The 72,089-nt window shown below is 37.7% G+C and overlaps 1 protein-coding gene and 2 pseudogenes across 2 annotated transcripts; 2 read left to right on the top strand and 1 right to left on the bottom strand.

Moving 5' to 3' along the window:
- The first annotated feature begins 7,861 nt into the window (after positions 1-7,861).
- Positions 7,862-8,709, top strand: LOC123640067 (annotated as a pseudogene).
- A 19,378-nt stretch (positions 8,710-28,087) lies between these two features.
- Positions 28,088-49,585, bottom strand: CLEC6A (C-type lectin domain containing 6A). The gene is made up of 5 exons (XM_045554402.1): positions 49,561-49,585; positions 46,502-46,603; positions 42,262-42,407; positions 29,846-29,961; positions 28,088-28,232 (listed from the first exon to the last, which is right to left on the bottom strand). The coding sequence occupies exons 1-5, from the start codon at positions 49,583-49,585 to the stop codon at positions 28,088-28,090; spliced, it is 534 nt and encodes a 177-aa protein (XP_045410358.1).
- A 2,594-nt stretch (positions 49,586-52,179) lies between these two features.
- LOC123640065 lies at positions 52,180-53,582 on the top strand (annotated as a pseudogene). The gene has a single exon (XR_006735864.1). The product of XR_006735864.1 is annotated as an elongation factor 1-alpha 1-like (transcript).
- The last annotated feature ends 18,507 nt before the right edge of the window (positions 53,583-72,089 follow it).

Genomic DNA, 72,089 nt, shown 5'->3' with positions numbered 1-72,089 from the left:
AGATCACTTTGGGTAGTATAGACATTTTAACAATGTTGATTCTTCAGATCCATGAGCATGGAATGGTTTTCCACCTGTTTACGTGCTCTGCAATTTCCTTTCTCAGTGTTTCATAGTTCTCCCTGTAGAGGTCTTTTACCTCCTTAGTTAAATGTGTTCCTAGATACTTTATTTTCTTTGTTGCTATTGTGAAGGGTATTGAGTCTTTGATTTGGTTCTCAGTTTGACTGCTATTAGCATATATGAATGCCTCTGATTTGTGTGTATTGATTTTGTATCCTGAGACTCTACTGAATTCATTTATCAGTTCCAGGAGTCTCTTGGTTGAATCCTAGGGGTTTTCTAGATATAATATCATAGCATCAGCAAAGAGTGAGAGTTTGATCTCTTCTGTCCCGATTTAGACACCCTTGATTCTGCTCTCTTGCCTGATTGCTCTCGCAAGGACTTCTGGCACTATGTTGAATAGCAGTGGAGACAGTGGGCAACCTTGTCTGGTTCCAGTTCTAAAATGGAATGCTTTCAGTTTTTCCCCATTCAGTATGATGTTGGCTGTGGGTTTGTCATATATGGCTTGTATCATTTTGAGGTAGGCCCCATCTATGCCTATTTTGTTAAGCATTCTTATCATAAACGGGTATTGAATTTTGTCAAATGTTTTTTCTGCATCTATGGAGAGGATCATATGGTCTTTGTTTTTGCTTCTATTTATGTGGTGTATTACATTTATAGATTTGTGTATGTTGAACCACCCCTGCATCTCTGGGATGAAGCCCACTTGGTTGTGATGGATTATATTCTTGATAAGCACCTGGATTCGATTTGCTAGGATTTTATTGAGAATTTTTGCATCTATATTCATCAGGGATATTGGTCTGTAGTTTTCTATTTTTGTTGCGTCCTTTCCTGGTTTTGGTATTAGAGTTATGTTGGCTTCATAAAATGTGCTGGGGAGGATTCCATATTTCTCAATGTTGTGGAATAACTTTTTTTTGTAAGACAGGCACCAGATCTTCTTTGTAGGTATGGTAAAATTAGAGTGTGAAACCATCTGGTTCTGGGCTTTTCTTTTTGGGGAGGTTTTTTATTGCTGTTTTGATTTCAGTTCTTGATATTGCTCTGTTCAGGAATTATATTTCTTCCTGGTTGAGCCCAGGTAGGTTGTGTGTTTCTAAAAATTTATCCATTTCTTCCACATTTTCCAATTTGTGTGCATAAAGGTTTTTGTAGAATTCATAGATGATATTTTGTATCTCTGTGGCATCAGTTGTAATTTCTCCTTTCATGTTCCTGATGGAGGTTATTAGAGATTTTTCTTTTCTGGTCTTAGTCTAGCCAAAGGTATGTCAATTTTGTTTATCTTTTCAAAGAACCAACTTTTTGTTTTATTAATCTCCCGTATAGTTTTCCTGTTGTCCATTTCATTTAGTTCTGATTTGATCTTATTAATTTCACTCTTTCTTCTGGGTTTGGAGTCAGTCTGTTCTTCTTTCTCCAGCTCTTTGAGTCTATTCATTATGTTGTCTATTTGTAAATTTTCTGTCTTTTGGATATAGGCATTTATGGAAATAAACTTTCCTCTCAGGACTGCTTTAGCTATGTCCCACAGATTTTGATAACTTGTGTCTCCTTTGTCATTTAGTTCAAAGAATCTTTTGATTTTCATCTTGATTTCCTCATTTATTAAATGATCATTCAGGAGGAGGTTGTTTAGCTTCCATGACTTTGAATAGAAATGAGAATTTCTGTTAGGGTTGATTTCTACTTTTATTCCACTGTAATCTGAGAAGATGCATGGTATAATTTCTATTTTTTTTTCATTTTTTAAGACATGCTTTGTGTCCTAGGTGATGGTCAAGCTTAGAGAATGTCCCATGAGCTGATGAGAAGAACATATATTCAGTAGAGTTTGGATAGAATGTCCTGTAAATGTCAATCAGGTCCATTTGTTCTACCATTCTGTTTAAGTCCATTGTTTCTTTGTTTATTTTCTGTTTAGAAGATCTTTCCTGTGCTGTCAGCAGGGTGTTGAAGTCTCTGGCTATTATGGTGTTGCTGTTTATCATTTGGTTTAGTTCAAGTAGGGTTTGCTTTATGAATCTGGGTGTGCCTAAGTTGGGTGCATACATATTAAGTATAGTTATGCCTTCTTGTTGAACTGTACCCTTCACCATTATATAATGACCATCTTAGTCTCTTATTACTTTTGTTGATTTAAAAACTAAGTTATCTGAAATTACAACTGCCACGCTGGCCTTCTTTTGGCTTCCGTTTGCTTGAAATATTGATTTCCATCCCTTTATTTTCAGTGGAAATGCATCTTTGCAGGTTAGATGAGTTTCCTGGAGACAGCAGACACTTGGCTTGCATTTTTTTTATTCATTGGGCCAGCCTATGTCTCTTGAGTGGGGAGTTCAAGCCATTCACATTTATTGAGAGAACAGATAGGTGGGGCAGATTTGTGTTTATCCTGTTGGGTAGAACTTCATTGCTATGTTTTCTCTCTTGAGCCATTGTGGTATCTGGCCTTTGATCTTTAGCTTTTGAGTAGTTTTACATTCGTGAGTGTTTCTTGTGGTGGTCCATGTGCAACTCTGTTTTAAGTATTTCTTGGAGGGCTGGTCTTGTCTTGGTGAATTCCCTCAGTCTTTGTTTATCTGAGAATGTCTTAATTTCTCCTTCGTATACAAAACTTAGCTTTGATGGATACAAGATTCTAGGCTGGGCATTATTGTGTTTCAGAAGAGGGAGGAGGGGTCCCCAGTCTCTTCTTGCTTGTAAGGTTTCATTTGAGAAATCTGGTGTTATTCAGATGGGCACTCCTTTTTATGTTACTTGTTTCTTTCTCCTTACAGCTTGAAGAAGGGCCTCTTTAGTGGAAATTTTGGTCAGTCTGATGACTGCATGACATGGTATCTTCCTATGTGGAATGAATCTCCCAGGGGGCCTTTGGGCTTCTTGTACCTGTATTTCTAGATTTTTAGCAAAGCCTGGGACATTTTCCTCAATTATATCTTCAAATAGCTTATCCAACCCTTGCATATTATCTTCTTCACCCTCAGGAATGCCCATAACTCTCACATTAGGCTTCTTCACATAATCCCACATTTCTTGCAGACTCTGGTCTTTTCTCTTATTTCTTTGCTCTATCTCTGTGACTGACTTATTTAATTGGAAGGTGTTATCTTCAATCTCTGAGATTCTTTCTTCTTTTTGATCTACCCTGCTCTTGAGGCTTTCCATTGTGTTTTGTAGTTCCCTGAATAAATTCTTCATTTCCAGGAGTTCGGTATGATTTTTCTTTAATATTTTGATTTCTTTAGTGAATTTTTCTTCCAAGTCCTGGATTTGTGTGTGTGTGTGTGTGTGTTTGTGTGTGTGTGTGTGTGTGTGTGTGTGTGTGTGTGTGTGTGTGGTTTCTTTGTGTTGGTTATCCATTTTTTCATGCATATCATTGAGTTTTCTGATGATCCATGTTTGAAATTCTTCTGTCATTTTGGTGTTCTGAGTTTGGTTAATGTCCATTGCTAGAGAGCTGGTGTTTCTCTTTGGGGGTGTGCTTTCCGTTTGATTCTTCATACTTCCAGAGTTCTTTTGCTGATTTCTTCTCATCTGGATCAGCTGCTGCTTCTTGCCTTTAGATTTTCGTTTGGATCATGACACACCCTGTTTAGTCTCTGAGCCACTAGGTGGTGTTTGTGAGTGAGATTTGACCACACCCTATACAATGAGTCAGTAGATGGCGCTTGCTGGGAGGGGCAGGCTGCAGTGTTGTTTTTGGGTCCTGTAACCAGCTCTGCTTCCTCTGGAGAGACACTCTAGTGCCTCATGTGGTGGGTTGGGCCCTGGAATTTCCAGGTGTGTTCTTATTCTGTACTTCAGTGGGGACAGGTCAGGGAGTGAGTCTGGGCAGAGCTGGGTTGGGTGAGCCTGCCTTCAAGTGCCACAAATGCTGTTAGCAGAGGTCAAAGGTCTGTTTTATGCCTCTGGGCAAAGCTGCTAGGGAGGGCCTGGAATGGCCCCACTCAGCAGAAAAGTCTGTGTGTCGGGGGTGGGGCTGTCTGAGACCTACAGTTTAGAGCAGGCCTTGCTCCTTTCCACCCTCCCCTATTCCGCAGTTTCTCCGGGGCCTCTGTCAGAAGGCAGGATCTCAAGTCAGTGGATCTACTCTGGCTGTCATGAAGGCCAGGAGGTTCCTTGCCCAGGATCGCAGACTAGGCTGGGCGCATGGCCTTCCGGTGAGAGGAGGGTTGCCCCTCAGGCACACTGATCTGCCCCTGAAGGCACACACACTCAGTAGGATTGTTCACAAATAACCCTTCTGTGCCCCAGAGCAATGCAATTGAGGCCTGGGTGTATGGGATTTGGTCTGCAGGCCTGTCCTCTGGGCCCTGGAGATCAATCCCTGACCGTGTCAGGGAGATGAGTGCTGGTCTCAAGTCACCACGGGGTGCCCAGGCTGGATTGGTGTCTCTCCACCTCAGGATTTGCCCCACTCTCCTGGAGTCACCAGACAAGCAGCACTTGGGAGGGTGAGTGAGTAGGGAGCTCACAATCTTAGTACCCCTCAGTCTGCTGTAGGTCCCCAAAGGGAGAGGTCCTGTTCCCTGCAAATGCCTCCAGGTGGTGGCTAAATTGCTGATGCCTCCAGGTGGTAGCTATATTGTCTCTCTTGGCAGTGGCCAGTAGGCAAAGGGGGAGGGGAGAATGAGGCAATACGGCGCCTGCCACTCTGCTCGGGTCTGCGGACCAGGAGGTGCCCCGAGGGAGATGGGACCTTGGTGCCCTGTCCACAAGAGGCTCACAGCTCACTGGCGGTGGCTGTCTCTGGGCTGGAGTGGACAAGTCTCTCTGCTCAGGTGCCCACTCACAGTCCAAAACGCAAGGGAGGGGAAATGTAGCTGCTCCATCTACCCTTGTTGCTGATCTCCAAGCCTCTTGGGGGCCTTTCTCCTTCCAGTTTTCCTCTGCAGCTTCTTCACATGGAGTCTCCTGTAGTTGCAGGCACTCTCCCTTCTGATCCTCATCTGATCTATGTTTGTCTGCCTGATTATTATTATTTTTTCACTTTCTTCTAAAATCTGTCTATCTTGCAGAGACACTCTGGCTGGTGGTTTTTCTCATCCGCCATCTTGATTCTCCCACAAGGCTAATTTTTACAGTTTAAAGCAATTTTGTGAGAAAAAAAGACTACTGGTAAATGAAAATAAAACATTTCTAAATTCTCTAGAAAAATTGATGTGGTACTACACCTGTGGATACCCTCTTTGCACAGAGTCATTAAACTCCTGCCTGTACAAGAGAATATGCTGAAAAGAGTAAGTAATAATCAATAGTTTCCTGAAAGCCAATTAAGCGCTATCATTTGAATGTTTAACAGAAGTAATATTAGAAAAAAGGAAGAGAGACATAGATCACTGGAATAGAGAATCCAGAAACAAAACCATATAGCTACAACCAACTGATCTTCAACAAAGTATACAACAACATACACCAGGGAAAAGAAGGCCTATTCAATAAATGGTTCTGGGAAAATTGGATAGCCACATACAGAAGAATGAAACAGGATTCCTATCTCTCACCAAAACCAAAAATTAATTCAAAATGGATAAAATACTTAAATTTAAGGCATGAAACCATATCAATTCTGGAAGAAAACAAAGGAAACACATTTTAGACTTTAGCCTAGGCAAAGAATTTATGACTAAGACCCCAAAGGAAAATACAACAATAATAAATATAAAAAGTTTTGGGGGGAAGGGGAATGGCAGTTTAGCGGTGACCTCTTGGCTCTCTGCTCTCAGAGAAGGAGGCAAAGAACTTGGATGGCTACACATGAGTGGATTGCTCCCCTACCCAAGAACAGCATTGTGAATCTGCAGAGAAACAGCTTGGGATACCCAATGCAGGAAAAAAAAAAGGGGGGGGGGAATGGGAGATAGAATTGCAAAGACTAGAGAGAGTCCAAGATATACAATAAGGCATAGAGCATGGGACAGCCACACCGCCTGGCCAGCCAGGGCAGTATGATCTGACCCACAGGAAGATACCCAGCTCTCCACTGACCTCCCCATCCACTCAGACAGGGATGCACCTAAAGTCAGTGCAAAGTTGTGGCATGGGATGACAGGTTCTGTGGAAAGGAGACAATAGCAGGAAACATTTTGAACTCCCCAGTACTCTGTGCTGGGACCACACTGGGCAGGGGACGGTACACTATAAAGCAAGAATGCCCACTCTCACTATTTCTATTCAATATAGTACTGGAAGTCCTAAACAGAGAAAATAGACAAGAAAAAGAAATGAAAATGTATCCCAAGTGGAAAGGAAGAAGTAAAATTATCTCTGTTTGCATATGACATGATTATATTCCCTGAAAACCCTAAAGACACAACCAAAAAAGAGTTAAAACTAATAGATAAATATAGAAAAGTTACAGTATACAAAATCAATGTACAACTATCAGTGGTGCTTCTATACCCTAATAACAAACTATCCAAAAAAGAAATTAAGAAAACAATCCCATTTACAGTACCATCAAAAAGAATAAAATACTTAAAAATAAATTTGAGTTAGGAGGTAAAAAATACGTACACTTAATAACATAAACAATTGATGATGGAAATTCAATAAGAAATGAATAAATGGAAAGATATCCCATTTTCATGAGTTGGAAGAATTAATACTGTTAAAATGTCTATACTACCAAAAGTGATCTACAGATTCAGTATAATCCCTATTAAAATTCCAATAAAAGATTTTACAGAAATAGAAAAAACAAGCCTGAAATTTGTATGGTATCACAAAAGACCCTAAATAGCCAAAGCAATCTTTAGAAAGAACAGACTTGAAGGCACCACACCGCCTGATTTCAAACCATGTTATAAAGCTATAATAATCAAAACTGCATATGGTATGGCATAAAAACAGATGATGGAACAGGATCCAGAGCCCAGAAATAAACCCATGCCTATATGGCAACTGATGTTCAACAAAGTGCCAAGAATACTGAATGGAGAAAGGATAGTGTCTTCAATTGATGGTGTTGAGAAAACTGTAAATCCACATGCAAGAGAGTGAAATTGGAGTCTTATTCCATACACAAAAAGTCAACTCAAGATGGACTAAACACTTAAACACAAATCCTGAAACTGTAAAACTCCTAGAAGAAAACATGGAGGGAAAACTCCTGGATATTAGTCTCAGCAATGATTTTAGGAATGTGGCCCCAAAAGCACAAGCAACAAAAGCAAACATAAACAACTGGACTAGATCAAATTAAAAAGTTCCTGTACAGCAAAGAAAACAATCAACAGAGTGAAAAGGAAACCTATAGAATATGAGAAAATATTTGCAAACCATATATCTAATAGAAAGCTAATATCTAAAATGTATAGGGAACTTATACAACTCAATAACAAACAAACAAATAACCTGATTTTTTAAATGGGCAACTGACTGAAATAGACATTTTTCCAAAGCAAACATACAAATGGCCAACACTCATATGAACATATGTGTGCTCAATATCACTTATCATCTGGGAAATTCAAACAAAAAACACAATGAGATATAACCTCACACCTGTTAGGAAGGCCATTATCAAAAAATCGAAAGATATCAGGGGTTTGCAAGGATGCGGAGGAAAATGAACACTTAGGCATGGTAAGTAGAAATGTAAACTGGTACAGCCATTATGAAACACAGTATAGAGTTTCCTCAAAAAATTAAAGATAGGCCATCCCAATCTGGAAGGCATCAAGTCAACACCTACAGGAGGTCGGACGTGTCCATGGCCAACTGAGAGGCCTCCCAGACACTTCATTTCTTTCGCTTGGGTTTGCGGCAGGGAATGAAGAGGATGGCGGGTGAAAAAGTTGAGAAGCCAGATACTAGAGAGAAGAAACCTGAAGCCAAGAAGGCTGATGCCGGGGGCAAAGTGAAAAAGGCTGACTTCAAGACTAAAAAGGTTAAGAAGGGGAAGCCCCACTGCAGCCGAAATCCTGTTCTCGTCAGAGAACTGCCATGTACTCCAGGAAGGCCATGCACAAGAGGAAATACTCAGTGGCTAAATCCAAGGTTGAAAAGAAAAAGAAGGACAAAGTCCTCGCCACTGTTACAAAACCAGTTGGTGGTGACAAGAATGGTGGCACTCGGGTGGTTAAACTTCGCAAAATGCCTAGATATTATCCAACGGAAGATGTGCCTCTAAAGCTGTTGAGCCACGGCAAAAAACCCTTTAGCCAACATGTGCAGAGACTGTGAGCTAGCATCACTCCCGGGACCATCCTCATCATCCTCACCAGAGGCCACAGAGGCAAGAGGGTGGTTTTCCTGAAGCACCTGGGCAGTGGCTTGTTACTTATGACTGGTCCTCTGTCCCTCAATAGAGTTCCTCTGTGAAGGACACACCAGAAATTTGTCATCGCCACCTCCACAAAAATTCATATCAGCAATGTGAAAATCCCTAAGCATGTCACTGATGCTGACTTCAAGAAGCTGCAGCTGCAGAAACCCAGACACCAGGAGGGTGAGATCTTCGACACAGAAAAAAAGAAATACGAGATTACAGAACAGCGCAAAGTGGATCAGAAAGCTGTGGACTCCCAAATTTTACCAAAAATCAAGGCTATTCCTCAGCTCCAGCGCTATCTGCGATCTCTGTTTGCTCTGACAAATGGAATTTATTCTCACAGATTGGTATTCTAAATTTTTACAAAGAACCTAATTAAATAACTGAAAGATAAAAAAAAATTAAAAATAGAATTACCACATCATCTAACAATCCCACATTTGCATATACATCCAAACAAAAATAAAATCATTATCTCATAAAGATATTAACACTCTCATGTTTATTATTAACACAGCATTATTTACAACAGCCAAGACATAAAAGCAACCTAAATGTCTGTTAGTGGATGAATGGATAAAGCAAATGTGTGTATACATATATATACATATACTTATGTATGTTTGTATGCATATGTATTTGTATATACACACACAGTGAAATATTATACAGCCTTGAAAAGGAGGAAATTCTGCCATTTAAAACAACATGGGTGAACCCGGAGGACATTATGCTAAATAATAATACTGAAATGATAGACACAAAAAGCCAAATACTGTATGATCTCATATGTAGGATCTAAAATAATAAAACTCATAGAAACAGAGTGAAATGGTAGTTGCCAGGGGCTGGTGGCTAGAGAAAATGGGGTGATTTTGATTAAAATGTACAAACTTTCAGTTATAAGATTTATAAGTTCTGGAGATGAAATGTATAGCATGGTGACTATAGTTAATAGTAATGTACTGTATACTTAAAATTTGCTGAGTAGATTTTAAATATTCTCACCACAAAAATATGGTAACTATATGAGGTGATGGATATATTAATCAGCTTGATTGTGATAATCATTTTATAGTGTATACATGTATCAAATAATACAACATACACCTTAAATATATGCTATTTTTCTTTGTCAATTACACCTCAATAAAATGGGGAAAAAAATCCCAGTTTTGGGGTACTGCCCCCAGAGATTCTGATTTAATTGGTCTAGGATAAGGAGAAGACTTCAGAATTTTTGAAAACTCCTCGAGGAAGTAACAGCCAAGGCTGAGAGACACAGCTTCAAGGTAAAACTACAGAAGGGCAATTTATGCTACTCGGGCACCAGGAGACACATAAACAAGTAGGCCAACCCTTAGAGGAAGGGAAGACTCATGGCTCGTAGAAGAAAACCTACTGTGTGGAATTACCATTTTCATGGATGTGAAAGTGTACAGTATTTATCTGGGGGAAACACTATAGAAAAATGAATGCATTTTTTTTCTACAGATAGATCTTAAGTAAAGAAAGGGAGAGTGATAGAACATTCAACAGCTTTCAGATAAAAATATCATAAGAAGAAATGATAATGAAGAAAGAAATGGAAGATATTAAAAAATACGTGCTACATGGATATTCTAGAGATACAAGCTTGCATATCTAAAATAAAATTTTCACTGGGTGAGATTAACAGCCGATTAGACACAAGAAGAATAGATAAGTGAACTGAAGGACACAGCAATATAATCTATCCAAAATTAAGCACAGAGAGGAAAAAGAAGACTAAAAAAAGTGAACAAATTATAAGAAACCTATGAGGTAATATCAAGTGGTCTGATAAACATATTTGGAGTTCCACAATGGTGGGAGAATAGAAAAAATATTAGAGGAAATAAGGGCTAAAATTTTTCTAAATTAGATGGAAAATAAAGACTTTTCATCAGAAGTTTGACAAGTTTCATAAAGATACACAAACACCATTTAACTCAACAATTTCTAGGAGTTTATTCAAGATAAATGAAAACTATGTTCATAAAAAGATTTGCACATAAATATTCATAACAGATTTTCATAAAAGCCAAACTCTGGAAACAACTCAAATGTCCACCAAGAGGAAAATGGGTAACCAAACTGTTACATTCATACAACGGAATGCTACTCATTAGTAAAAGGGAATTAGCTATTGACAGACACAACAATATGGATAAATTTCCAAAACAGCATGCTAAGTGAAAGAAGCCAGACATGAAAAAGCACACACTGTATCGTTTACATGAAACCCTAGAAGAGAAAAATATAACCCACATTCACAGCAGATCAATGGTTGCCTGGGCTTGGGGTGGGAGTAGGATTGACTGAGGAGTTTGAGGAAACTTTGGGGGAAATGGGAATGTTCGACTTCATTGTGTTGCAGTTTATACAGGTATACAAACTTACCAAACTCATTGAAATGTTTATTTAAATGAGTGTATTTCATTGTGTATAAATTATACCTTAATAAAGTTGATCCAAAAAGAAGGCAATGGGCACGACAGGAGCTGTTTTCTCTCCATATTGTTCCTCAGCCCATCCAGAAGGAACTTCTACTAACACTTCCAACGGGTTTCTGTTTCCTCATTTCTCACGGTACCCTAGATGCTTAAGATAAGGTCAAATGTTCTCATTTCCACTGGGGAGAATTAATTAATCAAAGGCCAGGACTCAGGTGCTGCTTTTCTCTCTTGGCTATCTACAGGCAAGTGCGAGGACGGACTTTTCCTGCAGGCAGCCCACGTAATTCTCCCAAAGGGGGTTCTGTTTTAGACTTGGGTGGGGCAGTGACAGGAAACACTTGTTGGAGTTAAGTCCAATCCATGTTTTCCAGCACAGCTTTACCAGTAATAAAGCTGGTGTTTGGATTCTTTCCTGATTCCTTTGTCTAATTCACAATTTATTTAGAATTCAGAGAGGAGAGGAGTATTATTAATTATTACCTTTAAACTCTAACAAATATGACTTGATAGTGGATTAGATGAGGGTGTGAAGAGAAGAAAATTAAGAATAATTCTTATATTTATAGTGTGAGCACCTGGCCATTTACTTTGACGAAACAGGGAGGTGTAAGAAGCAGACTTTTCTTGGTAAAACTAGAGTGCCATTTCAGCATGTTAAGTTTGAAATGCTTTTTTAAGATCTCCGATTGAAGTAGCAGGACATATTCATTTGGAATTCAGAATGGAGATCAGGCTGAATGGAAATTTGGACATTAGAACAGGAAGTCTGATTACACATGTCAAAGTGGTATCTTTAAGCGGATTTGTATTTCCAAGCAGGTCAGAAAAACCCCTCGTCAATTTTCCATTATTCAGAGTTTTGATGAATCACTGGAAAAAAGGAAGGTGGATTAGTTCCCTTATACTTCATTATGTCTTTCTCAGGCTAGAGAGCTTCATGTTCTTAAAATCCTGCAGAACACACCTCTCTCACAGAGCAACTTATCCCTATTATTCCACATTTATTCTCTCTTGTATGTTTTAACATTAAAATCTGCCATCATGATTCTGACCCATTTAATGCCAATTCTCTCCACTTCTCCTAAATATACTCATTCTTCTCTGTACACAACCCCAGGAAAGAAAACTTTGCTATCTCAGAGATTGCTTGTATTTGTTTATTTAGTTATCAGTTTATATATTTTTTCAATGTCTATCAAGGGAAAATGTAAAAGCTACAGGTTAGAGCAGGAACTCTGTTAGGTGCTTCACCATTTCCCTAGTACAAGGAAAACAGTAATTACCCAGTAAAGGTTTGTTGACTCATTGGGTCTCTGTATTTTATTATTTCTGAAGAAAACTCATGGGTCTTTTGAGAGTTTCTGAAGTTTTCTGGCTGCTAGTACCTATTAAAAAAGACATAATGAGTAATTTGTAATTAAACAACAGAAATTTTTTATGTTTTTGATATATCTTGAACATCTTACAAAAAAACTATCTGTTTTTTAGCAAGAATATGCACTGATCTTGCTCAATTTCTCACTTTATTTCTTTGCTCCTTTAATTCATTTTCTTCCAATTTGTAGAGAATCAACTCCATCTGATTCCTTTATATTTCTCTTAATCTAAATATGAGTTTCCTAATCTACTTCAATTCTCTCTGGCACTTGACATTGAAAAACTAAAACAGAGCTAATTTTGGGTGGTGATGTTGTTTCTTTCTATTACACTAAAGTCTGAGAGATTCTTTCTTAATATCCAAAAACATTTCCAGTTGTCTAAATCAATATGTTCCCAATTCCCATAAGAAGGCAGCTTAGGCTGCTCTCCTACAAACTCTTATTATCTGCTTTTATCATAGTATCAGAATATAGACCTGTTTTTTAAGTGAGAGAAATAACAAAGCAGAGAAATGAGAAATCTTTCATGCCTCTCATAATAGCAAACCTTAGATATTTATTTAGTGGTACAGGAAGCAGGAACACATTTTAGCATCATATTCCTCAATTAAATTATTCTTTGAATATATTTTCCTTTAATGATATTTTTAAAACTCACATTTAATCTTTAAGACTAAAGACACTAATCTAGACATTATAATTATGGAATATGCTAATTATTAAAGATGCTGATGGACTTTTGATCCATTTTAACACTGGTAAACTTAAAATTGGGAGATAGTGTGTTAGGTGAGTACCACTGATACATACTCACAGAGGAGTTCAGAACCAAAATTGAGAAAATGCAACTAGACCCAAGCAAAGTAAACTAAAAAGTATAGCCAATTTTCCATAAAGCATATTTTAGTATTTTTAAAGTCAAGGAAGAAAAAACAAATCTGTAATATACATATATTTGAATTCTATTTGATTGAAAAAAGGTAGAATATTACAGTAGAGACTGGCATGTTAAGAGGGAAAGAAAGAATAATATTTTGAGGGACATTTGTTTAAAAAGCTGACATGGGAAGTAAAGAAGAGATAGTTCCACTTCAGGTGAGAATTTACACAATGAACTACAATGAAACAGCACTGAGGAGTGGGACGGAAACCACAGAGAGACTCTGAGGCTTCTCCTGGGACAACCAGCTCCTCCTGTCAGATCTGCAAGACAAAAAGCAGAGGGTTCCAATCCCCTCAGTTAAAAGACTCAGGAGACCAGTTCCTTAGGAGTTTGGAGTATAGAAAAGGATAACCAAGAACCTAAGGTTACAAATATTGGGAAAAATTTAAGCTAGAAGAATGCTAGAAAAACCTTCTGAACTGATGGTCAAATACAAACTTCACAAGCAATCTAGAGCATCTTCCTATCATCTTTCTTCTTCGATAGCTTCTTCCTTTCAGTACCTTAACTCTCCCACTTTTGTTATTTTCTCCAATTTTTCAACTCTCAGAATTCTAAGTTTTTCTTACCCTCTCAATTGCTTACAAGCATGACTTATTTTTCTAACTTCATCATTTCTTAACCCATTGTCATGTTCCAGTCTCTATTTCAGTACTAAAATTATCTAACTTCACAATTCTTCAAGTTTGTTCATTTGTTTACCTTATAGAGATCACTCTTGGAGTCAACATCCATTCCTAATCTTCCATTCTTGGTCTTACCTCTCTTCTATCTGGAACGGAAAAGAAAAAAGGTTCTCAATTCCACTTTGAGATTATCCTTCTAGAAACACTGAAGAAAACTCATGGGTCTTTTGAGAGTTTCGGAAGTTTTCTGGCTGCTAGTACCTACAAAAAAAAAAAAAAAAAGAGTAATTGTGCAGCTCCACAATGAGGCAGACCAGGAACCTCTTACATCTATTTCCCTGAAGTTTAAATTATTTTCTTTATCTTGACAAAAATACAAGCAAAATAAGAACATTCAAAAATTTAAAGAATGTTAAGACTATAAAAATATGTTAAAATCATTTTTCTTGATGTTTTACATAAAGTTTCTCTATTTGATAACTATGTTAGATCATACAAAAGACAAGCATTTAAATAGGCATAAAGATAATTCGTTTATGTGCTTTCAAAATATGAACAAGCATTCACGTCTATTGCGATTCCCATACTATTATTCATGGTAAGTTTTCACTGGAAGTTGTGTGCATACAGTCATTAATGTCTTAGGAAGAAACATAAGTCATTTTACTCTAGGAAGATGAGCAACAGCTTAACTTCATGTATATGGCTTAGAATTTAAAGAAGGAAATAATATTATAAATAACAAAGGGATCCTTAGATAGTTTACTGTGTGAAATATGTTTGCAAAAACAGAGTTCTAGCAACTCTCTGAGTGTTGCTAACTAGTCTTGAAGTATCAAGGCCAGGATGAGGCACAGGTTGAAAAAATATTTCATGATTTTTTTTTGGTTAAATACCAACAAAATTACCAAACAAGAAAGGGCACCTTCAAGGTGACACTGGAGTTTTGGGATGCCAGAGGGAGGTTCCTCTGTCAGTAACTTGGTGAAGCTGTCTACTTTAGGGGTCCTTTCTCTTTTCCCAAGCCATTGTTTGCAGCTCATTCTCAGATCAGTGGTCTTATATATACAAAAAAAAAAAAAATAGAGAATATGAGAGTTTTTTAATCTGGATGGAATTTTTCTAATGCTTCCATGAATAGCTGAATAGTTACTGATCAAATTAAAACACAGAAACAGAAACAAGCTGGAATGATATTCCGTCAGACTTCAAAGCGGGAAAGGAAAGAATGGGTTCTACACCATCACTCTCAGTTTACGGTTTCCTCTGGTGGTGGAGGACACAACAAACCAAAGGTCTGAGAAAAATTTAAGGTCCTGGCAAAAGAGCCAACATGTCTTTCCAAGCCATGTAAGCAGTGAAGCCCTCACAGGCCTACATTTTTGCTTGCCCTTCATGTTCTTGGTCTGCACTTTGGGTTCTGAGAGGGGAGAGGCAAAGTTAAAGACAAGAGGGAGGCCAAAGTGAAAATAAATTAAAATAAACATAAAAACATGGACAGGGTGCCAGATTAACATAAAGGAAGAGCAAACTTAATGTGGCCTCAGGTCACAAAAGGAGACATCAGGGAATCTTTAGACTCTGACCAAAAAAAGTGTAAAAATGAAAGATTGTAAGAGAAACTCCAAGTTAGATTGGCAGGCGTGGTGTAAAAAAAGGAAAGTATAAATTATTCAGACAGTGAATGCTGTTCCTTGTGGCTTGACCTCTTTTAAAAAGGTGAGCTCATTTCCTGGGATATATCTCTGCTTTTCCTAAAGCATAATCCATGAATTGATATACTGAATTACATAGAGTTTCCTTTCCAGAAAAACAAGTCTGGATTCTTCAATAAAGACATATATCTGCTAATTAGAGGAAAGATTAGATTTCCTTGTTGAAGAGTTTGAATTGAGAATAGGTTGCTAGTTGGAGATTTAAACTACACCTAGAAAATCTTCTAGGACCATGAATTAGACATTTAAAAGTAGTCATAAAGTATGGATTTCTGTCTAAACACTTAAGGGTACAATAAATATTGAATCTCATTTTCTTCCTAAATCAATTTATGTTTACTGTGAATCCACATACTGGACTGGAAGAACTGTGATCCAGCTATGTTGAGATACTTCTCTCCCACACAAGGCATAATCAAGCCTCCTGTGCAGCAAGAGTGTCAAGACATCCAGTATCAACACTGAAGAGCCAGTGTGTGCCTATTGCTCATGTCTAGTCCAGTGACAAAGGAAAAGCCAAATTCTGCAAAATTATTTAAAGAGATTTGTTCTGAACCAATATGAGTTTCTGCACCCGGAGGAACACAGTCTCAAGAGGTCCTGAGAAGATGAACCTGAGGTGGCTGGGTTACAGTTCCTTTTTATAGGTTCGTTGAGACAGGAATTACAGGTAAAATCATAAATCAATTCATAGAAGGTATATATGGCTCTGTAACAGGGAATGGCCTGGAAAGGGGAAAAAATAAGGATTTTTGTCTCTTTAAAACTTCCCCCACTCTTTTTGGGAACAGCAGCCTGGCCTGCAACCCTGAGGCAGGTTAAGTCTTTTGTTAAAACTACCTGGGAGTAGCACCAGCCCCCCAAGTAGGCAGCTGGCAGAGTTTACTGGCTTTGTCTTTGGCAGAGATGGGAGATTAGAATAGTTAACCACAGTAATTGAAGATGAGAACCCTCCCTTTAAAAGCTCTGTATTTCTGCCTATGTTCAGGAAAAATTGGATTTGGGGACAACAGTCTGCTCCTTTCCACTCTTTGCTGGCAAAGGTAATAAATCTCCTTCCCCATCCCCAAAAGACTTGTCCTCGTTCTGATTTAGCCTCATGGACAAGCACCAAGTTTTCAGTAACAGTTCAGCCCAAAAAGGCAGGGCATCTCAAAGTGGAGGCTTACAACTCATAGGTGTATTTTAGGATTCTTTAGGTGGCAATTGGTTGAAAAAGTTAAGCTTTATCTAAGGACTTAGAGTCAGTAGAAAGGAATGCTGGAGATCAGGGATCTGCTATCTATCATGTGACCCTATACCAGAGTCAGGTTGGAGAGTAAACCACATTATACTGGATTAATGAAAGAAACCATTTAATGAGATTTTATGGTTTGGAAGGTGTGACTCACTAGGCCTCTTGGAAAGAAATTTGGGCAAGAGCAAAAAAGAGCTCAATCCTCACTAGTCATCACAGAAAGTCTTTGTCCCTATCCACGTGAACTTCTCAAGCCCAGTGATTCTCAACTACTTTTGTTATATGATTTAGATTCAGGAATCTTTTCTCATTTTTTCTTCTCTTGACATACCCTACTTCTTCACAGATTCCTCTTTTAATTTCTCTCTTCTCCTAAATCCCTATAATTTTCCTTAGGGTTATGATTTGGGAAACAAATGCCAGGAAGTCTGGCGAGCTACGGCTTTTTCAACTCTGACACTTAGTTCCATTGTTGAAGATTACAGAATCAGCTTGCTGCAGAATCAGCTTTCTGTTCAAGGGCTGAAGGAAATCAAAATAGTTTACCCCGAAATATATGTCTTTGATATATTCTGAAGTAGCCCAAAAAGGCTATCTTTTGGGGGGGGGTGGGGATTTTCACCTGTAGATCTGTGGAGAACCTGCATTAATGCAGCCATCCCTTCCCTTGTCCAGATCTAGGAAAGATTAACTGAGAGTCTGACACCTTTAAAGTTCTGAAAAGAGACTTTTATATCTATTGTCTCTGTCAGGTCTCGTCTATATACAAGACCACCCTTGCTAGCCAAGCCTCCTCTTCTCTCCCTCCTACCATAACCTGGTTTTTGCCCACATCCTTTCTGTAACCTCAAGCTGGTATATAAACCTCTGGACCCTATTGGGGGGTTGTGTCTTCATTCGGAAGTCTCCTTTGTATATGTGTGAAATAAATTTGTATGTCTTTTCTCCTGTTAATCAATCTGCCTTATGTCAATGATTTTCAGTGACTCTTCAGGAGACCTAGGGCCTTGGTCCCTACAATGGGAAGGAAACAAAATTTGGCACAAATAAGTGTGTTATATTTTGATCTCTATTTGGGTCTTTTTCTCATTTTTCACCATAAGCATTTTTTATCAGCAATTTTTATTATCCATGACTAAGAGCCCACTATAACCCAAGATAGCCAATATCACTTGAGAAGTCCAGCTCTTGGCCAAAAAAAAAGTGTGATTTTTCAGGCCAAACCAATAGGCAGTTACAAGGTCTTTACCTTTGCCTTGCAGGCCTCATGAAGGAAAGCTGCTCTCCCTACACCAGACGTGTTGAACAGCCAATCCATTGCAGTCTGTAAGGAAAGTTGCAATCAAGAATTCAGGCCTCTCTGGCCAACCATGCTGTTATGCACATTTGCATTCCTAGCCCAAATGCCTTCATTCCTAGGTCCCTTTAGCTGGGGACTTTGGCCAAGGTCTTCTTCAGGTGCTTCTGCTGAGGCCACCTTATTGGGGAAAGGCAGGATCCTTTGAAGACACTTTTACCCACCCTGACTCAGTCCCCAGTACTTTTGTAATTCCAGCTCTTCCCTCTTGAATCCTCCACCTCCACCCCAGGGTCCATAAAACTGCAGGGTTCTTTTGTTCCAGGCAGCCTCAACAGTGAGATGACCCCATGGCTGGGATGACCCACAGAACCCTCAGTTGGTATGCTGTTCCATGGGGAAAATGGAACAAGAGGAGGTGGTACTTTCTGTGGTTTAGCCTCTTGCATATTCTATTGCAATAAGTGATTCAAGGATTCACAGTCACTTCTTTTTGACTTGTTGCTTTAATTGACTATTCCAATATCTAACAACTCAACTCTTTTGCCAGCTCAGCTGAGCCCTGGACAACACTCAGGCCAAAATTCAAAGAAAGTATATTAGTTTCCTAATGCTATTGTAACAAATTACCACAGATTTAGTGGCTTAAAACAGCATAAACTTATTATCTTACAGTTCTGAAGGTGAGAAATCTAGAATGGGTTGGCAGGGCTATGTTCCTCTGGAGCTCTAGAGGAGAATCCATTTTTGCCTTTTCTGGCTTTTACAGGCCACCTGCATTCCTTGGCTCATGGTCCCTTCCTCTATCTGCAGAGTCAGCAGTATAGCATCTTCAACTAGCTCTCTCTGACTCTGACCCATGCATTTGTCATCACATCTCCTTCCCTGACTCTAACCCTCTGCCTTACTCTTGTGATAACATTGGACCCACCCAGATGATCCAGGATAATCTCTCCATCTCAAAATCCTTAACTTAACCCCATCTGCAAAGTATCTTTTGCCATGTGAAGTAATATGTTCACAGGTTCATGGGATTAGGATATGGACATCTTTGGAAGATCATTATTCATCCCACTATGGGAAGGTTCAAAACACCTTCTTGTCCCAGTAAAACATCAAGATGCAAGATGTCTAATTTCCAGATCTAGTAATTATAGCCTAGGTAAATTGGACCAACCATTCTGAGGAAGACAACTAGAAGAAGCTAAATGAGATGTATTTGTTTTAATGTTTTAAAAATATCAATGGCTAACAAGCACATGAAAAGGTGCTCAACATCGCTAATCATTAGGGAAATGCAAACTAACACTACAATGCAATACAATCTTACACCCATTAAGGTGGCTACAATTTAAAAAACAGAAAATAATAAATGTTGGCAAAGATAGGGAGAAATTGGAAGCTTTGTGTATTGTTGGTGAGAATGTAAAATGGTGCAGCCACTATGGAAAATAGTATGGTGGCTCCTCAAAATTTTTTAAATAAAATTCTATGTGATCCAACAATTCCATTTCTGAAATATAGCCAAAATAATTGAAAGCAGGATCTCAAAGAAATATTTATGCACTTATAGCAGCATTATTCATAAAAGCCAAAAGGCATAAACAATTCAAGTGTTCATCAATGGATAAATGTATAAACAAAATGTGGCATATTCATGTAATTGAAATCACGTTTGGCTGCTTGCCACCTGAAAAGCCAGACATGAGAAGTGAGGGTTAATATTAGGAAAGCAGTTTTTATTCAAGTGCCAGAAGCTTGAGGAGACAGCCAGACTCAAGTCTGAAAGAATCATCTCAATCTCTTAGGTTGGCTACAGGGGTTTTAAGGTGGAAGGTGGCATGGAAACTATGTGTAGGAGTGGGTTGGGGTGCAGGTCTGCTTGATGTCTTCTGATGGCTATCCTCAGTGATGGACCAGCTGGAGGTCTGGCTGGAGTCACCTCTGTGGGAATCGGATTATGGATTAACCACACATTGACTTCTCAGAAATGCACCACCATCTCTGCTTTATGCCCGGATGGCTTCAAGATTAGCCTTTGAAATTCTCAAGTAAACATGTAATTAGTCGTAAGTGTAGAAAGGAACAAAGCAAGAGGGGTTATTTTTTAAAATAAGCTGACAAACTGGTTGTGCCAGTTACATTCATACAATGAAATATTATTTAGCCTTAAAAAAGGAAAAAAATTCTGACAAATGCTGCAACATGGATGAAACTCAAAAACATTATGCTAAAATTAAGTCAGTCATAAAAAGACAAATACTGTATGATTCCACTTACATGTGGTACCTGGAATAGTCAAAGTCATAGAAACAGAAAATAAAATGGTGGTTGTCAGAGCTTGGAGGTGGAGAAAATTGGGGAATTATTGTTTAATAGGTATAGTGTTTCCATTTTGCAAGATGAAGAGAGTTTTTGTGATTGGTTGTACAATGATGTGAATGTACTTAACACTACTGAACTTTATGCACTTTATGCACTGAAGTATGCACTTTAAAATGATTAAAATGGTAAATTTTATAACAATTAAAAATCGGAAAAAAAATTTAAACACCCCAAGTGCTACCCATATAATGGTATGCTTGTCCTAGTGTGAAATTATTTGGCCAATATCAGATTAGCTAGAAGTCCAGAGACTGAATCTAGATATTTGGGATCACCTTGTACTGAGAGTGTTTGCCCATCTCAAAGAGGCTACTGATATTCTCGATGGCATACTAGACAGTTTTTCACAAATAGGAGGATAAAAATCAGTATCTAGGTACAATTTCTAGGTACTTGATATAGTATCTAGCATCTCCCAGATGTCTATTTTTCCTGATATATATCTGAAGCTAAGGAAATCCTAGATTTCAATCATTTTTCAAATAAAATATGTGACACATATTCACACTTATGTTCAGTAAGATAAAAGCCAAGATTGAAAACTTCAGAAGGAGGATGGAAATTATAAAAAGTGACATAGAACATGTAAAAAGAAAAAATGAAATAGAAATCCTAGAATTAAAAGCATATGATAACTAAAAGTAAGAGTTCAGTGGAGGGATTACCAAGAAAATAGACACAATTTAAGAACTTGAAGGTATGCCAGAGAAAATTTATCAAGAATAAAGCACAGGAAAAAAATGAAGAAAAATATAGGACAGAGAGAGTAACATACATAGAGGACAATAAAAAGTTGTTAACAAGTATTAAAATGGAATTCCAGAAAAAGAAGAAATAGGGAGTGAAGAAAAAGCAAATTTTGAGAAATAATGGCTAAGGATTCTTTAAAACTGAAGATAGAGATCAATTCACATATTCAAGAATCTCAGAGACTCCCAAGTAGAACAATAATAAGATGAAAAAGGAGGGAGAAAGTAAAGGTGGGACAAGAAAAGGAAAGGAAGGAAGAAGGAAGGAAGAAAGAAAGAAAGAAGGAAGGAAAAGACAGAGTGAAAAAAAGGAATAAATCCCTAACTAGACACATCATGATGAACCTGCAGAAGAAAAAGAACAAACAAAATCTTTAAAGTGGACAGAGAAAAAGGGAAATTACCTTCAGAGAAACAAGATTCCATTGAGTTGCTAGCTTTTTAAACACAATTGCAGAAACCAGAAGATGTGGAATAATAATTTCATCAAGCTGAAAATAATCATCAACAGAGAAGTCTATACTTAGCAAATATTGTCTTCAAGAATAAATGTTAAATCAAAACATTTCCAGGCAAGTAAATATTGAAAAAATTTGCCATGAGAAGATTGACATAAGTAAAAATATAAAGATTGTTATTAAAACAAAAGGAAACTGACTCTAGGTATGAGATTTGAGATTCAGGAATGAGTGAAGAGAAATAAAAATGGTAACTGTGAATAAATCTGTATGGACATTGCATAAAACAAGTATGATGAAACTTGTAAGGCATAAAGAAAATATAGAGTTAAAATACATGGCAACAATAGCTTGTAAGAGAGAGATGTGGCAAATGGAACTAAAATGTTTTAAGGGACTTGCATTTTTCAGGACAGCAAAAGCACTAAGTCCGCATTAGATTTGATAGATCATTGCTGCATTTTGTAATTTAGAGTAACCATTAAAAGATTAGTCAAAATGTGTATGACTCCCAAAATAACAAAGATGGAAAATGATAATTTCAAAAATAATCAGTCTAAAAGAGGACAAGGAAGCAGGAAAAAAAAGAGAAACTTAGAGCATGTTGGGGGAAATGAAAACCACATAAGATGATAGATTTAGAACTATATATATGAGGAATTACCATAAATATATATAGATTAAATTTTTGACCTGAAAGATGGATTGCCATATTGGATTTGAAAAAATTTAACTCTATGATATTTTCAAGAAGCATATCCAAAACATAAAGATCAAAAAATTCAAAACTAAAAGATAAAAAAAAGAAATACTTTGTAACACAAACCTAAAGAAAGGTAGAGTATCTATTTTAATATCAGGAGAAAAGCTAAAGCCAAAGGCTTTACTAAAGTTAAAGAAAGTGATTTCATAATGATAAAAAAAATTTAATTTGCCAAGTACAAGTAATAATTCTAACATTGTATGTACCTAATCCATAGCTTCAATTTACATGTATCTCTTTCTATATGAAGTTTTGATATCAAAATATTTCCTAAAGCAGCCTACAAAAATTTTTATCCAAAATTTCTATTCAAGGGGGAAAAATGTGCTAGAATCTGCATATGTGTCACAGCAAAAAACTATTCAAGTTGCTCATGAGTCCAGGTGAAAAGGTGTGCAGTACTACCAACTTTCCAATCATTTCCCCAAGTGCTTTGCACTTTATAGGCTACTGCCTCCTTCTGCCAGACACCTTGAGCATGAGTCAACCTAGGCTCAATTTAGATGGTGGGCTTTTTTTTTATAGTATGCTATTTTCAGTGCAATGGAAAATAATATAATTCTTATCATATATTGTACAAAATTTGCATATAAATGTACCCACTGATAAGTTTAATATGTATCAAATAATTAGGTAATTTGTTTTAAAATATGCTATATTATGCAGAAATCCTTTGTGGATATATAGGAATTAATGAGAGTTTAATAGTTATTTGGAAAATTTGTTGAGCTTTTTATATGGAATAAAAATGAACTATTTTTATTATTGGTATTTAAAATGGTGGATTATAGGCTCTGGTCATCTCAGATTTTGCTGTCCATCAGATTTGCAGTAATAGATCAGATTTGGGTAACAAGGGATACTTAACACACAAATGAAAATTTGACAAAACTTAAATGAGAAATAGAAAAATTCCCAATCAGTGAGGGGTTTTAACACATATTTCTCAGAAATGAATAGAACAAGTAGACAAAAATACATAAATAGAAGAGTTGAACACCACACTTATCAAACTTTGCCTAATCAACATATACAAATAGAAAATGCTGAACCCATAGCTGCAGAGTAAAATTTTATTTCCAGGACACATGAAACATTTATGAAAGTTAGTATTTTCCTGGGCCATCAAATAATTTCAACACATTTCAAAGACATGAAATCATTCTGAAAACTACAAAAAAATAAACTATAGTATACAGAAAGGCAAATTTAGGAGATTAAAAAAAATATAAAGCATATAAGAAATTGATTACAATTGAAATCAGGAAAGTGGTTACCTTTAAAAAAGAGGAAGGATTTGGATTAGGAAGAGCTTCTAGGCAGCAAGTTTCAATGATACTGACAATATTTTATTTGGGGCATGAATGATGATATTCACTTGATATAATTCTTTGTGAATTTTATAAAATTATATAAAAATATAGTTAGCATAATGTGGAAAATACTATAGATGGCTTGGTATGATGTGTGTATGCCAGAGAAAATAAATCCCACCAAAATACAGACCCTAATTGAAGTTTCTGGCATCTAATTAAGCTAAGTTGCTGAACCTGTAACTACCTACTACCACTAAAAAGATATGATGTTTGTTGGGCCACTGTGGATTTGGAAGGAAACATCTACCACATTTGTGTGTGCTACTCTGGTCCATGTATCAACTGACATTACATCTTGCAAGCTTTGAAAGGGACCAAGCATAAGAGAAGGCTCTCCAGCTCATCCAGGATGCAGGGCATGTAGTTCTGCCCTTGGGCACTTATGACCCAGAAGATCCAATATTGTTCAAGTATCTGTGGCAGATCAAGAGGCTGAATCAAATTTGTCAAACCTCTTTAAAAGAATTACATCTGTGGACCCTTTGGTTTGAAGGAAGTTCATGCCCTCTTTGACAAGTAACTAGTTTCTTTTTTGAGGGGGGGCTTTTTTTCCAGCTTATTATGGAGGTACAAAAGTTCAGGTTATGTATATTGCCCATGCCCTCCCCCATCCCCCCGAGTCAGAGCTTCAAGCGTGGACATTCCCCAGACAGTGCGCATTGCACTCATTATGTAGGTATACACCCATCCCCTCCCCCCACCCCCCACATCTGTCCGACACCCAATTGGTGTTATTCCCAAATGTGCACTCAGGTGATGATCATTGGGCCCTAGTGGAAACAGAATACCTGACCATGAAAGACCATCATAAACTGTGTCAGCTGATCTATCAAGGCAATTACTGGAACATTTTTAATGGGATTGCACATAAACTGCTTTCATGAGAAAGTGGTTCACAATCCTAGTGTGCTTATTCCTGCCAAAATGCCAACTCTCCCCAAATCCCCACGTATCACCTTCTGGGGAGTTTCCTGTGACTAGCTGTCTCAGAAGGGAAAAAAATGAGCTTTCTTTACAGACAGCTATGATCATTATTTGGCACCCACTAGAGGTAGACTGCTGAAGGTTGTAGCTCTACTCAGAAGTAGCCCTGAAGGTCTGTGGAAAATGGAGATACTCCCCCTGGGAGTAACTTCAAATTGCACATTGATGATTCACTTTGCCTAGAAGAAAAGATGGCTTGAAGTAAGGATCTACATTAATTCACAGTTGGTGCCTGATAGCTTGGCTGAATAGTCAGGGACTTGGAAGGAACAATGCTGGAGAAATATCAAGGAAATTTGGGAAAGAGGTATGAGGACATGCCTCTCAGAATAGACTCAGAATGTGAAGATATTCGATATCCATATGAACACTCTCCAGTGAGGAGGAGGGTTATTCATTGCATTGTTGGTTTTCTTATTATGTAACAAACCAAAATGAAAGCAGCCTTAAATAAGCCTAAAACATTATCTCACCAATTTTCTAACATAGTTTATTTAGCTTTTTTGTCTGGACTAATTCAAGACCACAAAGAAAATATAACAAACTCTTAAAAGTATTAAGAATGCATGTGTCACATTCATCAAACAAAATGTGATAAGAAATTTTTAAGATAATAGCCAAAAATTATAAATTCTCATGAGAATTTTGAAATACTATACCAAATAACACCTGGACTAAGAAGGAAATCATCTCCACAATTACCACTATGTAGAAATGAACAATGATCAGATAGTTAATTTTTAAAACCTGTTGGGTTTAGCCAAAGTAATACCCAAAGTAAACATATAGCCTTAATGTTTTATTAAAAAATACTGAAAATCAATGGGTTCTCTTATATTCATTTATTTTAAGAAGCTAGAAAAACAAGCCTAAAAGTACTACACATTCTGCAGATGCAAGGATAGGTTAAAGTTATGCACAATTTAAACCAACAAATAAACATTAATATGAAATAGATGGTTTCCTAAAAAATACTAAAATTGACTAAGAAGAGTTTAAAATCCTAAGTCTTGAAATCATAGAAGAAAAGGAAAAGGTGGTCAAAGAAGTAGTCTTAAATAGGGAGCAAGTCCAAAGAATTTTACAGGTAAATTTAACCAAACTTCTAAGAAACATATACCTACATTACAGGTAAATTTAACCAAACTTCAGAGAATAGAAAAAGAAAAGCATTTTGACTCTCTCTTTGAAGCTAGCATAAACTGATTCCAAACTAGGATAGCACCAGAAAGAAAACTATGGGCCCTCTCACTTAGGGATAGAGATGTTTAGGTTAAATGTGACAATGTATCTAAAGAATGCTACATCACAACTATGCTGGATCTAGTCAGTCAGCACTCACACCCATTCCCACCTCCTTCGCTGTGCCTACCAGTGCTTCAGAGCCTGGAAAGCTATGAACTACATTATCCAGACTCCCTTTCAACTATGTTATTGATGCAAATTTGGAACCACCAATTAAATTCAATAGCATGAGATGAGCAAAGTAAACACAAAGCAGGAACTGATTTCCTGCTGATATTCAAGACCATTAAGTATGAACTGCCAGATGCACTGTGGCTAGACTGAGTGTCCAGTGTCTAGCCACCAGCCTCATGTGGGTGGAGAGACAATTGTGATGGTGGGATGAACAGCTTCTGGATCCCAGGATCCCAGCAACTTCGGTGGGATCTTGAACTCAAAGGCATCCGTCAAAAGCCCCCAGCTCCCATTAATGTAGTCTCCAGTGAATTATTTTTCATATTTGGACTTTGCACAATAACATATTAATCATAATTTTAGATTCATCATACACTATCCTCTTGACACACTTTTTTTATTTTGTTTTGTTTGATATTCATTATATTAACTTCCCTGCTCAACACAAAAACTAGAATTTTATTAAATATCTCTCATATGTCTCTGTGCTCCTAGCAATCCCATCCCCTCTGCCTACCATCCTGAAGTATCCATTATATTGACCTTTGATTTGTTTTCACTTTACCATATATGTACCTAAATAATATAAACATACTATGCAGAAGGTCTCCCTGGTTAAAATTTTCTCTACAGAACACCTCTTCATTTTAATACCCACATATCATAGACCTTAGATCTCTCTCATTACAACATTTGTTGGATGATATTTATATAAAGAAAATGTACATTTATGTACTTTCCAAAACAGTTTTACGAAGTTAAACGTAAACCAGCAACGTATAAGGGATCCCATTGATATATTATTTCCTCCAACTCTTATTATTGGTTTCTTTTTTTTCCATTAAAATGAGTATAAAATGATGTATTATAGTCTTGACTAGCAGTTCTCAGATTATGAATGAAGCTGAGTATCTCTATAAAAACATGTTTAATGTATATATTTCCTCTTCTACAAAGTACTTGTTCAAATATTTTGCCCATTTCTTCGTGTTCTTCTAATTGATTTGTGACAGTTGTTCATATACTCTTGGCATTAATACTCTTTTAGTTATAAGTGTTTAAAATATCTTCCCCCAGTTCTTTAGTGTTTTGATGAACAAAAGTCCATAGTTTTAGTATAGGAGAATTTTTAATTATTTTCTTCCTCAACACACATTTTTTGTATCTTTTTAAAGAAATGCTATCATGATAGTCACCCTCTAAGATGGTCCCCGGTGAGTCTCACCTTCTGGTTTTCAGGCCTTTGGGTAGTCCCCTTCTTTATATGTCAGGTCTGGTCCATGTGACCAGTGGGGCACAGCAGAAGTTATGGTACATAACTGCTGAGGCTAGATCATAAAAGACACTGCTGCTTTCACTTGTTCTCTTGGATCATTTGCTCCCATGGCAGCTAGCCCACATTGTGAGGAGAGTCAGTTAGCCCTATGGAGAGTTCCACATGGTGAGGAGCAGAGGCCTCCTAGCAACAACCAACACCAAGTTGCTGCCATGTGAATGAGCTATCTAAAAAGCAGATGCTTCAGTTCCAGATGGTTATCGTTCCAACTACCATCTTAACCAAAAAGATTTCTTTATGGCATTTGAGGAAGGAAGGTCATATTTTTCAAAAGATATTGTCTTATAAGTATTCTAACAGACAAAATAGTACAGTCTCTGTACTACTCCACAAGGAATGTTTATGGAGGAAAATATGAAGAAAGGAAAGAAAAGAATGAATAACAAATGCAAGAACAGAACAAAAAGAGAAAGAGCTCATTCTACCATTAGTGGAAAAGAGGAAACTAGAAAAGGTATGATTAAAGGGAGAAAGGCATCTGACTATTTCTGTGACCCTCCATGACATAAGGATTATATGAAAATTATAAGAAGAAATTATCATTCCATGATAGGTCTCAGTTTTAAACGTGTCAGTGAATAAAGTTCTACTCATAGGTAAATCTTCTTCATCTCACATATTGAATTCCTTTTAGTACCACAGAAAACATCATTCCAGCCCCATCCTCCAGGTTTCCAGAAAACTATTGAACCACACTGCTCTGCAGGAAAATTGGGCTCATTTGGGTGCCAGAACCTAAAGGAAAAGAAAAGATAGAAATGCTCCTCAGTGAATGCACAGTGACTGATTAGAAATTACATATTAATAGGTTTGGGGTTGAACAGAATGGTTCAAGGTGAGAGAGCATTCCAGTGATCACATCCCCTTCTCATATTGCCCTCCTCAAAAACCTCAACTATGGACACATACTTTTACACTGTTTCCTCTAACATTCTTCTGGCAAAATTTTTCTAAAATGGTGCACTCTCGGACCTTTTGCCTGCAACCTGATCTTTATTTACTCCTCTTTACAGAGCCCTTATTCTGACCTCAGTTATTGAACAATTCCTTTCTTACTGACACGTCATACAGGCTGCCTCCTTACATCTGTGTACTCTTCCTAAATATCTCTGTCCTCATGGAGCTGCCTTAAATGAGTGTTAGGGTGCTTGTGTTTGGACATAAAGTTACCCTGCTTCCAAGGAATACAGTCTATGATAGGGGTAGGAACTTGAACATTATTTTTGGAGTTAAAAGACCTGGTTTTAAAAGACATTCTATAAAAAAGACATCTGCACTAAAATGTTTATAGCAGCACAATTCACAATTTCAAAGATGTGGAAACAGCCTAAGTGCCCATCAATACATGAGTGGATCAATAAAATATGGCATATGTATACCATGGAGTTCTACTGAGCCACAAAAAAAAAATGGTGATATAGCACCTCTTGTATTATCCTGGCTACAGCTGGAACCCATTCTACTAAGTGAAGTATCACAAGAATGGAAAAACAAGCACCACGTGTACTCACTATCAAATTTGTATTAACTGATCAACACTTAAGTACACATTAGTAGTAACATTCATCAGGTGTCAGGCAGATGGGGGTGGGGGAGGAAGGCATGGGTATACATACAACTAATGGGTGTGGTGCGCACCATCTGGGGGATGGACATGCTTTAAGCTCTGATTCAGGTGGGGCAAGGGCAATGCACATAACCTAAACATTTGTACCCACATAATATGCTAAAATAAAAAAAAAAAGACCTGGTTTTGCTACTCACTCATTTTGACCTTGATCCAGTAATTTAATCTCCCCAGGTAATAGATTCCTCATCTATACAAATGGGAATCATAATAAAGTCTCTAAATAATTCACAAGATTGTGTGGGAATCAAATAAGGTAATGTATAATTAAAGTTCTTTTTTTAAAAGCCACAAATAGTACTCTTATGTAATTATCCTACTACAATCATACATAGTTCTGACCCATATATTTTGAATCTTATTAACTACAGATGAATTTAAGTATCTAGTTGTGTTGAGAGGCAGAAAAATATTAATAAAATGGCTTGTAGCACCCTTTTTGGAATCAGATAGATATGGATTGAGACCCAGTTTCTCATCTTACTAGTTTATTGATCTTGGACAAGTTATTCATGTTTCATTTGTAAAATTAGTTCTGAAAGAGAGAAGTTTTTATGAAGTTTAAGAAAATACATGTGCCTAATAAGGGATTAATAATTGTTACATCCCGATAATTGTTATAATTATTAATATTAACATTAATAGTCACTGCTAACAAAATTTTCCTTAATTTTCTATGTAAACAAGACCCAATGGTTCATTAATCTATGTCTGCACTCACCTGACATTTTTCTTGAAAGGTGTCTGATCAATCCATTGCCAATTGCCATTACCTTGTGGATCTGAGAGCCCCAGAAAATAAGAAAGTGATTCATTCAGCTGCTGGACAATGAAATTCTGCATGAAGAAAAAGAAGGAGTCATAGACTTTAGAATTTCCAGGGTGAACAGAATAAGAGTTCTTTATAGCCTTTAGAGCCATTCTTTAGAAGAAAGCACAAGGTGCAAGGAGTCATATGATGGTACACTGACCAGAAGTACAGGCCAAAAAACACCAACATCATCTCAGGGAGGAGAGAGACCTAACACAGGCATCCCAATCTCAAACATAGTATCATTCCTTTTTTTTTTTTTTTTTTACCAAGAAATGGAATTGCTTTTAAATATACAAACGTCCATAAGTCCATTTTTGTGCTTTCAGTCTTTTTTAAATATGTTTAGATGTTGTGATGGTTAATTCTGTATGTCCACATGACTGGGCCAAGAGGTGACAAAATTAACATTATTTCTGGGTGTGTTGGCAAGGGTGTTTTTGGATGAGATTAGCATTTCAGTTGCTGGGCTAAGTAGTAGATTGCCCTCCCCAATGTAGACGGGCATTAGCCAATCTATTGAGGGACTAAATGGAACAAAAAACAGAGGAAAAAGCCTTAAAAATAGGTTAGATCAGGCAGAAAAAAGAATCTCAGAGCTTGAAGACAACACCTTCGAATTAAACAAGTTAGTCACAGACACTGAGCTGAGAAATAAGAAAAGAGAGCAAAACCTACAAGAAATGTGGGATTATGTGAAGAGGCCTAACATAAAAATCATAGACATCTCTGAAGGCAAGGAAGAAAATACACAAGGCTTGGAAAACCTATTCGAGGCAAATTTCCCTGGCCTTGCTAGAAATCTACATATCCAGGTATAAGAAGCTGAAAGGACTCCTGGAAGATTCATCACAAAGAGGCAAATAGTGCAACATATAGTCATCAGACTGGGCAATATTAACATCAAAGAGGTGTTCCTATGAGCCATAAGGCAAAAGCATCAAGTAACTTACAATGGGAAACCCATAGGACTAACTGAAGACTTCTCAACTGAGACCTTACAAGCCTGAAGTAATTGGGACCTCATCCTAACTCTTCTCAAACAGAATAATGGCCAACCTAGAATTTGTATCCTACAAAACTAAGATTTACATATGAGGGAGAAATACTTTCTCAGACAAGCAAACACTGAGGGAATTTGTCAAGACAAGACCTGCCCTGCAGGAAGTACTCAGAGCTGCATTATACATGGATCAGCACGATAGATACCCACCAGTGTAAAATCACACAAAAGTTAAAAGTCAAGGGACAGATACCACCATGGCTCAAGAGATAAAACAAAGCAACAAAGTTCTATTCAACAAGATGAACAAAAATCCAACCCACTTATCAATTCTTTCAATAAATGTGAATGGCTTGAGCTCTCACTCAAGAGACATAGGCTGGCTGAATATATAAAAAAATACAACTCAAGTATCTACTACCTTCAGGGAACACATCTAACCCACAAGGACTCATTCAGACTCAAGGCGAAGGGAAGGAAAACAATATTCCACGTAAATGGAAACCAAAAGAAAGCTTCTATAGTAGTTCTCATATCAGATGACATAGACTTCAAATCAACAATAGAAAAAAAAGACAATGATGGTCATTATATAATGGAAAAGGGAACAATTCAACAAGAAGACATAACAAGTCTAAATATTTATGCACCTAACAGAGGTGTGCCCAGATTCATAAGGCAAATCCTACTTGATCTAAACAAAATGATAAACAGAAGCACCTTAATATCTGGGGATTTTAACACCTCTCTGATAGAACAGAACAGATCCTCCAAACAGAAAATAAACAAAGAAATAATGGACTTATGTACAACTGTAGATCTAGAAGAAATGGGCCTAACAGACATTTACAGAACATTCTACCCAAGAAACACCGAATGTACATTATTATCATCAGCTTATAAAATATTCTCTAAGATTGATCACATCCTAGGCCACAAAACATATCTCGACAAATTTTTAAAAAATAGAAATTATGCAATGCCTCTTCTCAAACCAAAGTGGAATAAAATTAGAAACCAACACTGACAGAAACACTCATCTCTACACAAAGTCATAAAAACTAAGCAACCTATTTCTGAATGATACTCAGGTCAAGAAGGAAATTAAGATGCAAATCAAAAGATTCTTTGAACTAAATGATAAAGGGGACACAGTTATCAAAATCTGAGATACTGCTAAAGTAATCATGATGGAAAAATTCATAGCCCTAAATGCCTACATTTTGGCAAAAGACAGAAAGATCACAAATCAACAATCTAATGAATCATCTCAAAGAATTAGAAAACAATCAGCAAACCAATCCCAAATCCAACAGAAGAAAAGAAATAACAAAGATCACAGGAGCACTAAATAAAATTAATAATAAAATAACTATCTAGAAGATTAATGAAATGAAAAGTTGGTTCTTTGAAAATATAAACAAAGTTTATGTGCCTCTTACTAGATTAACCAGAAACAGAAAAGAAAGGACTCTAATAAGCTCAATCAGAAATGAAAAAGGAGATATTGCAACTGATACCATGGAAATACAAAATATCATCTCTGAATACTATAAAAAATCTCTATGCACATAAACTTGAAAACCTGGAGAATATGGACAAATTCTTAGAAACACACAGCCTCCATAGGCTCAATCAAGAGGAAATAGAATTCCTGAACAGACCAATATCAAGTAACAAAATTCAAGCAGCAATAAAAAATCTTCCAATAAAAAAAGTCCCAGATTAGATGGTTTCACACTTGAATTTTATGAGACCTGCAAAGGACTGATACCCTGCAGAAATTATTCTATAACATCAAGAAGGAAGGAATCCTCCCCAACAAGTTTTATGAAGCCAATATCACCCTGATACCAAAGCCAGGAAAGAACTCTACAAAACAAGAAAACTACACACTAACATCCTTTATGAATATAGATGCAAAAATTCTCAGTAAAATCGTAGCAAAGCAAATTCAGCTGCTCATGAAAAAAATAATCCATCATGACCAAGGGAGCTTCATCCCAGACATGCAGGGATGGTTCAACATATGCAATTCTATAAATGAAATTCACCACATAAATAGAAGAAAACAAAACATACATGAGTCCCTCAAAAGACACAGAAAAAGCATTGAACAAAATTGAGCACCACTTTATGATAAGAATGCTTAACAAAATAGGCATAGATGAGACGTACCTTAAAATGATAAAAGTCATATATGACAAATGTACAGCCAATATCATACTGAATTGAAAGCATTCCCTCTTAGAACTAGAACCAGATGGTGTTGCCCACTATCACCGCTTTTATTCAACATAGTGCTGGCAGTCCTTGCCAGAGCAATCAGACAAGAGAAGGAAATCAAGGGCATCCAAAGGAAGGCAGAAATGGTCAAACTATCACTCTTTTCTGATGGTATGATCTTATATTTAGAAAACCCCAAAGATTATGCCAAGAGACTACTGAAATTGATAAATAAATTCAGCAAAGTCTCAGGTTACAAAATCAGTGTTCACAAATCAGTAGCATTCATATGTGCCAAAAACAGTCAAGCTGAGAACCCAATAAAAGACTCAATACCTTTCACAATAGCAGTAAATAAAATGAAATACATAGGAATATGTTTAAATAAGGAGATGAAAGACCTTTACAAGGAGAACTATGAAACACTGAGGAAGGAAATAGCAGAGGATGTAAACACATGCAAAAACATACCATGGATGCTCATGGATCAGCAGAATAAACATTGTTAAAATGTCTATACTACTCAAAGTGATCTACAAATTCAATAAAATCTCTATTAAAATACGAACATCAATTTTTTCAGATCTAGAAAAAATAATTCTACACTTCATATGGAACCAGAGAAGACCCCATATAGCCAAAGCAACCTTAAGCAAAAAGAACAAATTAGGAAGCACCAATTCACCAGACTTCAAGCTATACTGCAAGGCTATAATAACCAAAACAGCATAGCACTAACACCAAAAGAAAGATATAAACCAATGGATCACAACAGAGATCCCAGATATAAAATCATCCTCATATTTCCATCTCATCTTTGACAAAGCAGACAAAAACATACACTGGGAAAACAATCCCTATTCAATAAATGGTGCTGGGAAAACTGGATAGCCACACATAGAAGGCTAAAACAGGATCCACACTTCTGACCACTCATAAAAATCAACTCACAACGGGTAACAGATTTAAACTTAAGGCATGAAACCATACAAATTCTAGAAGAAAATGTTGGAAAAACTCTTACAGACATCAGCCTTGGCAAAGAGTTTATGAAGAATGCCCCAAAAGCAATCACAGCAACAACAAAAATAAATAAATGTGACCTGATCAAATTAAAACCTTTTGCAGAGCCAAAGAAATAATCAAGAGCAAATAAACAGTCTACAGAATTGAAGAAAATATTTGCATTCTCTACATCCAATAAAGGGCTGGTAACTAGAATCTATATAGAACTCAAGGAAATCAGCAATAAAAATTAAACAACCCCATTAAAAAGTGGCCAAAAGACCATTAACAGAAATTTTTCAAGAAAAGATAGACTAATGGCCAAGAAACATCTGAAGAAATGCTCAACATCTCTAATTATCAGGGAAATGAAAATCAAAACCACAATGAGGGGCCGGGTGCAGTGGCTCACACCTGTAATCCTAGCACTCTGGGAGGCCGAGGTGGGAGGATTGCTCAAGGTCAGGAGTTCAAGACCAGCCTGAGCAAGAGCGAGACCCTGCCTCTACTAAAAAATAGAAAGAAATTATCTGGACAACTAAAAATATATAGAAAAAATTAGCTGGACATGGTGGTACATGCCTGTAGTCTCAGCTACTCGGGAGGCTGAGGCAGAAGGATTGCTTGAGCCCAGGAGTTTTAGGTTGCTGTGAGCTAGGCTGACGCCATAGGACTCACTCTAGCCTGGGCAACAGAGTGAGACTCTGTCTCAAAACCACAATGAGATCTCACTTAACTTCAGTGAGAATGGCTTTTATCAAAAAGTTCCAAACAACAAGTGTTGGCATGGATGCAGAGAGATAGGAACACTCATACACTGCAGGTGGGACTGCAAACTAGCACAACCTCTATGAAAAGTAGAAGGATGATACCTCAAAGAACTAAAAGTTGACCTACCATTTGATCCAGCAACTCTACTACTAGGTATTTATCCAAAGGAAAAAAAGACATCCTATTAAAAATACACCTGCACTTGAATGTTTACAGCAGCACAACTCACAATTGCAAAGATGTGGAAACAATCCAAGTGCCCATCAATACATGAGTGGATTAATAAAATGTGGTATATGTATACTATGGAGTACTACTCAGCCATAAAAAAATGATGAACCAATACCTCTTGTACTAACCTGGATGGAACTGGAGACCATTCTTTCAAGTGAAGTATCACAAGAATGGAAAAATAAACACCACATGCACTCACCATTAAATTGGAACGAATTCATCAACACTTGTGTGCACATATGGAAATACCATTCATCAGAAATCAAGGAAGTGGTGGGAGGAGGGGATGGGTAAATCCACAGCTAATGGGTATAGTGCACACTATCTGGGAAATGGGAACACTTATAACTTTGACTCAAATGGTACAAAAGCAATTTATGTAACCAAAATGTTTGTACCTCTGTAATATTCTGAAATAAATAAGTAAATTAAATAACAACAACAAAAAAAGACAGAGGAAGGAGGAATTCATCCTTTTTTTATCCCTGACTGCTTTGCTGAGACATCAGTCTTCTACTTCCCTTAGACTAAGATCTATGCCATTGGCTACCCTGGTTCTCAGGCCTTTGGACTCGAATTGGAATTATATCACTGGCTTTCCTGGGTCTCCTGCTTGCAGATGGCATATTGTGGTACTTCTCAGCCTCCATAATCATGTGATCAAATTCTTCATAATATATCTCTCTATATGTATATATACAATATATGTATCCACATATGCATGTAAATATGTGTATATATATCTATACATACATATACATATATGTATAGTTTCTCTGGAGCACCTTTAGTAATACAGATGTGTTCCATATTTATTTCTGATTGTTTTTCAGTGAAATTGCATTTGGGCTCTTAAAATACAATTTTTTTTCTCCAACCACTCCTTCCCTAAGAAGTAGTAAATTACTTATAAAAGTTAAATATAAAAGAGAGCTCACTAGATTTTAATTTTAGTGGGTTTATTTATTTCATAAAAAACCAATTACTCTCATCTTTCCAATTGGGCTTCTAAAATACCTTTAGATATGTCCAGATTGTTTTCCTATAGGTAATTTTATTGACACAAACTGAAATTAATTTTGAATTGAATCTGAAGGCTTAAAGAACATTTACTATGTGTTGCCCTGAGATTCTCTGACATAAGCCTATATTCCAGGGAGTGCAGATGCTGCCCAGCCAAAGTTGTTACATAATATATAGGAAAGATTCCTGACATTAATTTTTATTTTTAAAAGTACCTGCCCCACCAATGTTAGCCAGGTAGCAGAACAGAAAGCCCCATGCCCTAGTTCCCCCAAAAGACACTGACTTAACAATATATGGACCACATTGCCTTTGTGAACTCCTGAAACCAGTTAAAAATTTTCAGCACCACTGGCCAGTGCAAAGCCAAGAAAACTGGTATTGAAGCAGGTAAGAAAGTCGGTTGCATTTACCCACCATAACTCCTGCCCCTACCAGGCACTGCACAAAATAATCATAATAATTAAAAAAAAAAAAAACCTCCCAACTCTGAGCATCTCTCTTGGAAGGAAAAGAGAAGAGTGAAACATGTGTCAACTTTCTAGCTTTCCAGTGAGCTGCCTTACAGAATTGTTTCTGTCTCACCCAATTTAGAGTGTTGATGGGAAAGACAACATGTTTTGGGTGTTTGGTGCTGAGAAGAAAAGCAGGCACAGCAGACTGCTACAGTTCAAGAGAGACTGTGGTACTACAGACAGACATCAGGGAAAGAAAGAGACCACACGCACCTGAAAAAGAGCCCAAGGTAAGCTACTTTGGGAATTTACACACACAAGTGTAGGGAAGATGCATCACCAGAAATAGTTTGAGCAACCCCTGGAATCTATAGCCAGGATGATTGGCTAATGTCTTCCCCTGTATAAAGCCAGTCAATAAACACTGGAAGAGGTGAGTTTTTAAATGCCCAAATCTCAACAAAAGATCTCAAGGCACGCAATGAAACAGTGAAACATCGCTAAATTAAAGGAACAAAATAAGTCTCCAGAAACTGTCCCTAAAAAGATGGAGATTTATGAATAACCTGACAAAGACTTCAAAATTACTATCTTAAAGGTTTCAATGAGTTTAGTAATCAATGGACTACTAAAAAAATTTCAGAAAATCATGCACAAACACAATGAGAATATAAACAAACATATAGAAACTATAAAAAAACCAAACTGAAACTCTGGAGCCAAAGAATACAACAACTCAATTGAACTTTTTGCTAGAGAGGTTCGACAGAAGACTTGCTCAAGCAGAAGAAAGAATCAGTGAACTTGAAGACAAGTCGTTTGAAATTATCAAGTAAGAGGAGCAAAAATACAAAGAAATGAAGAAAAATGGAGAGAGCTTGAGGGCCCTATGGAAACCACCAAACGGGCCAATTTATGCATTATGGGAGTCCTAGAAGGAGAATAGAGAGAAAACGGGGAAGAGAATCTATTTGAAGAAATCATGACCCCAAACTGCCCAAATTTGAGGAGGGAAATGGACATACTAATTTAATAAAATCAACTATAGTCAGAAATAATCCTAAGAGATTCATACTGAGACACATCTAATCAAACTGTTAAAAGTCACAAAGAGAGAATGTTGAAAGCAGCAAGAGAAAAGTGCTCATCATGTATAAGCGATCTCCCATAGTTATCAGCAGATTTCTCAGAGATGCTTTGCAGGCCAGAAGAGACTGTGATGATACATTCAAACTTCTGAAAGAAAAAAAAAAATGCCAACCAAGAAAACTGTTATCTGGAATAACCATCATTCAAAAATGAAGAAGAAATTAAGAATTTCCCAGATAAACAAAAGTTGAGAGAGTTTATCATCATTAGACCTGCCCTAAAAAAATACTAAAGGGGATCAAGTTAAAATGAAAGGATAGTAGATAGAATCATGAGAGTATATGAAAGCTTTCCAGTTAAAGTAAATATATACACAAATACAGAATTCCATAATGTGTAATGTTAGTGTATAAATCACTTTTAATTCTAGTATAGAATTTAAAAGATAGAAGTATAAAATGAATATATTATAAAATCTGTATTAATGAATATACAATATAAAAGGATGTCATTTGTGACATGAGTAAATAAGTGGGGGAAAATATGAAGGAATAGAGGGGTTTTTTATATGCAATTAAAGTTATCTTAAAATAAATATTTATAATTTTAATATATTTTATGTAATTCCTATGTTAACCACAAGAACATACTTACAGAAGAAACATGAAAAGAAATGAGAAATGAATCAAAACATACCACCATAGAAAATCAATGAAAGACAAAGGCAGTGAGAGAGCAAAAAAGGACAAAATATCTGTGAGAAAACAATAAAAAATGGCAATATTAAGTGCTTCTCCATCAATAATTCCTTTAAATGTAAATGGATTAAGCTGCCCCATCAAAAGCCATAGACTGGCTGAATTTTAAAAGAAAAAAACAAAATACAACTGTATGCTGTACACAAAAGACTCACTTTAGCTTTATACCTCACATATGCTGAAAGTGGAAATATGGGAAAAGATATTCCATGCAAATGTTAACCAAGAGAGGCATGGGTGGCCATACTTAGTCAAAATAGAATTTAACTCAGAAACTGTCATAAGAGACAAAGAAGGAAAATATAAGAATTATAAATATACATGTACCCAATATCAGAGCACCTAAATAGATAAAACATTAACAGAAGTGAAACGAGAAATAGTACCACAATGATAGTAGGAGACATTGATGAACACTTATCTAGACTAAGAAAAATAAGAGAAGACTCAAATGACTAAAATTAGGTGTGAAATAAGGGATATTACATTTGATGCCACAGAAATCAAAGGGATTTTAAGAGACTACTATGAATAATTGTACACCAACAAATCAGATAACTTAGAAAAATGGATAAAATCCTAAAAACAAACCACCTACCAAAATTGAATCATGAAGAAACAAAAATCTGAATAGATCAATAACTAGTAAGAAAATTTAATCAGTAATCAAAAATCTCCCAACAAAGAAAAGCCCAGAATCAGAAAGCTTCACTGGTGAATTCTACCACATATTTAAAGAATAATTAACACCTGTAAGATCTTACTGAAACACTATCCAAAAATTAAAGAAGAGGGAACATTTCTGAACTCATTTTATGAGGCCATCATTTTCCTGATACCAAAACCATAAAAAAGATACTACAAGAAAAGAAAACAACAGACTAATATGCCTGATCATTACTGATATAAAAATCCTCAGCAAAATACAACCAAACTGAATTCAATAGTATATTAAAAGGATTATACACAATGACCAAGTGGAATTTATTCCTGGAATGAAGGGTGGTTCCACATATGAAAATCAGTGTAATAAACCACATTAGCATAACGAAGGACAGAAATGAAATGATTGTCTCAATTAATGCATAAAAACCATTTGACAAAATTCAACATCCTTTCCTAACAAAAATACTCAGCAAACAAGGAACAGAAGAAAAGTAACTCAACATAATAAAATCTGTATATGAAAAGCCCACAGCTAACATCCTTCTCAATGGTGAAAAACCAAAAGCTTTCCCGCTAAGATTGAAACAAAGCAAGGATGCCCATTCTCATCACTTATTTTTTTTTGTAGAGGTCGAGGCCTCACTATATTGCCCAGGTTGGTCTCAAACTCCTGGCCTCAAAAGATCCTCCCACCTTGGCCTCCCAAAGTCCTGGGATAACAATCATGAGCCACTACACCCAGCCACTTGTCACTTCTTTTCAACATAGTGTTGGAATACCTAGCCAGAACAATTAAGCAAGAAAACAAAATAAAAATCATCCAAATCGGAAAGTAAGAAATAAAACTGTCTCTGTTCACAGATGACATGATCTAATATAGAGAGAACCCTAAAGATTAAACTAAAAATACTCTTAAAACTAATAAACAAATTTAACAAAGATACCGTATACAAAATCAACATACAAAAATCAGTAGCATTTCTACACACTAACAATAAACAATCTGAATAGGAAATTAAGAGAATAATCCCATTTAAAATGACATCAAAAAGAATCAATACTTAGAAATAATCTTAACCAAGGAAGCAAAAGACTTGTACTCCAAAAACTATAAAACATTGATGAAGGGAATCAAAAAAGACACAAATAAATGGAAAGACATCCCATATTCATGGACTGGTAGGATTAATAAAGTTAAAATGTCCATACTACAGATTCAATGTGATTCCTATCAAAATCCCAATGCCATTTTTTGCATAAATAGAAAAAAATTCTAAAATTTATATAGAATCTCAAGGGACCCCAAATAGCCAAAACAATCTTTGAAAAGAACAAAGTTGGATGCTCCACAATTCCTGATTTCAAAGTATATTCCAAAGTTGCAAAAATAAAAACAATATAATATTAGCATAAAGACAGACATATGGACCAGCAGAACAGAATAGACAGGCCAGAAATAAACCCTCATTTATATGGTCAAATGATCTCTGACAAGGTGCTAGGACCACATAATGGGGAAAGGACAATCTTTCAACAAATGGTGCTAGGAATAATGGATATCCACAAATAAGAGAATGAACTTGAACCCTTACATGCAAAAGAATGGAGTTGGACCCTTACCTTATACCATATACCGAAATTAACTCAAAATGTTTCAAAGACCTAAACATGAGATGTAAAACTATGAAACTCACAGAAGGAAACATAAAGAAAAATATTCATGACATTGAAATTGGCAATGTACTGGATATAATACCAAAAGCACAGACAACAAAAACAAAAATAGACAAATGGGGCTACATCAAACCAAAAAACTTCTGCATAACAAAGGATATAATCAACTAGTGAAACAGCAGCCCATGGAATGGGAGAAAATGTTTGCAAATCAGCCTATATCTGATAAGGGGTTCATATCTAGAATGTATGAAGAACACATACAATTCAACAATAGCAAAACATATAACCTAATTAAAAAGTGGACAAAGCACTTGAATAGACATTTCTCCAAAGAAGATACACAAATGGCAAACAAGCATATACAATGATGCTCAACATCACTAATCATTAAAGGAATGCAAATCAAAACCACAATGAGATGTCACCTCTCACCCATTAGGATTGCCACTATATAAAAAAAAAAAATGACATAAAATAGCAAGTATTGGAGAAATGGAAGCCTTGTGCACTCTTAGTGGCAATATAAAATGGTGCAGCCACTATGGAAAACAGTATGGAGGTTCCTCAAAAACTTAAAAATAGAATTACCATGTGATCCAGAAATCCTACTTGTGGATATATATCCCAAAGAAGTGAAAGCAGGATCTCAAAGAGACATTTGAATGCCCATATTTATTGGCGCATTGTTCACAATAGATATGAAGTAGAAGCAATCTAAATGACAATCAACAAATGAATGGAAGGAAATGTAGTTTCTTAAGTGTTCTTACCACAATAAAAGAAGAAGAAGAAGAAAGTTAACTATCTGAGGTAATGAGTATGTTAATTAGCTTGGTTGTTATAATCATTTCACAATATATATTAAATCATCACATTGTATACCTTAAATATATACAACTTTTATCTTTCAAACATACCTCAATAAATCTGAGAAAAAAGAAATCAAATAAAAAAAGTAAAAAGAAAATGTGGGGTAGGCATACAATGGAATATCATTCAGCTTTAAAATGGAAGAGTATCTTGTCACATGCTATGACATGGATGAACCTTGAAGACATTATGCTGAATGAAATAAGTTACTCATAAAAGGACAAATACTGCATGATTTCACTTACGTGAGGCATCTAAAATAGTAAAACTCATAGAAATAGAAAGTAGAAGAATGATTGCCAGAGCCTTCCGCGATGGGGAAATTGGTAGTTGTTCAATGGGTACAGAGTTCCAGTTTTGCAAGACAAAAAAGTTCTAGAGATCCACTGCACAACAGTGTGAATGTAGTAAACACTACTGAACACTTAAAAATGTTTAAGACAAATATTGTTATGTGTTTTTTTCACAATTAAAATTTTTCAAATGAAAAATGATCTTCTACAATATTTTCTTTTAAAAAAAAAGTGAAAAATGAAAAAGAAAAAGTACCTGCTCTGCTTCTGTATTGATCACAACCAAATGTGCCCCCATCTCAACACAGTTCTGCTCACTCTGAGTCCAAACATCCCCTTCAGTAGAAATGAGGTAGCAGCTGGAACCAAATGACTTCCAACTACTTGGGCAACATCCCCAGACTTTTTCTGTGTTTTGTGAAAGAAACAAATGCAAGAAGAGACAAATAAGATTAAAGAAGCATGTTCTATACACACAGAACTTCAAGATGGTTTCTTAATTCAAGTTTTTATTGTTCCCTGAATTACATAATTTGGGGCCATAGAATTGATCTTACATAAACTTAAGTCCTCCATATTTACTATGGTTTACCGGCAGAATTCCTTTGTTTTTGTTTTGTTTTTGCAAAGAAAGTCACTATTGATTTTTTTTTCCCCTGGTTGTTTCATGCCCCTTATACATTATAAGCACCAAGTCCTCTTGGAGTTTTAAATGACTAACACAGATGAATCCGGAAACCCAGCTCTGCTCAATAATCTTGGGCAAGCCACAGAGCCTTAGGTTTTATAAATGATAACTATTCACAGGTTACTTATAAGAACTAGAATTATGCTTCATTAGAATTCTGGCTCCACCATTTATCATGCCTGTCTTTGGGCAATTTATACAACCTCCCTGAGCCTCAGTAATGTTATCCTTAAAATGGAAATAATAATTGTGCCAACCGCATAGGGAGATTTAATCACATAATATGTATACAGCATTTTATAAATTTGCTTAACATAGAATAATCACTTAATAAATAGCACCTATTACTAATTTTCACACAGTATATCAAGCACTTAGTCTTAAACAATGATCAGTTGTCTCTCTTTTCCCTTCAGAAGTACTAGTTTGCCACTCTGATAGGATTAAAGAAACCTATAGCTAGCCATATATAAACTCACTGACATATTTTGATTATATATAATCAATATGATATTTATTATATATAATTTTAGCATATGTATATGCATGCCTAAATAATAAGTTGTTTAGATTTGTTGGGTTTTGAATTTTTAAGTAATTATATGCAATCTTCAGCTTATTTTTTCATTCCACATTGCTAAGATGCCTCCATGTTATTATATGTAGCTCTATTTCATTCATTTTTTATGTTGTTATATCATTATACATTAAGTGATTTAAAAACAATCTACAGACTTATTCTTGCTTTTATAATGTTATTAAATGAATAAAATAGATAAACCATATCTATATCATTTGAACATCGGCTGCTTTTGAAAATGTACTTTAATTATACATTCTTTTAATTATTAATGATTGCTTTTTATAATATTCCTCAAAGTATGTGTTAACATATGATTTGAATTTTAAAAGTCTAATTTACCTAACTATTTTGGTGGTGGGGATTGACTTTGCCAATTAAGTTACATATGCCAAACATTTTTCATAAGTTTGATATGTAAAATCTTCAGTTCCAAGGCAGACAAAAAATACTGTGACCAATAAAAGCATTTGTCAAAAGGGCATACTGACATTAATCATACTTTATTTTCACAATCCATTCTGAGAATAATAAGCTGATCAAAGTGCTTTGCAAGTGTAAAAAAAAACAGTGTAAATAATAATCATTTGATAAGCCTTATTAAGACTTTTTGGGTATACTTCCTAGAAATTGAGAAAGCAAATGACTACTAACCAAGAAATAACAAATCTTTTGCAAATTATTCTATTTCTTATTCTTTACTTTCAACAACATTGCAGAATAACCTTATCAAATTCTCAGTTAACAGACCATTACAAATAATTTTTTATAATAGATCATTATATAATCTTAGGCAGGTAATTCTGAAAGAATTCCAAATTTGGATGAAAGTCTAAAAAAGCCCTTTCCGTCCCTATCTATTCTTTTTTGTTTTTGTTTTTGTTTTTGTTTTTTACAAGGTCTTGCTCTGTTGCCAGGCTGGAGTGCAGCTGCAAAATCGTAGCTCACTGCAACCTCCAACTCCTGGGCTCAAGTGATCCTCCTGCCTCAGCCTCCCAAGTAGTTGATACTACAGGCACACACCACCATGCCTGGCTAATTTTTTTGTAGAGATTGGTCTCACTATTGCCCAGGCTGGTCTCAAACTCCTGGCCTCAAATAATTCTCCTGCCTCAGCCTCCCAAAGTGCTAGGATTACAGGCATGAGCCACCACACCCAGCCCCTATCTACTTATTTATGTGAGCAAGATTTATCAGTTTGTGTCACTAAATTGAAAAATAGGAGTAGAGTTGATGCTGAAATCTGTCTCATCCTAGCAATAATATTATCTCATTATAGTTATTAATACATTTGACTGCATTTTTTAAAAGCTCCATTCATCTCATTAACAGGTAGACTATCAGCAAGCTTTATTTTATTACTAACGATTTATCAAAATGTATAACAAATTTGTGATGTTTTTAATATTATGTCTTTCTAATAATTGTAAAAATAAGTCAATCCAGAACAAATTTTATAACACTCAAAGCCTGGTGGTCCACAGGAAATTAAAATATTAAACATACTTATTTGCATATTTTAGCGGATAGGGGAAGTGTGATGTAAATATTAGTTCGAGGGGATAGAGAATGATATAAAACAACTGACTATTAAATAAAATATATTTATTCTTTTTTAATAGATAATGGGGGTTAAAACTTTGTAATGATATTTAGACACAAATAGATATTAATACATTTTTAAAAGAGCCATAACAGTTTTGGATTTTGAACTCAATATTTACAATGTTCCAGAAATTAAAGCCCCTGCTTCTATAGCATGATGAAGGAGGATAGATGTCAAATTAAATTGTATAAGAGGGTACATGCTCTTTCAAAATCCTTGTGGGGGATCGATAAGCAAAACAGTCCAAAGAAAACTGGTCTAGGCAGAGTACGGGCCTCTTGAAGGAACTCCTATGCAGCAGAACGTCTCAACACTCTGACTGACACTGAGCTGAGTGGGAAAAAAATTGGGGAAGGTACAAAGTGAATTTCAATTACTTTTTAACTTTAATCAAACTGGAAGTTTTTTTTGGAGTTTTATTTTTATTTTTCATCATCATAATAATTTGAAAGAACACTTAAAATTTGAACACTTTCATTTGCTGATATGGCATTATATAAAATAATTTTATCATATAAGCTTATCTGTAATTTAGATCCGTTGTATTGAACAGCCTGGTTAGCCATAATGTTAGGTTGTATATACAATTTACAGTCTCTTATACCAGATGGATGTGGAGTTAATTTAAATAATATCCATCTCTGTCCCATTTCAGTGCACTCTGAATGCAAAAGCTGAAGTGCCTATTGCTGCTTCCAGGAAAATATTCTCTTAAATGCTAGTTGTTGTTGCAGGAGTGTTCCAACATAAGTGGGAGTCAGCTCCACAATTATTGCACCAAAGAACCCCCATGTGATAAGAAAACCACAGGTCAAGGAGAGTAGAGAAACCACTGTTTGCATCCCATGTATGTTCTTGCCAAATACCAAAAAAGAGAAAATTCTAGCATCTCAGAGAAATACAAAGAAGCTTCTGCCCTTTCTTTACTTCTCCCAAGTTTCTCCATGAAAACAGAGGCGTGAATTAATTAGTTCTTGAAATAGCAAAAGTCTGACATCTGCCTAGGTTACATTTCTTTACTTGGAAGGATTAAGGCCATGAAGGCCACTATATTCATGTACATTGTTTCTTTTTGGCTTTTTCACTAGGCATCGGGTGAAGCAGAACATGATCCTGAATTTAACTCTCCCAATTCTCCACATACAAAGTTACCAGCACTATATTTGGGGCGGGGGGGGGGGGCAGTGTCATCCTGACTATTAATAAAGCTGGTACTTGGAATCGAGATGGGTATTAATAATAAGGAACCTTAAATATCAAAGAGAGAATTTTATGCATTTGAAAGTGAAGAAAATATAAAATTTTGTGAGAATTATTATGAATAATTTTCAGGGTTGATTTGAGCAAATTACATGTATGTAGATTGATAGCATTTATTGAGATCAAGAAGTCTGAAGAAAGAATTGTTGCAGTGGGGCATATCTGGAGTCCAATATTAACATGTAAGTTTAGAGAAGTCATGAAGATATCCAAGCAGAGACTTTAATAAAATGCACACACACACACACACACACGCGCACACACACACACACACACACACACTAGAACACACCAATCTTGAATTCAATCCTGATCCCTCTCTGAAAAAAGAGAAAGTCTAGTTAAACATTGTAAAGATTTACCTGTCACCCTTGTCCCTTCACTGAGGCAGGTTAGACCTGAATGATACATGTGTAGTTCAGATAGCCTTTTGTCAATTTTGCCATGTGTAAAATGATAAGTCACTGCGAAGGAAGAGCAAGGATTAGTGTTCATCCATCTTTTGCTATAGACCTTTATTCTCTATGTCTGTGCCATGCCGGGTTACCTTCAACCCCTACTCTTTTCTCTACATGAGCCCAATTATGACCATGCAGAATTATCACTTGTTTGTATTCATTTATCTTATTTGTTTGTTAATATGTCTTCCCCTTTACTTTCGGTGTTCTCCCCACTAGAATTTAAGCTCCATATTCTAGGCCTGAGATTCTACCTGTTTTCTACATCAATCACAAATGCCTAGAATAGTGACTGTCACAAAGTCATCAATAGATATTTATTGACTCATTGGAAGTCTGCTTCTCCTTAATTTTAATAAGCATGAAGCAAGCACACAGGTTATTTTGATGTTTTCTAAATATTTCTAACTGTATGTAGTCACAGATAAACATACAGAGTAAATAACAAACAAGGGGAGACTTTAAACATTTATGGAGACATTTTAAATTAACTTTATGTTCATGGGTGTACACATTGAACAAGACCTATTCTCTCTCAGGTCCTGGCCTGATTCTTCGCTCATTTCTTTTGTGTCCTTCCACTGAGCTCAGCACAGTTAAACCTTTCTATCTTTCTTTAGCCCATGTTTTGGGGCTCTTAATTTCTATTTCTTCTTGAATTAATGAATTCATTCTTAAACCCCCTTCTCTCTTGCACTTGATTGTGAAAAGCAAACCAAACTCTAACTTTAGTGATGATTATTTGTGTTTTACTAAACACTATGAGATTTATTTACATCTTCGAGGAAACTGCAGCCATGATCTGTTTGACATGGGAAGTCACTTTCACTCCCTCCCAGACCATTCAATAACTATTTTCAATCACCTCATCAGTGAATAGAGGACCAAACTGTGGATTGGAGAACTAAGAAGTTCTTTGAGACCTCTCACACAATGAACTGAGATATGTATCTGGAGGCAAATAGAACAGGGAAGAAATATTGTATTCTCTTTATCTCCATTATTTCATTTGAACATTTTTTCCTCTCATATTGGGAAAGACTCCAACATGAACCAAAGACTGTAATCTAAAGAATTACAACTGTAAAATCAATTAGAGGTGGACTCCCATTAGCGCGGTTTTGTGACTAGAGAACACATGATCACTAGTGGACCCAGTCCTGGAAGATGGTGTCTTAGATGATGGCTACAAGGACATGACATGCATATATGAGGCTGTGATTCAGAAAAATGCTAATAAAACAAAGTAAAGTAAATCTACAAGAGTCACTTATCAAAAGGTAAAGGAAGAGCGGGAAACAGAGGAGGAGAAATCAAGAAAGTGTGGCATTCCAATCAAGAGCTGACATAGTAATGGGGTAAAGGAGAACATACTGCAGGGAATCTTTTTAGAATACGTGAGGGAAAGAGACCATGGGAAACCCATGTCAGTGGAGAACTTACCCACACAGCTCACAATGAAACAAACACTGAGGAGTGCCATAGAAATCACAGCAACACACCAGAGCCTCAGGCACCAACAGACTCCTTTCTCTGCAAGATCAGCAAGACAAATGCAATTAATTACCAGAGGACCAGGGAGCCAGAATCCCCAGGAAGCTCAGAGCAATGAAGAAACTGGATGAAGAACTTTAGAGTAATTAAAAACTTCAAGCAAGAAGTGAGCCTGCAAAGTCTCTCCAAATAAATAACCAGGTAGTAGCTCTGAAGCCCAAAACAATTTGGGCAAAATGCATCCTCCACTGACTGTAATTTCCCATTCCTTATTCTTTTTTCTTAAATATTACATTCTTCTGTTGATTTACTGTCTTTCTCAAAACATCACTTTTGTCTCCCACTTCTCATATCCCTGTATTAATATTTGGTTTCTTTAGTATATCAACGAGATATCTGCACTACCACGTTTATTGAAGCACTATTCACAATAGCCAAGATATGGAATCAACTTAAGTGTCCATGAACAGATGAATGGATAAAGAAAATGTGTTATATTTACACAATGGAATATTATTCTACCATTAAAAAGTATGAAACCCTATTATTTGCAACACATAGGTGGAACTGGAGGACAACATGTTAAATGAAATTAGGCAGGTGCAGAAAGACAAAGTTAGCATGTTCTCATTCATATGTGGGAGCTAAAAAAAAAAAACGATCACATAGAGGTAGTGAATAGAATGGTGGTTACCAGAGGCTGGGAAGGGTAGTGGGGAGGGAGCGATATAGAGGGGTTGGTTAATGGATACAAAAATACAGTTAGATAGAAGGAATAAGATCTAGCATTTGGTAGCACAATAGGGCAACTATAGTTAATGATAATTTATATTATATTTCAAAATAGCTAGAAGAATAGATCTGGAATGCTCTCAACACAAAGAAATGATAAATATTTCAGGTTATGGATATCCCAATTATCTAGATATGACCATAATGCATTGTATACTTGTATCAAAATATCAAAATGTATCAAAATATCACATGTATCCCATAAATATGTACAATTATGTAGCTATATGATTTTTTTAATAAAAATAAAAAATACTATTCATGGATATGCAAAGGGTTGGAGCTAAAGTCAAATTTTCATGCATTAAAAAAAAAGGAGAATTTTTGCCTTCTGAAAAGAATGAGAAAGGAGTACAAAAAAGTAAGCCAGGGCTATTTGAAAGAATACTGTTGTTTGAATTTCAAAAAATAGTCAAAGGACTATTAAGAACAGAGATATCTAATAATCTATTTTTTAGCTATTTACATTCTACTGTGTAAATCTCCTGTTTCCCTAAACTTTTGATAAAATCTGCAGATTTTGCAGTACTTTTTATTTTGCGAGTCTACTATATTGGTTCAATCACTAGCCCTTCAATCTGTTCATTGTCTACCTCTTCTCTCCGGAGGATTCTTACCATCTCATCACACACTTCTATTAGACCTTTCTTTGCGGAATTGAGAAAGGGAATGCTCACCTTGAGGTCGCCCTTCTTGCACCATCATGTGGGCTCCCTGTGTTCAGAAGGTCCAGGAACCTTCTGTATCTTTTCCCTGAAGATGTTACCCAGAGACCTGGCTTCATTCAAAGAGGCCAAATCTTGGAGACATATGGCTACACACTCTGATAAGACTAAGAGATTTCCAATACTAAGTGTACTTGAAAAGAGGAAGTCATAGTTTCAACTAAAGTTTCCAGTGATTTAAAGACATAGGAAAAAACGAAAGAGGAATTGAGAAATACACTGAAAATAGTTCATGAAAACTTTGACAGGAATACTCATATCATTTCTTCAGTTCCCAACATAAAATTTCTGATTCCTATTCATTCTTGCATGCAAAATAGAAAACTAAAGAATTTTATCTGTAAACCATAATTAAATTAAGTGCTCCCTAATGAACCTTTGTATTGTTTACTTATTTTATGCACGCTTTAATCCATGTGTTGACCAGTGTCCTAGGAAGTAAGTAAAAGTCTGGTTGAATGGATATGATTTAGATATTAAGAGTGGTAACACAGTAAATAACATAAAACCCATGGACATTGTTCAGGAATGTAATTGCAAAATGGAACATTCTGGAAACTATCTACAAAGTTGAGGAAACATTGCTGTTGTTGCATCAAGACTAATATTGAGCAGAGGTTAGTAATGTTTTCTGATCACCCTGACTAGGTAAAGGGAGCTGAGTTGTATAAAATCAGAGGCAGGCTTCATGAATTCTATGCTATAAGGAGAAAATATAATATTTTTTCTTTTCCTCATAGGTTCTTAATTGAGACACTCTCCTGAAATCAAAAGTCAGATTAATCAGCAGAAGTTTATTAATATATGCTATGCCTATCACTCGGGCACTCGGTTCAAAAGTATCTCTGTCTCTCAAGGCAGTGGCTTAGAGGCCTTCCTTAAATAATATTTTAACAAAGAGCTATAAATATTATATAGAGATAAGAAAGAAAAAAAACGGTTAATCTGACAAATGCGAGCCCCTTTAAAATGTAACAGGAGTCACATCAACTCTCCTCCTTGAGCTAAATGATTACCTCTTGAAGCCCCTTGCTATGCAGCCTGTAGACTGACACCAAGCAGCCGTAGCATGCCATACACCCTGTAGTTCCACGGTGGACAGCCAGTCACTAACCAATGTTATTTCTGTACGCTGACGAGAATTCCTGACAGACAACTTTTGTAACCACCTCCTCTCCTGATTTGTCCTTTTTTCTGAAACTTGAGCCTTTCCTTTGTTCTCCAGAGCACTTCCCAAGGCAACTTAGAAGTGGTCTCCCAGGCAGCTGTCTTCAATCGTGGCCCGAATAAACTCTCTATATTAATGTTGCCTCAGCTTCTTCCTTTAAGTCACAAGACACAGAAGAGAATATCTTCAGGATTCCAAAAGGAGGGAAAATGTGGGAAAGTAAATTTATGGGAAGGGTAAAGTCTGCTCCTAGACCCTCTGGCGCTGTCACTGTCTATGAGCTGATAAGAAAGCCTAGTAAAGGGGCCTGTCTTTACATGGGAAACGCAGAGAGGACTGCAGGAAGACCTTGGTCTTTGCAAATTGCTGTCCTGCCATCGCAAGCAGAGGGAGGGGTAGAGTGTCCCCCTGAATTCTAACCTTCTTCAGCCCAACAATCCCCAGTACTTTAGAGACCGATATTTTGGTTTCTTTCCATGTCATTACTCAGAGCTTAGAGATCCTTTCACTCACATAGTCTCTGAAATGGGGATCATTCCTTCTATTAACATCACAAACATCCCCACAAGATATTTAGTAGACTCAAGTAGATTTTCTTGTGGAAAATCTACTATGGGTATATGAATATGGAACTTGTGATACTGTGATACTGTAAGAAATACACATACTTAGTTTTCATCCTACACAGGGCTTCTGAAGCCTTAAAAATTCCTGGGTGATGGGGGTGGTAGGAGCATCTTTTGTTATACTAGTTGGGTCTTATTCCCAGATTCTAAGCTATAAGGATGCAAGGAGTATCTTTCGATATCTATTTGGTTTTTGCCCCCAGTTTCTGAAATAGTTTCAGAGTAATACAGAAGGAGCATCTTTTGTTATTCGTAATAAGCCCCTTTCAACCATGCCTGTGGGTTTATACTAATAAGGTGACTCTTGATGGTCCCCTAGATAGCTTCAGCCTGGGGGCTGGTTGCCAGAAGAACCAACCCTGTGATGAAAAGGTTAGAACTTTCAGCCCCACCCCTCCAGGGAGAAGAAGGGGCTGGAGATTGAGTTTAATCACCAATGGCCGAAGATTTAATCAAACATGCCTACGTAACGGAGCTTCCATAAAAACTCCAAACAGCAGGGTTGAACCAAACAGGGTTTTTAAGTGATAGGATAGTTACGACTATAGCTTATGCTGAAATAAACATTGAGAAACAGGATGAGGACCCAGAAAATTTCTGCCATAGTTGGTTTAAGATGCAATAGATCACAAGGGAAGAAGGGAGAAGAAGCAGTTGTAAGATACCATCTTCTGTTTCCGGTTCCCCTCAGAGATAAAGAAACACAAACCCAGCTTTTTTCACAATGGGTTTGCCGCCAGAACACAAGTGCTATGAAAACCACCCATAAAAGCCAAAATGGGGAAGGAAAAGACTCACATCAACATCGTTGTCATCAGACATGTAGATTCGGGCCAGTCCACCACTACTGGCCGTCTGATCTACAAATGTGGTGGGATTGACAAAAGAACCACTGAAAAATTTGAGAAGGAGGCCGCTGAAATGGGAAAGGGCTCCTTCAAGTATGCCTGGGTCTTGGATAAACTGAAAGCTGAGTGTGAGCGTGGTATCACCATTGATATCTCCCTGTGGAAATTTGAGACCAGCAAATATTATGTGACTATTATTGATGCCCCAGGACACAGAGACTTTATCAAAAACATGATTACAGGCACATCTCAGGCTGACTGTGCTGTCCTGATTGTTGCTGCTGGTGTTAGTGAATTTGAAGCTGGTATCTCAAAGAATGGGCAGACCCATGAGCATGCCTTTCTGGCTTACACACTAGGTGTGAAACAACTAATTGTTGGTGTTAACAAAATGGATTCCACTAAGCCGCCCTACAGCCAAAAGAGATATGAAGAAATTGCTAAAGAAGTCAGCACTTACATTAAGAAAATTGGCTACAACCCTGACATAGTAGCATTTGTGCCAATTTGTGGTTGGAATGGTGACAACATGTTGGAGCCAAGTGCTAACATGCCTTGGTTCAAGGGATGGAAAGTCACCCATAAAGATGGCAATGCCAGTGGAACCACACTGCTTGAAGCTCTGGATTGCATCCTGCCACCAACTTGTCCAACTGACAAGCCCTTGCATCTGCCTCTGCGGAGTGTCTACAAAATTGGCGGTATTGGTACTGTCCTTGTGGGCTGAGTGGAGACTGGTGTTCTCAAACCCGGCATGGTGGTCACCTTTGCTCCAGTCAATGCTACAACTTAAGTAAAGTCTGTTAAAATGTACCATGAAGCTTTGAGCGAAGCTCTTCCAGGGGACAATGTGGGCTTCAACGTCAAGAATGTGTCTGTCAAAGATGTTCGTCGTGGCGACGTTGCTGGTGACAGCAAAAATGACCCACCAATGGAAGCTCCTGGCTTCACTGTTCAGGTGATTATCCTGAACCATCCAGGCCAAATTAGTGCTGGCTACGCTCCTGTATTGGATTGTCACACAGCCCATATTGCCTGCAAGTTTGCTGAGCTGAAGGAAAAGATTGACCGTGGCTCTGGAAAGAAGCTGGAGGATGGCCCCAAATTCTTGAAATCTGGTGATGCTGCCATTGTCAATATGTTTCCTGGCGAGCCTATGTGTGTCGAGAGCTTCTCAGACTATCCTCCTCTGGGTCGTTTTGCTGTTCGTGATATGAGACAGACAGTTGCTGTGGGTGTCATCAAAGCGGTGGACAAGAAGGCTGCTGGAGTTGGCAAGGTCTCCAAATCTTCCCAGAAAGCTCAGAAGGCTAAATGAATATTATCCATAATACCTGCCACCCAACCCTTAAATAGTGGTGGAAGTACAGTCTCAGAACTGTTTGTTTCAATTGACCATTTAAGTTTAATAGTAAAAGACTGGTTGTTAATAACAATGCATCGTAAAACCTTCAGGAGGAAAAGAAAATGTTTTGTGGACTTTTGTTTCTTTTTGTGTGGCAGTTTTAAGTTATTAGTTTTTAAAATCAGTACTTTTTAATGGAAATAACTTGACCAAAAATCTGTCACAGAATTTTGAGACCCATTAAAACAAAGTTTAATGAGAAAAAAAAGAAACACAAACCCGACAGTTAAGTCACTTGATGGTCCATGAAAAGAGAACATTCTTCTTAGCTACAGAGAGGCAAAGCAATTTAATGACCTCTTTGCTTCCTTGTCTATCTCCTATCGATGCTCCCCTAATCACTTTCTGGTCTTGACCCTTAGCAACTCTGTGCTCCATTCTCTTTGCTTCTTTCAATTCTTTTGTCCTGCATAAATTTCTAGATTATATTGCCAATGCCTTTGAATAAAGAGTGCTGAGATTGTAGGAGCAAAGGCAAACAGAAGAGATATGCCAATATAAAATATAATATACAACAAAATAATAATCAATAGGGAGAATGGAAAATCAGAGGTAAACTTAGGTCAGATTTGCAGATTTAAAAATTATTTAAGGCCAGGCACGGTGGCTCACTCCTGTAATCCTAGCACTCTGGGAGGCCAAGGTGGGTTGATCGTTTGAGCTCAGGAGTTTGAGACCAGCCTGAGTAAGAGCGAGACCCCATCTCTACTAAAAATAGAAAGAAATTAGCTGGACAACTAAAAATATATAGAAAAAATTAGCCAGGCATGGTGGCTCATGACTGTAGTCCCAGCTACTCAGGAGGCTGAGGCAGTAGGATTGCTTGAGCCGAGGAGCTTGAGGTTGCTATGAGCTAGGCTGACACCACAGCACTTTAGCCTGGGCAAAAGAGTGAGACTCTGTCTCAAAAAAAATTTAAAAAAAAATAAAGGAAAAGAAAAGAAAAGCAAATACTAGTTAGACTGAGATAAAGTGAATATTGTTCTATTTTGGCTTGGCCTCTTTTAATGGAGACATGAAAGGTAAATCAGCAATTTGAACTAAATTCTTTCCAAAAAGCAGCACTGGGTTGTTCTTTTGAAAATTAGTGTCCATGACTGAACTAAGTAGACAGAATTTGAATCTCTGGTTTCCAAATTTAGATAAAAACAATTAAATCAATTGTTGGTGGCAAAAACACTGCCTCTAGGAGATATTTAAACTCACAAAAATTTGTATAAAATATTCTCAGTATATAGACCAGATATACAAGACACACAGCATCTCATTAGTTTCAACTTATTAGATTACTGTTGTTGGTTCCTACTACCATTGGCTGGTAAGAAATTCCTTGTAAGTCATTCTTGGAACTATGCTCTGTCCCTGGGATTACACTGAGATTCTGAAGATTACCTGAATGCCAGAAATTAAGGGAGGGAAAAGCGGCTGATTATTGTTCATGGATCCACACTGGTTATTGTCTCTGCCCTCACATGCCTCAGGTCCTCAGTGCCACAATGCCCCCCCAATGCTTTGAAGCCAATTTTGTCCTGCTAGTCGTTCTTCATACAACAGTTGGTCTACAGCAAGTCAGTCCACCATTACTAGAAGTCGGACAACTCATTTGTGTAACCCTAAATGATTTTGTTTTTCTTTAGCCCTTATCAAGGGCTTTGGGTAGTGGAATTGAGGTGTTGGGAAGTTGAAATCAATCTAGGATAAATAATGATTAAACTCTTCTGGGCCAATGAACCTTTTGAGAGTCTGATGAAAGCTTTGGATTCATTAACAGGTTTTTTAAACAAATACATTAACAGAAAAATTATATATCATATTTTTATTGAAAATTAATGTTCTTAAATAAACAGTGTAAGCTATTTTTACCAAAAAAGTGTCTCTTTCTAATTCTTATGCAAATATTAAGGTCTTTTCTTGAAGAAAAAGTTAATAAATTGGTACTATATTATAATAACAAAACAAAATATTTTGATCAAAAATATATCTTAATGTTAAATTGCTGTTATTTGACTTAAAGTTGAATTGGATCCCTACATCCTTGAACAGCAAACCAGAAGTAGACTGACAATTCCAGAACCATTAGCTTTAAGTCACTAAAAATGGATTTAGGTGATTGGAGAGTACTAGTGCCCTCACCTGCCTACAAGAAGCAAAAGTATGGGAGGCCGAGGCGGGTGGATCACTTGAGGTCAGGAGTTCGATACCAACCTGAACAAGAGCGAAACCCTGTCTCTACTGAAAAAAGAAAGAAATTAGCGGGTCAACTAAAAATATAGACAAAAAATTAGCCCGGCATGGTGGCACATGCCTATAGTCCAAGCTACTCGGGAGGCTGAGGCAGAAGGATTGCTTGAGCTCAGGAGTTTGAGGTTGCTGTGAGCTAGGCTGATGCCACGGGACTCTAGCCTGGGCAACAGAGTGAGACTCTATCTCAAAAAAAAAAAAGAAGAAGAAGCAAAAGTAATTCCTCTCTGAAAAAAGGATAACCAGGCATCAAATTATTTGTACAATGTTTCATACACAATATCTAGCACTCAATCAAAAGTAACTACACAGGAAGATGAAAATAATGCACATATGAATGAAAATTAAAAGAAACAATAGACTTGTGAGGCTCAAGATAAGGAGTTTTTCCGATTCAGACTTTAAAATAAAATACTTAACATGTCATGAGATAAAACAATACATTGAGAATTTCTACAGAAAATTGGAAAATATTTTTTAAAGAATCAAAATGAAACTTTAAGATTGAAGAATACAATTGAGTAGTATCCATGGTATACATATACCTAGAGATTGAGCCCATCCTTCCAAGTGAGGTATCACAAGGATGGAAAAACATGCACCACATGTACTCACCATCAAACTGCTACTAATTGATCAACACTAAATTGTTCCCATGGTAGTAATACTCACTGGGTGCCGGTCAGGTAGGGGGTGGGATGGGTAAACCCACAGCTAATGGAGACCAGGTGCACTGTATGGGGGAAGGACACGCTTGTGGCGCTGGCTTGAGCGAGGCAAATGTATTTCATGTAACCAAAATGTTTGTACCCCCATAATATCCTGAATTTAAAAAAAATTGAAGAATACAGTAACTGAAATTTAGTACTAAATGAATGGGTCTAAAATAAATTAGGCTACACGACCCAGACAAATCTGGGGACCTGGCAACATCATTAAGATGCCAGGGGGCAGCTGCTAAATTTGGAGGCACGAGGACCTGCGCCTTTTGGCGACGCCTGGGCCTGCGCAGGAACTGCCCTTCCCAAGAATCCTCTGGTGGAGGTTTGTGAGCTTGGCAGTGGCACACGGGAAGCCCCAATCCCCAACGCTTAGTTCGGGGACAGGCCCTTGTCCTTGGAGAAGAGGCCGCCCTGCTGGTGCAGGAGCAGCTGTTGAAATGCTGCTGCCCTGCTCGCTCTTTCTCCTTGCAGCCGATCGTGTTGCCTGCGGCCAAGTTCTTGCAGCAGCGGCAGCAGCAGACCCTGGGGCTGGGCGCTGAGGGCAACAAGCCCAGGACTGAGGACTGGACTCAGCTCTCTCTCAGCGGCTGCACCAAGTGCAAAAAGCGAATGCATCTCCTTCCTGGATTTGCTGGCGGAGCTGCAGTTCCGGCCAGCGGAACCAACAGCCGAGAGAGGCTCTTTTGGGGGCCTGGGATCCGGGCCGAGTGCTTCCACGTCTCTCTGTGCATAGTGTCCCTCTGGTTCTGAGCAGCATTGACTTGCCAGGCAGGCTTTCTCATCCATCAAGTCAAGCTGTCGCTCTGAGAGGGACAGAAAGCCACCTTTCAATCCCCCAACCCCTCCACTTAGAGCTAGGCCGCTGAGTCCAGCTTCTTCAATAGCTCAGCGGCAGCCTAGCAGCTGTTGTGTGTTCTGTCTACACAGAAGGGATGCGGACATACGTGACCAGCTCCCACACCTTACAGAGGCTTACCAAATTACTCTGGCATTTCAATTAACCAAACATCTTGTTGTGGCTGGGGACCGAACACTTTCTACAAAACATGTTTGAGAAAATCTTTGCCCAGTATGGGAAATCTGGGCCCTTCCACACCAGAGGGAAGGGCTGGAGAAGAAGGGAAATTTGGAAATACCAACTATTGTCAAAGCATGAGTAATCCTGCTGGTGGGACTGCAAACTAGTACAACCTCTATAGAAAGTAGTATTGGAGATACCTCAAAGAACTAAAAGTAGACCTACCATTTGATCCAGCAATCCTATCACTGGGCATCTACCCAAAGGAAAAAAATGACATTCTATATTTTAAAAAGATATCTGCACTTGAATGTTTATAGCAACACAATTCATAATTTCAAAGATGTGGAAACAACCCAAGTGCCCATCCATATATCAGTGGATTAATAAAATGTGGTGTATGTATACCATGGAGTACTACTCAGCCATTAAAAAAAATGATGAACATTATCCTGGATGGAGCTGGAGCCAATTCTTCTAAGTGAAGTATCACAAGAATGGAAAAACAAGCACCACATGTACTCACCATTAAATTGGTATTAACTGATCAACATTTATGTCCACATATAGTAGTAACATTAATCCAGTGTCAGGCAGGTGGGGGGGGTAAATTCACACCTAACAGGTGCGGTGCGCGATGTTTGGGGGTTGGACACGCTTGTAGTTTTGACTCCGGCGGTGCAAAGGCAATATATGTAACCAAAGCATTTGTACCCCCATAGTATTCTGAAATTTTAAAAAGAAATCTCTCAGATAGATAACATCCAGAAAAAAAACAAAGTGTGAGTAATCGTCTGCTGATGAAGATCACCAGATTGCCAAAGGCTCCCAAAGGCTGGGGGAGTGTGAGAGCCGTCTTTGCTTTTTAAAAGGACATTTGTACACAAACCCATAAGTAAATAACGTTCAGTCTGCGTAAACTTAACCAAATCTCAGTTAAGAGAAAAGGACTGCCTTGCCCGGCCCCCAATCCCGCCGGATTTTCATCTAGGAGCTAAAGCCCCACCTAAAGCCCCACCCTATGCCCACACTCCCACGCCTTCCCTTTGGCATGGTAGCAGACGCCTTGTCATTTTCCCTGGGGGATTTCCAGCAGGGCACAAGGACTAAAACAGGACGTCTACAGTTAAAAACAAATCCCAAATTCTTACAGCCGCACTCAGGAGTCAGGAGTTTTTTCTTGGAAAAAGCTACTGCTCAGAGCCTTGCAGGGGTAGGGGATGGGGCGCGGGGGGTGGGGACAGGGTTACCAGCATGAGCCCAGGTTGTGAACTTCCACCCTGCTTCCAGTTCATTGCCTTAATGACTACAAGTAGCACATCCCCAGTCCTTGGGAGACCTTCCAGGACCTGGCATCATGAGGATTGGCTGAGCAAAGGCTGCTTTGCAAACAGGTCACTATTTGTAGGTGTTACTTGAGTTATCACAGCTCACAGCGCCCCCTTTTAACCTATAAACCTGTGTGCCACTGTCTGGAACCATGATGCCACAAAAAAGCAAAACATCCCATTTCCTTCCTGGCTGTTCCTTCCACTCTTAGCAAAGAACATGTGATACAGGCCACAATATCACAAAACTCCAAAGAAACTTGCAATTCAGTGAGGGAATGAAAAAAACTTAGCATACAAAACTATACAAAATATATATATTAAAAATGTTGTCCTAGAAGATAGAAGTATGGAAAACCCAGGAAATAATGCCTTGAGCCCAACACTAAAGTTCCCAAAATGAAACAAGCAAGAAGGCTGTGTTTCATTATGAGCTGACATCTTACGGAGAACAGGCTCAAGTCTCACATGGTTCCAGGGAAGCCCTCAGCCACTCGGTCAAGGCAGAAGGACATCTGCTACCGTGCCAAAGGGAAGGCATGGGAGTGTGGGTACTGGGGTGGGGCTTTAGCTCCTAGGTGATCTTTTCTGAGAAACACAGGCGGGAGTGGGGGCTGGGCAGGGCAGTCTTTTTCTCTTAACTGAGATATAAGAAGTTTACCCAGACTGCAGGTGAGGGCATGGCCAGAATGGAAATCGCACTGCACACTTGACAGGAGACAGTTCCCCTGCTCCTGAAGTCAAGGTTCATAGATAATGACACCTTCTTTCCCGGTAACTACAGGAAGGCTGCCTGAGCTGTGGCCCTTTGACAAAATCTTCATTCCAAAAATCTGGTGTCCCAGAGCTCAGTTGGCCTCCAAAGTCTCGTGCCTATTCCCTGAAGCAAGATCCTGTCCTCTCTAGGTAGATCTTGGAAACTTGGATCAGAAACTTGAGGTCGTTCGTGGAAACTTTTGTCCCTTACAAACTGTCACATTTCTAGTCACTGCTCCTAAAACTCTTCAGATAGGGACATATATTACATTTCACCTGCCCTGACCCACTGATCCATGAACTCTTTTGCCTATAAGGAAAAACTAGAAGCACGATCATTAAATGAGCTGAGCAGAACTTAGTTTTGGGAAAGTCGTCAATACCAACATGGAGTCACTTAACTCAAACTCTTAACGGATGGAGCGAGGCGGCCATGAAGAAGGCATATATGCACTTATGGCTATGACAAGAACTGTTGCAATCTCTAAAAACCACAAAAATTCCATATTGGCCTATTCTATGAAGACATCTCCCCAGCAATAGCCAGTGTTGCCAATGAGTAATTGCCAGCTCCTGCTATGAGCTTCAGCAACTAATGAACTTTGTTTCAAAACAACTAATGCAATCTTCCCCTTTTGCCTTTATAAGCTTGCCTTTATCCCAGCCTCTTCCGCAGTGCCTATGGTTCACCATAGCATGCAGATCCTGGATTGCAATCCCTTGCTATTCATGAATAAACTCTGTTTTGGAGAATCCATCTCTCTGTCACTCATTTAGGGTAGCAGTTTTAGTCCCTAATATCACTAATAGTTTTTATAAGAAAAGAAAATCTGTTGTACATGTCTCTTAAAAATCTATGTCTCCTCACCTATTTTATTCTAAATTTAATGGGTTACCATTTTAAAGGATATTAGAGAAGAAGATCTCTATTTTCATCATGATATCGAGCTCCTAACTTCATCCTCATTTCATCATAAATAGTCCAAAATAACACATTATTCCCACAAACTGTGTTATAGGCTATAACACTACTCCACGTATTTGCACCTTGGCGAGCTGAGTGCTTCGAACTAAAGGAGAACCACAGCTCCCTGAGCTTCCTCCCACCTTCCTGTCTCTGGCCTCTTTTTCTCCCCCAGACCACAAGATGGGGCTTTCTCTGAAGTTCCCTTATCCGCCTAAAAATAGATTCTCTGAAAGGAAACTCAGTGGTCATGAGTTCCCTGTGTGGGGACCTCATTAACCAGAGAGATGACCTGTATCACAGAAATAGACACTGAGGTCGACACTGCACACCATGACCATACACTTTGTCACAGGTTGTCATCCATTCTTCTGAGGGCTGCTCCAAGACAAGCTGTGTTGCCTGAGAGACTTTATCTGCATAGCAAGACAGCCTTTATTCACCCGTACATTTTTCTCCTCACCTTCCGTAACTTGTGTCACCACCACCCTCCAGAAGCCCCAGGCCCCTACTCCTTTCTGTAGCTCAGGGAGCCATACAAGTTTCAATCATCTGATGCGTTTTTGAGGCTCACATTCTGTGGCACTCTCATGTATATGCACATAATTAAAATGGTTTTTCCTCTGTTAATGTCTACTGTCGATTTATTTCATATACTTAGTGATCAAACCTTGAAAGGGTAGAGAGAGTGTTCCCTGCCCCTCAGTTGTGGAGAGCTACCTGGAGGCCAAATCACTCCATTCACTCCAGATACTACAGCTGAGAGCCCACGGGACCTGACAAAGCCTAGAGAAGGTAAGGTGTCTCACCTCGTCAGTCTCCCGGATCTCCACCTGTAGAGTCCAGTCAAGAGGGGAACTATAAGAGTCCGTTTGTCTCTTTCCCTTTCTAAATTTGCATTAACAGGAGAAATATTTGTATGACTAGTTCTTGGGTATAAAGACTCTGGTGGAGTTTGTTTGTTTTTGGTATGAGTACTCTTGTTTTCTGATCCCTTTCCTCCAGAGATGGTCTTTGCTTTCCTCTGTCTCTGCTGTGTGTCGTAGAGAGCAGAATCACAGGGCAGAACACAGGCATAGGCCCTTGTAAGCCTGTTGTTAAGTCAGCCTCACATGCCGGGGAGTGCACGGTTCCCACCAGACCAGCATCTGTTTGGACACACTTTGCTGTGGGTCCCTGAGGCAAAAACCGGATGAGACTCTCCTTCCATCTTATTTTATGTTCTGAGAGCTGGGCTTTGTGACCAGTGAGAATACTCTTTTTCTGGTCTTTGTCATCAGTGGGCACAAACATCAGCTTGCTTCAAGCAGCCAGTCAAAAAGGCTGGGAGCCCGAGACATGACATGACAAGCAACATTCTCTTTGTCTGACTGTGCCAGCTAGTGGAAATTTATCTTAATAAGAGATCCCAGTCCATAAGGGGCTTTCGGCATCTCAACCTTCATTGCTTGAATTAGTGTTGGGAATGTCACATCCCAGAATCACCTGCCCAGTGTCACAAATTAGCAGGTTTGTGACTGGAGGTTTCTCATATTTTTTGGTGGACCAGAGACAGTGTTTATGCAAACACTATCCTTCACCGCCTGTGGCAATGTAGGTCTTTTTCTTAGTCTCTCTTTGGGAGTGAAGTTTTTGGCTTATTGATTTGAGTCACTTTTGGAATAAATAAACTGTCTATGTTTAAAAAGAAAAACATTTAGAGAGCTCTCATCCCAAACAACCGTCTTATTGGTACCTGTGGAAAAATCAAATTTTAAAAAAGACACAAAGGATTATAACAGCTAACCTTAGGGATTCCTTTAGCAATTTTAAAAAGCAGAAATCAGATTTAGAACAAAGTTAAAATCCTTTAAACCCACCATAAATTCCTTTCCTCAGTAAATTCCTTTAGTTCAGGAGAGAAACATTTCTAAGAAATAGTTTGAATTATGAGTCTTTGTTTTGGAGTAACCATTTGTTAATGATCCTTTCCCTCCCAGGGACAGTTTTTGTTTTCCTGTTTGTCTCATTTTGTCTTTCCATCTATCAGGGGTACATGGCTATTGGGTCTTCATGTGCAGGTGGCCAACCAAAAGATTAGGAGTCCTCAAGAATAGGGACAGACAGAAATGTGGGTTACATCCCATTTCAGCTAGCACACCAGCTGTTGTGTTGTCTAAATCTTTCTTTCTTCTGGTGTCTTTCTTTGGATGTGGCTCTGGATCATGAAAGGGCTACATCATTTTGCTCTTTCTTTTTGTAGACCTTGGTTAAAGCCATAAGAGACCTATTAGTTTCAGTCTTGAGTAAAGCCATAAAAAGCTTATTAGTTTCACTTGTTGGGTGTATCTTTGGTTTAACACTCAGAGCATGACAGGAACTGTTTGTTTTGTCTTTTCTCCTAATCCAAAATGGAAAAGGAAGGGAGGAAGGAAGGAAGGAAGGAAGGGAGGGAAGGGAGGGAGGGAGGGAGGGAGTTCAATACTTCCAGGCACTTTTTAGTTTCACAAGGGACTTCAGGAAGCTACCCAGTTATTGCCAATGGCATGAAAGCTTTCTTTCCATCTAACAGGAGGCGTTCTGGTAATTTCCTAGTTTTGTCTCTGGTTCAATAGAGATATTTCAAAGAAGTATGTGACTACTTGATGCAGAGTCTTGGGTAGAACACTACACTATAATAAATCCCTTTACCAGATGCAAAATTTGCAGGCTTGCTACTGGCAAGGCTATCTATTTTATTTCTACTCTAGGCTTTATTATTTACTTCCTTCTACCACTTTTGGATTTAGTTTGATCTTGTTTTTCCGGTTTCTTGAGATGCATGTTTAGGTTTTTTTATTGGAAAACTTTCTTCTTTTTTGAAGTAGACATTTATTGCTATGAACTTCCCTTTTAGAACTGCTTTTACTGTGTCCCATAGGTTTTGGTATGATATGTTTCCATTCTCATTTATTTCAAAGAACTTTTTTATTTCCCTTTCAATTTCTTCATTGACCCATTGATTATTTAGATGTCTGTTGGCTCATTTCCATATAGTTGTAAGGTTTCTGAAGTTGTTCTTATTGATTTCTAGTTTTATATCACTGTGGTGCAAAAAGATACTTGACGTGATGTCCATCTTGAATTTGCTAAGACATGTTTTGTGGCCTAACAAATGATCTATCTTGGAGAATGTTTGATGTGCAGTTGAGAATAATGTGTATTCTGCAGCTGTTGTAGGGAATGTTCTATAAATGTCTGTTAGGTCCCATTTGGTAGTTTAAGTCTGATGTTTCTTTGTTGATTTTCTGTCTAGATGATCTATCCCTTGTTAAAAACAGGGCATTGAAGTCCCTAAATATCATTGTACTAATATTGCAATCTATCTCTCTCTTTAGATCTAATAATATTTGCTTTATGTAAATGGATGTTCTGGTGATAGGTGCATGCATATATATTTACAATTGTTATGTCCTCTTGTTGAATTGATTGCTTTATCATTATATAATGACTTTTTCTCTGTTTTTACATTTTTGACTTAAAGTCTATTTTATCTGATATAAGTATGGCTACTCCTTCTCTTTTTTTGTTTCCATTTACATGAAATATTTTTTTAATCCCTTCACTTTCAGTCTGTTTGTATTTAATAATGAGGTGAGTCTCTTGTAGGCAGCATATAGTTGGGTCTTCATTTTTTAATCCATTCAGCTACTCTGTATCTTTTAATTGGAGAATTTAATCCATTTACATTCAAGGTTATTATTGATAGGTAAAGACTCCTGCCATTTTGTTAATTTTTTTTTTAAGACAGTCTTGCTCTATCATCCCAGATAGAGTGATGTGGTATCATAATAGCTCACTGCAACCTCAAACTCCTGTGCTCAATTGATCCTCCTGCCTCAGCCTCCAGAGTAGCTGTGACTACAGGTGTGTGCTGCCACACCCAGCTGATTTTTCTATTTTTTGTAGAGATGGGTTCTTGATATATTGCCCAGGCTGGTCTCAAACTTCTGGCTTCAAGTAATCCTCCTGCCTCGGCTTCCCAAAGTGCTGGGATTACAGGCATGAGCCACCATGTCCCGCCCCCTTTTGTTCATCGTTTTCAGGTTATTTTATAGACACTTTGTTCCTTTCTTTTTCTTTTTTCTTTTTTATTCATCAGTATCATTTTATTTGTTTTTTTTAATTTTTTTTTAATTTCAGCTTATTATGGGGGTATCTTTCTCTTTTGTTTACATCTGTGGTTTGGTGGTTTTCTGTAGTACTGACCTTTGTTTCCTTTCTCTCTCTCTCATTTGTGTATCTGCTGCAAATTCTTTCCTTGTGGTTACAATGGAGCTAATATAAAGTGGCTTATAATTATAATAGACTATTTTGAGCTGATAATAACTTAACTTTGGTCACATAAAAATACTCTAGATTTTTTCACTGCCTCCTCCCCACAATTTGTATTTTGGTTGCCTTAATTTACATCTTTATCTTTCGTGTCTTAGACATTAATTGTAGCCATTAGATGCTTTTGACATTTTTTACTTTAAACCTTCATACTAGAAGACCAAAAGGGTCACATAGCACCATTTCTGTACAGGGTTAGTATATAATTCTGAGTAGGATTATGAATTTACTTATACTGCTGAGTTTTAAACTATTATGGATTCGTGACAGTAATTACTGTCCTTTTGTTTCCGGTTGTAGCACTCCCTAAAGCATTTCTTATAAGGCTGGTCTAATGGTGATGAATTCCCTCAGTTTTGCTTGTATAGGAAGTTCTTTATTTTACCTTCATTTCTGAAAGGTAGCTTTTTCAGATATAGTATTGTTGGCTGCAAGTCGTTTTCTTTCAGCACTTTGAATATATTATACTATTCTCTCCTGGCCTGCAACGTCTCTGCTGAGAAATCTGCTAATAGTCTAATGGGATTCTCTGACACATGACTTGATGTTTTTCTTTTTAGAAAAGCTTTTTACAATGCTCTCTTTGTCTTTGACTTTTGACAGTTTGATAATATGAGCCTTTAGGAAGATTTTTCTGGATTGATTCTAATTGAGAAACTTTAAGCTTCCTGAACCTGAAGCTCCAATTTCCCAAGGCATGGGAAATTGTTAGCTATTATTTTCTTAAATAGGTTTCTGTGACTTTCTTTATTTCTTCTTCCTCTGGTATTCCTATAATGTAAATATTTGTTTGCTAAATGGCGTCCCATAAGTCCTGAAAGCTTTCTTCAGCCTTTTTAATTCTTACCTCTTTTTCTTCCTCTAACTAGGTTATTTCAAATTCCTATCTTCAAGTTCGTAAATTCTTTCTTCTACTTGATCTAGTCTGTTGTTGAAGCTTTCAATTGCATTTTTAATTTCATTCTTGAATTCTTTAGGTCCAAGATTTCTGTTTGGTTCCTTTTTATAATATCTATTTCTTTGTTAAATTTCTTATTCCAATCATGAATTGTTGACCTTGTTTCACTGAATTGTTTGTCTATATTCTCTTGGATCTTGCTGAATTTTTAAAAAATCATTACTTTAAATTCCTTTTCAGCTATTTTGAAAATATTCTTTATGTTTGGGATTTGTTATGGGAAACTTATTGTGTTCCTATGGGGTGTCATATTTCCTTACTTTTTCCTGTTTCTTGTTTCTCTATGTTGCTAACAGCACACCTAGTAGAAAAATCACTTCTTCTAATTTTATGGAAGAGTTTACATAGAAAGAGGCTTTTTCAACAGCATGGCTGTGCAGAAGAAAAGAAGACTTATTAACTCCAGTTGCTTTGAGAATTCTTGCTTAACTTGAAAAAAACATTCAGCTGTTACTACCCTGCCTGTTGAAAGAACAGGTGGTAACGCAAGACATTATGTATGAGACACTTCTAAAAAACTTGAATTGCTCTAGAACACAGAAGAAAAGCAAATGATCACCAAACATGTAGGGAAATAATTTAAATTGTAGGAAAAAAAGAAGACACCATTCTTCTCCCTTTTATTAAATTTGCAACAATAAAGTGTTATGGGTAATATCCAGTTTCCTGTGTTGCCAAGGAATATGAGGAAGAAATGGGATTTTGGTTGTTTATTGATATGACTATAAATTGGTACAATATTTCTGGAGGGCAGTGTGGTAAAATGCATCAAGCAGCTTAAAAATATTTATGTAATTTGTGCTGGGTACTCCTAGGAATTTCTCTTTAAAAATTTCTCAGATACAAAAGATTCTGGGGGGGATCAGAAGATGGTGGAGTGGAGGTGACCTCCTGGATTTGTGCTCCCAGAGAGGAAGGCGTGGATCTCCACCTGCCACAACGCTAGAGGATTGCTTCTCCACAGGAACGGCGGTGTGAACCCACGGAGAATCACCGTGGGACACGGGGAACAGGAAAAAACAGAGGCGAGTGAGAAATCAGACCGAGATAATTTGGAGAGTGCGGGACGGAAAACAGACAGCGGAGTGCGGGACGGCCGTGCCTGCCTCACCGGCAAGTGGGGCGGGTACAGCCCCACAGCAAAGCGGCTTGATCTCCCCACTGACCCCCACATCCACTCGGTCAGGGATCTGGCTGAAATTGGTGCAGAATCACCGCAGGAGACGTGGAGCTCCGAGGACAGGTGACATAGGCGGGCGAGAGCTTGGACTCGGGCGGGTCTCCGTGGTGCCCTATCTCTTAAAGGGACAGACGCGGGCCTGCGCCGAGGCGAGGGGCCGCGAGCGTGAAATATTAAAGCGGGACTTTTTTGCTTTTCTCTTCCCGTACGGCAGCTCTCCGGCTGGGGAGCCGCTGTGGGCCCTGGCGCCTGCCGAGCTCTGAACGCTCTCCCCTGGCGCCTGCGACCCACGGACGCGCAGTAGCCATCTCGGTTCCCACAGCTAAGCGGAAAGGACCTTGAACTCTGGCAGGCCTCCGCGGTGCCGGAGCCCTATCTCTTAAAGGGACAGACGCGGACCTGCACCGAGGCGAGGGGCCCCGAGCCTGAAATATTAAAGTGGGATTTTTTTTTTCTTTTTTTCTTTTTATCTCTCTCTTTCTTTCTTTCTTTCTTTCTTTCTTTCTTTCTCTTTTCTTTCTTGTTTTCTCTTTCTTCTTCTTGTTATTCATATTGTTTCTCTCCTTTTTTTTTTTTTTTTTTTTTCTTTTCTTTTTTCCTTTCTTTTTCTTTTCTCCTTTCCGGTGTCCCTCCAGCCCAGGAGCTACTGTAAACTCCTGAGTGCTCCAGACCCCCAGCTGTGATTCCTATCGGACCCTGAAAATTGCCCCCCAGTGCCAGTGATCTGCGGGTGGGCAGGAACAATTGTGCGGGCCAAGGTCTAATTGCTGCAGAGCCATAGGGTGCCAGGCGACTCCTCAGGAGGCTCCATCCCCTGATCCTTAGACCCTCTCCAGGTCCCCTTCCCAGGTGTGAACACTGAGTGCTTCCCTAAACGCAAGAGTGTGGAGCCCGGACCTTGGGAACACTGGGACAGTGTAGACCTTTGCCCGTGGGAGCTGCAGCAGCTGGGGCACTGAGGGAGTGAGGGCACCGCCTCCTCGGCCTAGCCAGTGTCTTTCCTGCTGAAGGAGACAGAAACCACACATCCAGAGGAAGAACCAAAAAGCCAGGGGGGGGGGGGGGAGAGAGGGAGAAGAGGCTTTCTGCTTGCAAATCGTGTGAATCCTGCCTACTAACTGAAAGTCCGCAACACAATGATTTAACTTGCCAAACTGGTCTTAGGTCAAGCCAACCCTCTGGGGGTGGACCCATCAGAAGCAGTCCCCCAACTGAGATAGAAAAAAGAAACTCTAAACAGCACACAACAGTCTCCCCCTATAGATAAAGGAAGCAACATTCCTAGACTGTTCCATAGCCTAAGAACAGAGTACAAGACGTGCTGTTAACTAGACTAAAGCTGTGAGAAAAGATCTAACGATAGAGACAGATGGGAAGGGCTCAGCGGAAAAATATGGGGAGCACAAAAATCCAAACGGAAACCTCGCCCCCAAAGAGAAATACCAACTCTCCTCCAATTGGCACAAGCCAGTTTCAGAATACCAACATGTTACCAGAAGAATTTCAGTCTTGGGTTATAAATAAGCTGAATGATATACAAGAAAAAATTGATATCCACCGCAAAGAAACCGCAAAAAAATTCCAGGATTTGGAAGAAAAATTCACTAAAGAAATAGACGTATTGAAAAAAAACCAAACTGAACTCCTAGAAATGAGGGATTTATTCAGGGAGCTACAAAACACAGTGGAAAGTCTCAAGAACAGGGTAGATCAAATAGAAGACAGAATCTCAGAAATCGAAGATAACTCTTTCCAATTAAATAAGACAGTCACAGAGATAGAGCAAAGAAATAAGAAAAAAGACCAGAGTCTTCAAGAAATGTGGGATTATGTGAAGAAACCTAACGTGAGAGTTATAGGCATCCCTGAAGGTGAAGAAGATAATAAGCAAGGGCTGGATAAACTATTTGAAGACATAATAGAAGAAAATTTCCCAGGCCTTGCTAAAACTTTAGATATACAGGTTCAAGAAGCTCAAAGAACCCCTGGTAGATTCATAGCAAATAGGAAAACACCACGCCACGTAGTCGTCAGACTGACCAAAATATCCACTAAAGAGACCCTTCTTCGAGCTGTAAGGAGAAAGAAACAAGTAACATACAAAGGGAGGCCCATTAGAATTACGCCAGATTTCTCAACTGAAACTTTACAAGCAAGAAGAAGTTGGGGCCCCATTCTCACTCTTCTGAAACAGAATAATGCCCAGCCTAGAATCTTGTACCCAGCTAAGCTAAGCTTTCTATATGAAGGAGAAATTAAGACATTCTCGGATAAACAAGGACTGAGGGAATTCACCAAGACAAGGCCACCCCTCCAAGAAGTACTCAAAAGAGAGTTACACATGGATCATCACAACAAAGACCCACGAATGTAAAACCACCCAAGAGCTAAAGATCAAATTCTAGCCACCACAATGGCTCAAGAGAGAAAACATAGCAATGAAGTTCTACCCAATAAGATAAACAGAAATCTATCCCAATTATCAGTTCTCTCACTAAATGTCAATGGCCTGAATTCCCCACTCAAGAGACATAGACTGGGCCAATGGATAAAAAAACACAAACCAAGTGTCTGCTGCCTTCAGGAAACTCACTTAACTGGCAAAGATGCATTTAGACTGAAAATAAAAGGATGGAACCTGATATTTCAAGCAAATGGTAGCCAAAAGAAAGCTGGTGTGGCAGTTTTAATTTCCAATAACTTAGTCTTCAAACCAACAAAAGTAATAAAAGACAAAGACGGTTACTACATACTGGTGAAAGGCACAATTCAACAAGAAGACATAACCATACTTAATATATATGCACCCAATCTAGGTGCACCCAGATTCATAAAGCAAATCCTACTCGATCTAAACCAAATCATAGGCAACAACACTTTAATAGTTGGAGATTTTAATACCCCACTGACAGCACAGGACAGATCCTCCAAGCAGAAAATAAGCAAAGACATAGTAGACTTAAACAGAATGCTAGAACAAATGGGCCTGACTGACATCTACAGGACATTCTACCCGAAAACCACTGAATATACATTCTTCTCATCAGCTCACGGGACATTCTCTAAGATTGACCATATCCTAGGTCATAAAGCAAGTCTTAAAAAAATTAAAAAAATAGAAATCATACCCTGCATCTTCTCAGATCACAATGGAATAAAAATAATAATGAACCTTAACAGGAACTCTCATTCCTACTCAAAGTCATGGAAGCTAAACAACCTTCTCCTGAATAACAATTTTGTAAAGGAAGAAATTAAGTCAGAAATCAAAACATTCTTTGAATTAAATGACAAAGGTGACACAACTTATCAAAATCTATGGGATGCAGCTAAAGCAGTCCTGAGAGGAAAATTCATTTCCATAAATGCCTATTTCAAAAAGACAGACAATTTACAACTAGACAACTTAATGAATAGACTCAAAGAGCTGGAGAAAGAAGAACAGACTGACCCCAAACCCAGCAGAAGGCGAGAAATTATTAAGATCAAATCAGAATTAAATGAAAAAGACAACAAAAATACTATAAGGGAAATTAATAAAACAAAAAGTTGGTTCTTTGAAAAGATAAATAAAATAGACACACCACTGGCTAGACTAACCAAGAGCAGAAAAGAAAAATCTTTAATAACTTCCATCAGGAACATGAAAGGAGAAATCACAACCGAAGCCACAGAGATACGTGACATTATCTATGAATATTACAAAAATCTTTATGCACACAAATTGGAGAATGAGGAGGAAATGGACAAATTTTTAGACTCACACAGCCTTCCCAAGCTCAATCAGGAAGAAATAGAATTCCTGAATAGACCAATATCAACAACTGAAATTGAAACAGCAATAAAAAACCTTCCCAAAAAGAAAAGCCCTGGTCCAGATGGGTTCACACCTGAATTTTACCATACATACAAAGATGAACTGGTACCCATCCTACATAAACTATTCTTCAATATTGAGAAGGATGGAATTCTCCCCAACACATTCTACCAAGCCAATATAACATTAATACCAAAACCAGGAAAGGATGCAACAAAAAAAGAAAACTACAGACCAATTTCTCTCATGAACGTAGACGCAAAAATTCTCAATAAAATCCTAGCAAATCGTATCCAAGTGCTGATTAAAAAAATAATTCATCATGACCAAGTAGGCTTCATCCCAGAGATGCAGGGGTGGTTTAACATACGAAAATCTATAAATGTAATTAACCACGTAAATAGAAGCAAAAATAAAGACCATATGATCCTCTCAATAGATGCAGAAAAAGCATTTGACAAAATTCAACACCCTTTTATGATAAAAACACTTAGCAACATAGGCATAAATGGGACCTACCTAAAAATAATACAAGCCATATATGACAAACCCACAGCCAACATCATACTGAATGGGGAAAAACTGAAAGCATTCCCACTCAGAACTGGAACCAGACAAGGCTGCCCACTGTCCCCATTACTTTTCAACATAGTATTGGAAGTCCTTGCGAGAGCTATCAGACAAGAGAGCAGAATCAAAGGTGTCCAAATAGGGACAGAAGAGATCAAACTCTCACTCTTCGCTGATGACATGATGTTGTATCTGGAAAACCCCAAGGACTCAACCAAGAGACTCCTGGAATTAATTAACGAATTCAGTAATGTCTCAGGTTACAAAGTCAATACACACAAATCAGAGGCATTCATATATGCCAATACCATTCAATCGGAGAACCAAATTAAGGACTCAATACCTTTCAAAATAGCAACAAAGAAAATAAAATATCTAGGAATATATTTAACTAAAGAGGTAAAGGACCTCTATAAAGAGAACTATGAAACGCTAAGGAAGGAAATTGCAGAACACGCAAATAAGTGGAAATCCATACCATGCTCGTGGATTGGAAGAATTAACATTGTTAAAATGTCTATACTGCC

Source organism: Lemur catta, chromosome 6, assembly GCF_020740605.2.
Source record: "Lemur catta isolate mLemCat1 chromosome 6, mLemCat1.pri, whole genome shotgun sequence".
NCBI lineage: Eukaryota > Metazoa > Chordata > Mammalia > Primates > Lemuridae > Lemur > Lemur catta.
This window is presented reverse-complemented; position numbering and strand designations above follow the sequence as displayed.

Excerpts from the sequence above, each read along its gene's own strand:
- CLEC6A (XM_045554402.1), bottom strand. The coding sequence starts at position 49,585 with ATGGTGCAAGAAGGGCGACCTCAAG. Across the intron at positions 29,962-42,261 it reads TCAATACAGAAGCAGAGCAG|AATTTCATTGTCCAGCAGCT; the intron begins GTACTTTTTCTT and ends TTCTTCATGCAG. Across the intron at positions 28,233-29,845 it reads CCTTTCAAGAAAAATGTCAG|GTTCTGGCACCCAAATGAGC; the intron begins GTGAGTGCAGAC and ends CTTTTCCTTTAG.